The 72089-nt window shown below is 45.7% G+C and overlaps 3 non-coding genes across 3 annotated transcripts; all 3 read right to left on the bottom strand.

The window, feature by feature from the left end:
- Nucleotides 1–35043: 35043 nt before the first annotated feature.
- Nucleotides 35044–35125, bottom strand: TRNAL-AAG (transfer RNA leucine (anticodon AAG)). The gene has a single exon. It is a non-coding gene; the product is annotated as a tRNA-Leu (tRNA).
- Nucleotides 35126–57812: 22687 nt separating this feature from the next.
- On the bottom strand, nt 57813–57894 carry TRNAL-AAG (transfer RNA leucine (anticodon AAG)). Its single transcript has one exon. It is a non-coding gene; the product is annotated as a tRNA-Leu (tRNA).
- Nucleotides 57895–59874: 1980 nt separating this feature from the next.
- On the bottom strand, nt 59875–59956 carry TRNAF-AAA (transfer RNA phenylalanine (anticodon AAA)). The gene has a single exon. It is a non-coding gene; the product is annotated as a tRNA-Phe (tRNA).
- Between the last annotated feature and the right edge of the window lie 12133 nt (nt 59957–72089).

Here is a 72089-nt window from a genome sequence, read left to right as displayed (position 1 = left end):
CCTTTTTCCACTCATTTTGGTGGTTAACTAATTCACAACTCTGGAGTTGTTTGCACAAAAAAACAATGGATGGGAACCGAGCAGAGCTGAGTGGCCAAACTGTGGTATTAGGCCAAAACTATTGGCTGGGTTAGATGGAGAAAAAAATTATATTCGATTTGCAACCTGATGGAGGTCAGTATAGATGGACTAATAGAACAAGTCCCACACACAGCTAGAAGCCCAAATATTTTTTGAGAGGTAGATGCAGAAAAAAAATATATTCAGTTTGCAACCTGATGGAGGTCAGTATAGATGGACTAATAGAGAAAGTCCCACACACTGCTAGAAGGCCAAATATTTTTTCAGAGCTAGATGCAGACAAAAAATTATTTTGAATTTGCAACCTGATGGAGGTCAGTATAGGTGGACTAATAGAACAAGTCCCACACACTGCTAGAAGGCAAAATATTTTTTCAGAGCTAGATGCAGAAAAAAATTATATTCAGTTTGCAACCTGATGGAGGTCAGTATAGATGGACTAATAGAAAAAGTCCCACACACAGCTAGAAGCCCAAATATTTTTTCAGAGGTAGATGCAGATAAAAATTATTTTTAATTTGCAACCTGATGGAGGTCAGTATAGATGGACTAATAGAGAAAGTCCCACACACTACTAGAAGGCCAAATATTTTTTCAGAGCTAGATGCAGAAAAAAATTATATTCAGTTTGCAACCTGATGGAGGTCAGTATAGATGGACTAATAGAAAAAGTCCCACACACAGCTAGAAGCCCAAATATTTTTTCAGAGGTAGATGCAGATAAAAATTATTTTTAATTTGCAACCTGATGGAGGTCAGTATAGATGGACTAATAGAGAAAGTCCCACACACTACTAGAAGGCCAAATATTTTTTCAGAGCTAGATGCAGAAAAAAATTATATTCAGTTTGCAACCTGATGGAGGTCAGTATAGATGGACTAATAGAACAAGTCACACACACTGCTAGAAGCCCAAATATTTTTTCAGAGCTAGATGCAGAAAAAAATTATATTCAATTTGCAACCTGATGGAGGTCAGTATAGATGGACTAATAGAATGATGCTATGCCCAAAAGATTTTACTTCACTAGGTGCAGTAAAAAAATTGGTATTCTATACACAGGTGGTATATCTTGCAACACAGATAGGCTACTCCACTGACTAACACACTCTGCAATAGGCCAAAAAGGATTAGCTTTGCTAGATTCAGCCAAATGCTGTGAAAAAAATTTGCACAGCACTGGCACAGACCTGCCTGGCAAAAACTGATAGGAACTGATGTAACCTAGTCCTGAAAAGGACTGCAATTACAATTAGTCTTTACTCCCACAATCTATCTATTTAAGAGCACATACCTGCCTGATAAAAGTCGTAGGAAATGCTGTAACCTAGTCCTTAAAAGGACTGCAATCACAACTATTCCCTACTCCCAAGCTATCTGTAGATTTGTGCGAAAATTGGCTTGAAATTAACAAGGTATAGTGCACACAGCAACAGCGGTGCCGTCTAACACGCAGCTGCAGCAGTGAGAAAATGGTGGCGACGGGGATAATGGCTTGGTCTTATAGGGCAAGGAAATGTGACATACACTGCCAATGACACATGCCCTTGCTTGTGTGAAAAACAGCAGTTCGCTCCGTGTGTGCGCTGCTGATAGGCTGACAGACTGCACCTCCCCACTGCAAATGCGGGAAAGAGAAAAAAAAATGAAGATCTTCATTATTCCTGCAGAGATCCATCCCCTGCCCCTCCCCCCACCCCGCTGTACACTCAAACGTATTAACATTAATTTTCATCATTACTGAGAAAAAATCCAGTTATGATTTTGGTGCACGAACAGTTATCGAACATCACCTCGAACAGCCGAATTTTTCTCAAATCGTTCGTGTTCGCCGAACGGCTCGAACACCGTCCAAAACAGCTCGAATTTGAGATTGGCGAACAGTTCGAGTAGAACAATGCTCATCTCTATTAGTCACATCAGGCTGCATAAGGATGGGAGAAGAGGTGAACCTCTCCTTTAGAAACACAAAAGCTTCAATGGCCTCAGAAGTCCACTAAACCGCATTAGCACCTTTCCTGGTGAGATCGGTCAGCGGTTTGACAATAATAGAAATTTTTTTTATGAATTTTCTGTAATAATTGGCGAAACCCAAAAACCTCTGTATCGATTTCAAACCAATAGGCCTAGGCCATTCCTGCACAGCTTGAACTTTAACCGGGTCCATCTCAAAACCTTCACTGGAGATAATGTAGCCCAAAAAACTAATCCTCTGTACAGCGAACTCACATTTCTCCAGCTTAGCAAAAAGCGAATTGTCCATTAATAACTGTAATACTTCACGTACGCTCCGCCAATGAGACTCCAGATCCGGCGAATAAATCAAAATGTCATCCAAATACACAACCACATTTTTGCCGATTAAAGGTCTAAGGATATCATTAATAAGATTCTGAAAAAATGCTGGAGCATTGGTGAGACCAAAAGGCATAACCAGATTCTCAAAATGACCCACAGGAGTGTTAAAAGCAGTCTTCCATTCATCACCCTCCTTCATGCACAACAAATTGTATGCCCCCCCGGAGATCAATTTTAGAGAACCACTTGGCCCCCACTAACTGGTTAAATAAATCAGGAATCAATGGCAGTGGGTAAGGACTGCGTACAGTAATTTTATTAATCTCATGAAAGTCCAGACAAGGACGTAAACCGCCATCTTTTTTTTTTACAAAAAAAAATTAAACAGCCACAGGAGACTTGGAAGGCTTAATGTGACCGGCGGCCAAGCTTGTCTGTATGTTTTCCTCCAAAGCCTTTCTCTCAGGAATAGTAAGATTAAATAAACGACTCTTAGGAAGAGCCGCTCCAGGGACAAATTCAATGGTACAATCATAGTCTCTATGGGGAGGCAAAACCTGCGACTCCTCCTCAGAAAAAACTCTCCAAAAATCCTGAATAGGTACAGGCAATTCTCCTCTATCCACAGCAGCAATGCGCCCGTTACAACACTTGTCATAACACTTAGGGCTCCAGGACTTAATTTCATTGGTAGACCAATCCAGTACAGGATTGTGCAATTTTAACCAGGGTAACCCCAATATTACTGGAGAAGGCAAATTATCCAATACCACCAAATCCAGATTCTCTTGATGAATACCATTAATAGTGAGGGGAAATTCACAGACCTTATGAGTAACACTCTTCAAGGGAGAGCCATCAACAGAAACCACAGCAATAGGGGATGACAAAGTTTTAGGTTCTAATCTAAGTTTTTCCAAGAATCCCCCATCAATCACATTCAGAGTAGAACCACCATCCACAAATACCCGAAATTCAATTAATTCATCCTGAGCAGCAGTAGTGGCAGATAGGAATACTCCCTTAGAATTTAAACAGGCTATACGTGCATGACTGACCATTTTTTTTTCTTTCTTCATACGAAGCACACAGTTCTTAATAAAATGACCAGAATTTCCGCAATAGAAGCACAAGCCTTCAGAAAGCCTGCTGTCTTTTTCCTGAGAGCGGGGTGCCATCGCCACAATCTCCATTGGCTCTCCATTGTCAGCACAGACCCTCTCAGGATTCAGAGCTGACATAGCAGAGGATTTGCTCTCATTAACCCTTGCACGCAGTCTCCTGTCCACCTGTATAGCTAATTGCATTGCCTCCTGCAAGTTTCCAGGTGTGGGATAAGCAATCAGTAAATCCTTAACCCTTTCACCTAGCCCTGCAAGAAACAAGCTTTTCAAAGCTGAATCGTTCCACCCCACCTGGGCAGACCACCGACGGAAGTGAGAACAATATTTTTCCACATTACCTGATCCCTGCCTCAGATGTCTCAATTCAGACTCAGCAGATGAGACACGATCAGGATCATCGTACAACAAGCCCAAAGCAGAAAAAAAACTATCCACTGATCTAAAGCACGGATCACTAGGTTAGAGAGAGATGGCCCATCCCTGAAGATCTTTGCGCAAAAGTGACATTATGAACCCTATGCGCTGTGATTCATCACCAGAGGATCCGGGTCTCAAATAGAGATGAGTGGTGTTCGACTAGAACTGTTCGCCAATCTCAAATTCGAGCTGTTTTGGGCGGTGTTCGAGTTGTTCGACGAACCCGAACGATTTGCAAAAAATTCGGCTGTTCGAGGTTATGTTCGATAACTGTTCGTGCACCAAAAGCGTGTCCTGCATGTCTGGCGCTATTTAGAGCACCAATCATGCAGGGATTGTCTGCCACTCACTGTAATGCCACAGCCATGGTGGTTGTGGCATTACAGTGATTGCCCAAATCGATGGGAACAGTGCCAACAGTGAAACATGAAAAGCCGGCAATTCAGCAGCGGCATACACCTGTACCCGACAATTTAGAACCGAAAGAATAGAGCTTCACACATAGATTAGATAGATATAAACATGTCAGCTACATATATACGAAGTACAGTGAAAGTGCTGCTTACTGTACTTGTCATTTAGCGTAAAGGATTTATCAAAAAAAATAAAAGTGTTTTCATGCACCGTCTCTTTAAAAAAGCCGGCCGGCAATTCAGCAGCGGTACCCGACAATTTATAACAGACAGAATAGAGCTTCACACATAGATTAGATAGATAGAAACATGTCAGCCACATATATACGAAGTACAGTGACAGTGTTGCTTACTGTACTTGTCATTTAGCGTAAAGGATTTATCAAAAAAAATAATAGTGTTTTCATGCACCGTCTCTTTAAAAAAGCCGGCCGGCAATTCAGCAGCGGTACCCGACAATTTATAACAGACAGAATAGAGCTTCACACATAGATTAGATAGATAGAAACATGTCAGTCACATATATATGAAGTACAGTGATAGTGTTGGTTACTGTACTTGTCATTTAGTATTAAAATAAAGGATTTATTATTAAAAAAATTGGCGTGGGGTTCCCCTTAATTTTAGGCTCTAGCGGAGGTTAAGCAGACGGCTGGGGCAGATGTTTGAAGCCTGGGAAGGGGGTAATACCCACGGAGCTTCCCAGGCTACTAATATCAGCCCCCAGCTGAATACATAGCCTTTACTAGCTATTAAAATGGGGGACCCCCCAAAAAAAATGACATGGGGTCCCCCCTAATTTAATAGCTAGCAAAGGCTAGGCAGACAGCTGGGGGCTGATATTAATAGCCCAGGAAGGGAGCCATGAATATTGGCCCCCTCCCAGGCTAGAAACACCAGCCGTCAGCCGCCCCAGAAATGGCGCATTCATAGGATGCGCCAATTCTGGCACTTAGCCTCGCTCTTCCACGCTGCCCTGGTGCGGTGGCAGGGGGTAATAGGGTTGGGGTTGATGTCAGCTTATAATGCCAGCTGACATCAAGCCCAGGTTAGTAATGGAGAGGCGTCTATAAGACACTCCCATTACTAACCCCATAGTCAAAGTTAAAAAAAACACAAACACCCAGAATAAAGTCCTTTAATTGAAATAAAGACACAATCCTTTATTGTTCTAAATTAAACCATACTTACCGTCACGCCCATTCCAGCTGAAGCCAACGATCTCCTGCAATAAAAGAAAAATAATAAAGCAACCTCATCCTTACCTTTCCATGGTTCCCACGACAGCTTCAGCTCTGCTACATCGAGATGACAGGCTGGACCGCAGCAGAACGCTGCCATCCAGCCTCTCATCCCGCAGACACTGAGAAGCGCAGGCTTGCTTGCGCTGCTCAGCGTCTCTCTGTGACGACATCCAGATGAGCCGAGTTCATGTCCAATGAACTCGGCTCACCTCATGCACGTCACTGACAGCGTGGGAAAATTCTCACGCTGAAGCGGTGAGTGCAGGAGAATTCTCCCACGCTGTCAGTGACGTGCATAAGGTGAGCTCATGTCCAATGAACTCAGCTCACCTCCTGCACGTCACTGACAGCGTGGGAGAATTCTCCTGCACTCAGCGCTTCAGCGTGAGAATTCTCCCACGCTGAAGCGCTGAGTGCAGGAGAATTTTCCCACGCTGTCAGTGACGTGCATAAGTTGAGCTCATGTCCAATGAACTCAGCTCACCTCCTGCACGTCACTGACAGCGTGGGAGAATTCTCCTGCTCTCAGCGCTTCAGTGTGAGAATTCTCCCACGCTGAAGTGCTGAGTGCAGGAGAATTTTCCCACGCTGTCAGTGACGTGCATGAGGTGAGCCGAGTTCATTGGACATTAACTCGGCTCATCTGGATGCCCTCACAGAGAGACACTGTGGAGCGCAAGCAAGCCTGCGCTTCTCAGCGTTTGCGGGATGACAGGCTGGATGGCAGCGTTCTGCTGCGGTCCAGCCTGTCATCTCGATGTAGCAGAGCTGAAGCTGTCATGGGAACCATGGAAAGGTAAGGATGATGTTGCTTTATTATTTTTCTTTTATTTCAGGAGATCGTTGGCTTCAGCTGGAATGGGCGTGATGGTAAGTATGGTTTAATTTAGAACAATAAAGAATTGTGTGTTTATTTCAATTAAAGGACTTTTTTCTGGGTGTTGTGTTTTTTTTAAATACTTTACTAGAAATTCATGGTGGTCATGTCTAATATTGGCGTGACCCCATGAATTTCGGGCTTAGGGCCAGCTGATAATGCCAAGCTGGCCCTAACCCCTTTATTACCCAGTGAGCCACCGCATCAGGGCCCTGGATGAGTTGGGTACAGCGCCAGAAGATGGCGCTTCTATGAACGCGCCATTTTCCGGGGTGGCTGCGGACTGCAATTTGCAGCGGGGGTGGCCCAGAAAGCTTGGGCCTCCCTGCGCTGCGGATTCCAGCCCCCAGCTGCCTAGTTGTACCTGGCTGGACACAAAAACAGGGCGAAGCCCCACGTCAATTTTCTTTAAATTATTTCATGAAATAATTAAGAAAAAAAGGGCTTCCCTATATTGTTGTGTCCGGCCAGGTACAAATAGGCAGCTGGTGGTTGGGGGCAGCCCGTTCCTGCCTGCTGTACCTGGCTGGACACAAATATAGTGCGAAGCCCCACGTCAATTTTTTTTAAATTATTTCATGAATTTCCTGAAATAATTTAAAAAAATTGAAGTGGGGCTTCGCACTATATTTGTGTCCAGCCAGGTACAGCAGGCAGGAACGGGCTGCCCCCATCCACCAGCTGCCTATTTGTACCTGGCCGGACACAACAATATAGGGAAGCCCTTTTTTTCTTAATTATTTCATGAATTTCATGAAATAATTAAAAAAAATTGAAGTGGGGCTTCGCACTATATTTGTGTCCAGCCAGGTACAGCAGGCAGGAACGGGCTGCCCCCATCCACCAGCTGCCTATTTGTACCTGGCCGGACACAACAATATAGGGAAGCCCTTTTTTTCTTAATTATTTCATGAATTTCATGAAATAATTAAAAAAGATTGAAGTGGGGCTTCGCACTATATTTGTGTCCAGCCAGGTACAGCAGGCAGGAACGGGCTGCCCCCAACCACCAGCTGCCTATTTGTACCTGGCCGGACACAACAATATAGGGAAGGCCTTTTTTTCTTAATTATTTCATGAATTTCATGAAATAATTAAAAAAAAAGTACGTGGGGCTTCGCCCTATTTTTGTGTCCAGCCAGGTACAACTAGGCAGCTGGGGGCTGGAATCTGCAGCGCAGGGAAGCCCAAGCTTTCTGCCCCCCTCCCCCCGCTACAAATTGCAGTCCGCAGCCACCCCGGAAAATGGCGCGTTCATAGAAGCGCCATCTTCTGGCGCTGTACCCAACTCATCCAGGGCCCTGGTGCGGTGGCTCACTGGGTAATAAAGGGGTTAGGGCCAGCTTGGTATTATCAGCTGGCCCCAAGCCCAAAATTCATGGGGTCACGCCAGTATTAGACATGACCGCCATGAATTTCTAGTAAAGTATTTAAAAAAAACACAACACCCAGAATAAAGTCCTTTAATTGAAATAAAGACACAATTCTATATTGTTCTAAATTAAACCATACTTACCATCACACCCATTCCAGCTGAAGCCAACGATCTCCTGCAATAAAAGAAAAATAATAAACCAACCTCATCCTTATCTTTCCATGGTTCCCACGACAGCTTCAGCTCTGCTACATCGAGATGACTGGCTGGACCACAGCAGAACGCTGCCATCCAGTCTGTCATCCCGCAGACTCTGAGAAGCGCAGGCATGCTTGCGCTCCTCACTGTCTCGCTGTGACGGCATCCAGATGAGCCGAGGTCATGTCCAATGAACTCCGCTCACCTCATGCACGTCACTGACAGCGTGGGAAAATTCTCACGCTGAAGTGCTGAGTGCAGGAGAATTCTCCCACGCTGTCAGTGATGTGCATGAGGTGAGCTCATGTCCAATGAACTCAGCTCACCTCCTGCACGTCACTGACAGCGTGGGAAAATTCTCCTGCAATCAGCGCTTCAGCGTGAGAATTTTCCCACGCTGTCAGTGACGTGCATGAGGTGAGCCGAGTTCATTGGACATGAACTCGGCTCATCTGGATGTCGTCACAGAGAGACGCTGAGCAGCGCAAGCAAGCCTGCGCTTCTCAGTGTCTGCGGGATGACAGGCTGGATGGCAGCGTTCTGCTGCGGTCGAGCCTGTCATCTCGATGTAGCAGAGCTGAAGCTGTCGTGGGAACCATGGAAAGGTAAGGATGAGGTTGCTTTATTATTTTTCTTTTATTGCAGGAGATCGTTGGCTTCAGCTGGAATGGGCGTGATGGTAAGTATGGTTTAATTTAGAACAATAAAGGATTGTGTCTTTATTTCAATTAAAGGACTTTATTCTGGGTGTTTGTGTTTTTTTTAACTTTGACTATGGGGTTAGTAATGGGGGTGTCTTATAGACGCCTCTCCATTACTAACCTGGGCTTGATGTCAGCTGGCATTATAAGCTGACATCAACCCCAACCCTATTACCCCCTGCCACCGCACCAGGGCAGCGTGGAAGAGCGAGGCTAAGTGCCAGAATTGGCGCATCCTATGAATGCGCCATTTCTGGGGTGGCTGACGGCTGGTGTTTCTAGCCTGGGACTGGGCCAATATTCATGGCTCCCTTCCTGGGCTATTAATATCAGCCCCCAGCTGTCTGCCTAGCCTTTGCTAGCTATTAAATTAGGGGGGACCCCACGTCATTTTTTTGGGGGGGTCCCCCATTTTAATAGCTAGTAAAGGCTATGTATTCAGCTGGGGGCTGATATTAGTAGCCTAGGAATCTCCGTGGGTATTACCCCCTTCCCAGGCTTCAAACATCTGCCCCAGCCGTCTGCTTAACCTCCGCTAGAGCCTAAAATTAAGGGGAACCCCACGCCAATTTTTTTAATAATAAATCCTTTATTTTAATACTAAATGACAAGTACAGTAACCAACACTATCACTGTACTTCATATATATGTGACTGACATGTTTCTATCTATCTAATCTATGTGTGATGCTCTATCTTTCTGTTCTAAATTGTCGGGTACCGCTGCTGAATTGCCGGCCGGCTTTTTTAAAGAGACAGTGCATGAAAACACTATTATTTTTTTAAATAAATCCTTTACACTAAATGACAAGTACAGTAAGCAACACTATCACTGTACTTATTATATATGTGACTGACATGTTTCTATCTATCTAATCTATGTGTGAAGCTCTATTCTTTCTGTTCTAAATTGTTGGGTACAGATGCTGAATTGCCGGCCGGCTTTTTTAAAGAGACGGTGCATGAAAACACTAATATTTTTTTTAATAAATCCTTTACACTAAATGACAAGTGCAGTAACCAACACTGTCACTGTGCTTCTTATATGTGTGACTGACATGTTTCTATCTATCTAATCTATGTGTGATGCTCTATTCCTTCTTGTCTAAATTGTCGGGTACCGGTGTATGCCGCTGCTGAATTTGCCGGCCGGCTTTTTTAAAGAGAGTGTCTTCTGAGCAGTTTGTCAGCTTTTGGACACCTTTGCAGGTGTTTTCTATGTGTTTCTATGTGTTTTTGTTTGCCTGCCATTGGTTTTAACGGTGTTCGACGGTGTTCTAAGGTGTTCGACGAACAGTTCGACGAACAGTTCCTCGAACATCCCGGTGTTCGACGAACCGAACCGAACCCGAACACTACGGGGGTGGCTCAACACTAGTCTCAAACGAAAATACAATAAACAAGCATTTTTAAAAGAAAAAAAATCTTGTTGTTCGCCAAAAAATAGATCAGGCAGACGTACCTTTGGTTCCACAAAATGTGCTCCAGAACAGCTACTCACGTGTTGTTGGAGCTTGGCCACCTCCAGAGATAGTCCCTGCAAGCGTTGAGCCAAATCTTGAACCGAGACCATGATGGAAAACTGGAGGTCTTTCCTTAGAGAAATTTATTTTTTCTTTTAGGGCTGGACTTACTGTTATGATCTGCTACAAAGACTAAGGAAAGACAGGAGATCTGTCCCTACAATAGAACTAAACTAGATCCCTACGATGTAACGGGGAACCTCATCCTGCGATCAGACCCGCTAAAGTCCTTGGCTAGTCTGTACGAAGACCTCTAGATGTGAGGGAGGGATCCCTACAAGAACTAGGAACTGGGATAAGTTGGACACCTCCTAGCAGAAATAGTAGCAGTCAAAGACAAACACACAACAAAAAGCATAGAGGTCAGAAGACCTAGCAAAACTAACAGAGAACGGCAACAGAGCACCAAGCTAGCTCAAGAGTAGTAAATACAATGAAGTCCAGCAAGGCCAGGAGGGCGGAGCCGGATTAAATAGGCAAAAATGGTCATGTGACCAGCAAACTAAAAAAAAACTAACAGGAGAGTTCTAACAGGAGGCACCTAAGCCAAAGGCACTGCCGAGAACCAGCTGACGGTACTGGAACCCAGATGGGTAGAAGAAGGTACAAGAGCAAATGGAACTACCAAGGTCCAGCTGACGGTACTGGAACCCGGATGGGTAGCAGAAGGTACAAGAGCCAATGGAACTACCGAAGACCAGATGACAGTACTGGAACTCGGTTACTAAGCAGGAGGTACCTGTGCCAGAAAGCACTAACCAGGACCAGCAGACGTTGGTGGAACTTGGATACCGAGAAGGAGGCACCTAATACAAATGCACTGCCGAGAACCAGCTGACGGTACTGGAACCCGGATGGGTAGCAGAATGTACCCATGTAAAAAAAAGTTTCAAGGCCGCGAGCCGGCCGCAGTTACCAAAACCCACAGTCCTACAGGGGGTGCTTGTCCTATTGGCACTATGGAAACAGCCTTCATTGCCAGATCCCGCAGCCCACATAGGAGTCACCTAAACTGCAGGCACCATAGAGTCGGCTAACCCGACCGCAACACGACAGGACAACGCATTGGAGGCAAAGTGACGTTGACACTACCCAGAAACAGCTGGCTTGCTGGAACCAGGCTGGGCAGGAGGGAGTACCCGTGCCAAAGACACTGCCGAGAACCAGCTGACGGTACTGGAACCCGGATGGGTAGTAGAAGGTACAAGAGTAAATGGAACTACCGAGGACCAGCTGATGGTAATGGAACCCGGATGGGTAGCAGAAGGTACAAGAGCCAATGGAACTACCGAAGACAAGCTGACGGTACTGGAACTCGGTTAATAAGCAGGAGGTACCTGTGTAACAAAGCACTACCAAGGACTAGTGTTGAGCCACCCCCGTAGTGTTCGAGTTCGGTTCGGTTCGTCGAACACCCGTGTGTTCGCCGAACTGTTCGTCGAACTGTTCGTCGAACACCTTCGAACACCGTTAAAACCAATGGCAGGCAAACAAAAACACATAGAAACACATAGAAAACACCTTCAAAGGTGTCCAAAAGCTGACAAACTGCTCAGAAGACACAACTAACACATGGAAAAGTGACAAGTACATATAGTCATGCGAAAAGAAAAGAGGTGGAGGAGTAAAAGGAGGGGGAGACACAGATATAGGCATGTCATGCCCTTCTAAAATCCAAAAAGTGAGAAGCCGAGACGGCCAGTCCGCTCCTGCCCGTGCCACCTCCGTGTCGCCGGGTTTGTGCCAGAGCCGCGGTGAACCCTGACGGCCAGCCCCCCTCTCCCAATACTGGTGCCTGTCCGCTGGTGGGTCGAGAGAGCCCCCCTGTGGTGGAGGCAGCTCTAAGCTTTTTAATTTAAATTGTCCCTCTAATTTGAATGAATACACTTTAAATCCATTTACAAGGATCTATTGGAGGGCAAGTCTCATGCCAGCAGCCGCGTAATTCCAGCTCCAGTAGCGTCCACTAAAGCTGCTGCAGTTAAAAAGCTTTTATAAGGATCGAGCTCGGCTGTCCACCGCAAGGCATCCTAGTGCCAGTCCCAGCCCCTATGCCTTGGGGTGCCTCCTGATGCTCTTCACTGAGTAACCCGTGGTCCCGAAGCATTTCCTTTGAAAAAATTAAGTGTCCAAACTACAGGTGGTGTAGCTTGCTTAACAGCCGGGATAATCCGCTGACTAGCAGACACTGCTACTAGGCACAAAGTATTTCCTGGGCTAGAGGCAGTTAAAAATTTGTAAGTAGATACTCTCGTTGGATGCTGAGAAAGCATTCCATAGAGTCTCCTGGCACGCCATATATGATTCTCTTAAAAAGCTTGGGGTAGGGGTCTAGGGGACCCTTTTATAGCCAAAATCACGGCCCTGTATCACAATACGTCACCTAGGCTGAAGATAAATGGAACTGTAGCACCGAGGGCTCGGTTGCTACAGACGTATTGCACCTCACCCAGAGGTGTGATATCTCACTCTCAGATAAGGATGGAGTGTGGATCAGGACCCGACACCTGCATGCATTACACCACATTGCCGTGGGGCAGGGTGACCAATATGCCCCTGAGATGGGCACGACAGTCCCTGTCCCTGGCTGGAGTGGGGGGAGGGAACACTGAGGAAGGGGAACCCTGCAGTGCAGGAGCAGGGAGGAAGCAGTTCCTGGGTGCATTGAGAAGGGAGTATAAAAAGTGGGCACCATCTTAGTTCAGTGCAGAGAAGTCTGAGCAGAAGTGGCAGGGAGCAGGGGCTCTGCATGAGCTCTGCTCCGGAGGCGGGCCTAGTAACAGAGGCCCAGGCCTGCAAGAGGGAGAAGGAAGGAAGAGGAGCGGAGAAGGCTCCAGGAACGAGGAATGAAGGGATCCCAGGGGTGCGGACGGGCGAGTCGCCACCGCACGCCCGAATCCACCTGCGTGGAGGGGTCAGGCCAAAGGGGGAGACCGGTCCCCGAACTAGTGGAGGCAGGAAACGACCCTCAGCTAGAAACCGGAGGCTCTGACATTTTATGTGGCGCAGCCCCTTGCTCCACCCGCTAGGAAGGCACCACATAGGGTCAGGGAATCTGGCGCCAAGTTTACCAAGAGGAGGCCCGAGGCAGCCGGACAGAAGTGTTGGTAAGAAAGGCCAGACAAAGGACACACAAAGGGGGTCCTGTGAAGCGCTCCAAAGTTATCTGGGAGTTGTCTGAGCCCCTCACCTGGTGAGCACAGTACGACGTGGGCAGCCGTTACCTGCAGACGTGGTCTGGATAATAAGAACTGTGAGTAAAGGCCCTGAACTGCATCACTGACTCCGTGTCGTTACTGCTGCTGCCCTGCACCATCACCCCCATCCTCCGCATACACTGCCCTGAGGCTATACTCCTCCCGTGGGGAGTTATGCTACGCTCTGCTGCACCCACAACACCAGCCTTAGCGGTCTGCCCTGTAGCGGCGGTTCACTCTGACCGCAATCCACGGGTGGCGTAGTCGGACATTTAAACATCAAAACCACATAAATAGTTCCGCCACTGGTTTGACCGCCCTGAGCCACGGAACCGGATCGCCGCCACGAAGACTACAACCACCAGCATCCACCAAAAAGGGTCCGGCTCCGGGTGTCCCAAGGCCCAGGGGGTGCGTCAGAACATTTTCATCACCTTTCACAATCACCAATGGGACAAGGCAGGGATGTCCTCAGTCCCCTCTCTTATACATCCTAGTGACGGAGCACCTGCTCTCATCAATTCGCCATAACCCCAATATTAGGTGGATTGAGGTGGGAGGCACCGAGTACAAGTGCTCTCTATTTGCTGATGATGTCCTAGTATATATCACTCAATCACATATATCCATCCCTGCTGTTATGGCTGAAATAGATCACTTTGTTACATGGTAAAATTTTAAAATCAATGCAGCGAAGTCTGAGGCCCTCGATGTCTCCCTCCCTAAATCCATATAGGATTCCATCCAGTCCAACTTTCCCTTTGCCTGGCCCTCACAGGGTATCAAATACTTAGGAATTCCTATTCATAGAGACCTCTCCCATCTATGTTATCTTAATTTTGGGCCCTTTATTGAACAATTCCATACAGACCACGGTTGGCAAGTTAGAACTGTAAGATTCACTACGTGAACCACTGGTGTTTTGTGGAAAAGCACATGTACACCGAGTTCCAAATTATTATGCAAAAAGTGTTTAGGAGTGATAAGGGAAGAATTTGTTTGTTTGTCAGTTAAACTCATTGATGGTGATGTGTGTCAGGGCTCTTTATATCACTGTAAGCAATTGCAGACACCTGTGCTAATTAGTTTGGCAGGTGTGTCCAATGAAAGGCAAGACTACTTAAGAAGGCTCTCTCACATTATTAAGCAGCCTACATTTTCTGCCAAAATGGGAAAGAAAAAGGATGTGTCGGCTGCTGAGAAGCAACAAATTGTGGAGTGTTTAGGTCAAGGCATGACTACAATCAACATTGTGCGATGATCAGGATGAAGTGTCTTGGCAATCAAGAAGTATGTAGCTGATTCACAGTACACACGTGTGCGTGCTCATAAGGGCAAATTGAGGACTCTTTCCTACAGGCAATTACGTCAGGTTGAAAGAGCAGCGGCAAAAAAGCCTTGTCATAGCAGCAGACAAGTTTTTGAAGCTGCTTGTGCCTCCAACGTCCCCCGAACAACAAGATGCAGGGTCCTTCAGAGGTTTGCAGCTGTGCATACGCCATCCTGTCGACCTCCTCTATCCACTTCACACAAGCAGAAACGGCTCCAGTGGGCCAAACATTACATGAAGACTGATTTCAAAACTGTTTTGTTCACGGATGAGTGCCGTGCAGCGCTCGATGGTCCAGATGAATGGAGTGGAGGATGGCTGGTTGATGGACACCCCACGCAAACACGGCTACAGCGCCAACAAGGAGGAGGTGGAGTAATGTTTGGGGCTGGAATCATGGGGAGAGAGATTGTCGGCCCCTTTAGGATCCCTGAAGGCGCTAAAGATGAACTCCATAATGTATGTGGATTTTCTCAAACAGCACTTCCTGCCATGGTTCAAGAAGAAGAACCGTGTATTTCACAGCAAGATCATTTTTCTGCATGATAATGCACCATCTCATGCTGCACATAAAACATCTGCATCTCTAGCTGATATGGGCATAAAAGGGGACAAACTTATGGTGTGACCCCCATGCTCCCCTGACCTCTACCCCATTCAGAACCTTTGGAGCATCATTAAAAGGAGTGTCTATGATGGCGGGAGGCAGTTCACATCTAAGCAACAGCTCTGGGAGGGTATTCTGTCCTCATGCAAAACAATTGAAGCAGAAACCATCCAAAACCTGACAAATTCAATGGACGAGAGAGTTCAGAAGCTCCTTTCGAACAAGGGGTCCTATGTGAAAATGTAACATCACCTAGAATAAAGTTTTGAGTTGAAAACTGTTTGATTTCAGTTTCTAACAACCTGCTAATGCTTATAATTTCAAAAATGACCATTTTTTTGGTCTTTATTAAAATGAAAAGGTTGATCGAAAAGTTTGGGGGATCTAAGAGTGTGGCAACCCAGTAGTCATGATTACTTCGAATTCTGACAATATGAGGGTCATGCTGCAGGTAGTGCAGCAAGAAGGCACTTATGTGTCTTGCGCATCTCGGAGCCCCAAAATTATTTTCCGGGCTAGATGCAGCTAAAAATTATTTTTAATTTTAAATCTGGTGAAGCTTAGTATAGATGGCCTAATAGGATCAGTGCTGCACACTGCTACAAAGCCCAAATTATTTTCCAGTCAAGATACAGATAAACATGATTAGTAATTTGAAAGCTTAAAACGGTTGGTAGGGTGATTTTAACCAATCATCAAGCTTTTACTCTCCCCAGGATGACACAGGGGTAGAAAAGTCGTTTCGGATCCATGATTTGTTCATCTTTATGAACGTGAGTCTGTGTACATTATCAGTGGAGAGCCGCGTGCGCTTATCTGTCAGCACACCACCAGCAGCGCTGAACACACGTTCAGACAGAACGCTGGCTGCGGGGCATGACAAGATCTCCAAGGCGTAAGTGGCTAGCTCCGGCCATTTATCCAGATTGGAAGCCCAAAAAGAGCAAGGGTCCAGTGACACAGTCGTGGCTTCAATGTTTACTTGGAGATACTCCTGTACCATCGTCTCTAGGCGTTGACTATGTGTCAGACTTCTTGTCTCCTGTGGCCTTGCAAAGGATGGGCTAAAAAAGTGGTGAAATGATTCCGCAAAATTGATGTTACCAGCAGATACTGTGGTTCTGTTACGGTTTGAGTGCTGAACACTTGACGGTCCCACGGTTGGCAAGTTGGAACTGTGAGATTCACTACGTGCACCACTGGTATTTTGTGGAAAAGCACATGTAAGATTCTGCAACAGTCTCTGCTGATACTCTTGCATGCGTGCATCCCTTTCTATGGCAGGAATAATTTCTGCAAATTTACTTTTGTACCGGGGATCTAACAGTGTGGCAACCCAGTAGTCAGGATTATTTCTAATTCTCACAATTCGAGGGTCATGTTGCAGGTAGTGCAGCAAGAAGGCACTCATGTGTGTTGCGCATCCAGGAGCACCAAGTCCCTGTTGTGTTGGTGGCGAGGTAACAATCATGCTTCCTTCCTCTGTCCTCTCCCCCCAACCTCGCACAACAGAAATGTGATCAAGGTCTCCCTCATCTGATGAGTCTTCCATCAGTTCGTCCTCCACTTCTTCCTGGGCTCCTGCACCTTCCTCACTAGTTTGGCTGCTACCATGCGCCCTGGTTAAACCATCTCCCCCACCCTCACATGCCTGCCGCCTTGGTGCTGCCGACCGTCTGGACCTTGCAGATGTTAGCCCTTCCGCATACAACTCCTCCTCCTCTACTTCCTCCACCTCCTCTTGTGCCACCACCTGACTCCGAATTCTGTTTAACATGTGCTCCAGCATGTAAATCACCGGAATAGTCATGCTGATAATGGCATCGTCAGCACTAAACATCTTCGTCGCAATTTCAAAACTGTGCAGAAGGGTGCATAGGTCCCTGATCTGAGACCACTCCTCCAGCGTGATTTGCCCCACCTCTGAATCTCGTTGGCCCAGGCTATACGTCAGAACGTATTGCACCAGGGCTTGTCGGTGCTGCCACAGTCGCTGCAACATGTTCAGAGTTGAATTCCACCGGGTAGGCACATCGCATTTTAGCCGGTGAAGTGGCAGGCCCAACGACTTCTGTAGAGATGTAAGTCGCTGAGCTGCGGGATGCGAACGGCGGAAGTGAGCACACAGCGACCGTGCCCTCTGCAGAAGGCCATCTAGTCTGGGATAGTGGGCTAAAAATTGCTGGACAACCAGGTTCAACACGTGAGCCATACAAGGCACGTGTGTGACATTGCCCCGGCGAAGGGCCGCACCCAGGTTTGCAGCATTGTCGCACACGGCCTTCCCTGGTTTCAGGTCCAGTGGAGACAACCATTCATGAAATTGGTTCTCCAGAGCTGACCACAACTCCTCAGCTGTGTGACTCACATTTCCCAGACATTTCAATGTAAAAACCGCCTGATGACGTTGAGCCCTACTGTCAGCATAGTAAGGAGGTGTGCAGGATCCCTTCTGCGCAGTTAGAAAGCTTGTGGCATGACCAGACAGGCTTTGGGTGCAGGTGGAAGACCGAGAGGAGGTTGAGGAGGCAGAAGCAGTGGAGGAAAAATGACATAAAGAGGATTGACGCACAACTCGTGGGGACGGCAAGACTTGGACAGCAGCCCCTTGTCCTGCTGTCACCATAGTTACCCAGTGCCCAGTCAGCGACATGTAACGCCCCTGTCCATGCCTACTCGTCCAAGTGTCTGTGGTGAAATGCACCCTGTCACACACAGAGTTTCTCAAAGAAGCGGTGATGTTGTGTGCGACATGCTGGTGGAGCGCAGGCACACCTTTCTTTGAGAAGTAGTGCCGACTGGGCATCTGGTACTGGGGCACTGCGACGGACATAAGGTCTCGAAAATCCTCTGTGTCCACCAGGCGGAAAGGCAGCATTTCTGTAGCCAAGAGCTTGCAGATGGTGAAATTCAACCTCTTAGCTTTCTCATGGCTAGGAGGAAATGGTCTTTTACTTGTCCACATCTGAGGGACCGAGGGCTGGCTATTGTGCTTAGACGGGGTTGATAAGGGTGTCCCCGGCAAACTGCCGGTCTGTGAGGAAGATGCAGGCGGACATGTTAGGTTGCCTTGATCCAAAGGTGGTGCTATCGATGTCGGACAGCGCTCAAGACCAGCTGGTGTTACCACCTCCAAAGAAAATGATGACCTGCCAATCACGCTGGCTGTTGCGGGTAAAGAGGTGGCAGGTCTGCGCCCCAAAACAGGTGTGACTGCTGTCCCCCCAGTCACAGAGGATGAAGAGGCCGCGGATGCACAAGATATGGCAGACGGTGGTTGGCCCGGCCGGCTAGACCGCATTGTAGCACACTGAGCTTCCCACTGCAACTTATGCTTCATGTCCATGTGCCGGTTCATGCATGAAGTACTCAAACTATGTATTTTTTGGCCTCTACTTAGCTTTTGCTGACAAATGTTACAGATAACACGAGTTGGGTCATCTTTATCGATCTGAAAAAATGCCCAGGCTATGCAAGGCTTAGCACCCATGCGACCTGAAGAGCCACCACGACTTGTGGTGAGAGGCAGAGTTGTGTTTGAGGATGCAGTTGTTGACGTGCTTCCAGTACTACGTCTCTGTCCAGGAAGGCGCAACCTGACCTCGTCGTCACTAGCATCTTCCTCCACCTCCTCTGCTGACCTCATCTCTTGGCTGACTGTGGGTTGACAGTAAGTGGGATCTCTGACCTCATCATCATCACCCTGTGCGTTATCACACCCGTCGTCCTCAGAGCCAACCTGTTCCTGCCCTGACAAAAACCTAAAGTTGTCGCTCCAATCAGGTATTTGAGTCTTATCATCGTCTTCCTCATTGTCTCCACCAACAGGAGTTACAGTTTGGGAATGAGGGTCTACATTATGGTCAGAACCTTCTGCGTCTGGTCCTGGATCCGACTCATAAAGATTCTGGGCATCAGTGCAGATCATTTCCTCGTCTGGATTCACAGAAGCGCTGGAGTCGACCTCTGATTCCCAGGCTATAGTATGAGTAAACAGCTCTGCAGACTCAACCATCTGTTCTACCTCATACTCAGACGGGCAGCTGGAGATTTGGGAGCTGTGAGGAAGCAAGTGCGATTTGGGTGACACCTTTGAGGACTGGAGTATTTGTGATGTTGAAGTTGATGTGGAGGTGAGCCCACTTAAAGGAGCACTTGATATCCGTTGAAGCACCTGCTGTTTTTGTGCCTCATCTGGAATTTGTAGCGATTGGCGTGGCCGTAAGAAAGGGATCTTATCACATTGTCCGCTAAAAGAAGTAGACATTTTAGTTTGGCTGGAAGATGGTCTTTCTTCTGCACCTACCCCACGGACACAACCTTTTTTCCCCTTCACAACACGCCTATTCCCCTTTCCACCAGCAGCAGGCCTTTTTCCACTCATTTTGGTGGTTAACTAATTCACAACTCTGGAGTTGTTTGCACAAAAAAACAATGGATGGTAACCGAGCAGAGCTGAGTGGCCAAACTGTGGTATTAGGCCAAAACTATTGGCTGGGTTAGATGCAGAAAAAAATTATTTTTAATTTGCAACCTGATGGAGGTCAGTATAGATGGACTAATAGACCAAGTCCCACACACCGCTAGAAGCCCAAATATTTTTTCAGAGCTAGATGCAGAAAATTTTTTTATTCAATTTGCAACCTGATGGAGGTCAGTATAGATGGACTAATAGACCAAGTCCCACACACTGCTAGAAGCCCAAATATTTTTTCAGAGCTAGATGCAGAAAAAAATTATTTTTAATTTGCAACCTGATGGAGGTCAGTATAGATGGACTAATAGACCAAGTCCCACACACTGCTAGAAGCCCAAATATTTTTTCAGAGCTAGATGCATAAAAAAATTATTTTTAATTTGCAACCTGATGGAGGTCAGTATAGATGGACTAATAGACCAAGTCCCACACACTGCTAGAAGCCCAAATATTTTTTCAGAGCTAGATGCAGAAAAAAATTATTTTTAATTTGCAACCTGATGGAGGTCAGTATAGATGGACTAATAGACCAAGTCCCACACACCGCTAGAAGCCCAAATATTTTTTCAGAGCTAGATGCAGAAAAAAATTATATTCAATTTGCAACCTGCTGGACGTCAGTATAGAAGGACTAATAGAACAAGTCCCACACACTGCTAGAAGCCCAAATATTTTTTCAGAGCTAGATGCAGAAAAAAATTATTTTTAATTTGCAACCTGATGGAGGTCAGTATAGATGGACTAATAGACCAAGTCCCACACACTGCTAGAAGCCCAAATATTTTTTCAGAGCTAGATGCAGAAAAAAATTATTTTTAATTTGCAACCTGATGGAGGTCAGTATAGATGGACTAATAGACCAAGTCCCACACACCGCTAGAAGCCCAAATATTTTTTCAGAGCTAGATGCAGAAATTTTTTTTATTCAATTTGCAACCTGATGGAGGTCAGTATAGATGGACTAATAGACCAAGTCCCACACACTGCTAGAAGCCCAAATATTTTTTCAGAGCTAGATGCAGAAAAAAATTATTTTTAATTTGCAATCTGATGGAGGTCAGTATAGATGGACTAATAGACCAAGTCCCACACACTGCTAGAAGCCCAAATATTTTTTCAGAGCTAGATGCAGAAAAAAATTATTTTTAATTTGCAACCTGATGGAGGTCAGTATAGATGGACTAATAGAACAAGTCACACACGCTGCTAGAAGCCCAAATATTTTTTCAGAGATAAATGAAGAAAAAAATTATTTTTAATTTGCAACCTGATGGAGGTCAGTATAGATGGACTAATAGACCAAGTCCCACACACTGCTAGAAGCCCAAATATTTTTTCAGAGCTAGATGCAGAAAAAAAATATTTTTAATTTGCAACCTGATGGAGGTCAGTATAGATGGACTAATAGACCAAGTCCCACACACCGCTAGAAGCCCAAATATTTTTTCAGAGCTAGATGCAGAAAAAAATTATATTCAGTTTGCAACCTGATGGAGGTCAGTATAGATGGACTAATAGAATGATGCTATGCCCAAAAGATTTTACTTCACTAGGTGCAGTAAAAAAATTGGTATTCTATACACAGGTGGTATATCTTGCAACACAGATAGGCTACTCCACTGACTAACACACTCTGCAATAGGCCAAAAAGGATTAGCTTTGCTAGATTCAGCCAAATGCTGTGAAAAAAACTTGCACAGCACTGGCACAGACCTGCCTGGCAAAAACTGATAGGAACTGATGTAACCTAGTCCTGAAAAGGACTCCAATTACAATTAGTCTTTACTCCCACAATCTATCTATTTAAGAGCACAGACCTGCCTGATAAAAGTCGTAGGAAATGCTGTAACCTAGTCCTTAAAAGGACTGCAATCACAACTATTCCCTACTCCCAAGCTATCTGTATATTTGTGCGAAAATTGGCTTGAAATTAACAAGGTATAGCGCACACAGCAACAGCGGTGCCGTCTAACACGCAGCTGCAGCAGTGAGAAAATGGTGGCGACGGGGAAAATGGCTTGGTCTTATAGGGCAAGGACATGTGACATACACTGCCAATCACACATGCCCTTGCTTGTGTGAAAAAAAGCACTTCGCTCCGTGTGTGCGCTGCTGATAGGCTGACAGATTGCACCTCCCCACTGCAAATGCGGGAAAGAGAAAAAAAAATGGAGATCTTCATTGTTCCTGCAGAGATCCATCCCCTGCCCCGCCCCCCGCCCCTCTGTACACTCAAACTGCGTATTAACATTAATTTTCATCATTACTGAGAAAAAATCCAGTTATGATTTTGGTGCACGAACAGTTATCGAACATAACCTCGAACAGCCGAATTTTTCTCAAATTGTTCGTGTTCGCCGACCGGCTCGAACACCGCCCAAAACAGCTCGAATTTGAGATTGGCAAACAGTTCGAGTAGAACAACGCTCATCTCTACCAAGGACCAGCAGACGTTGGTGGAACTTGGACACGGAGAAGGAGGCACCTAAGCCAAAGGCACTGCCGAGAACCAGCTGACGGTACTGGAACCCAGATGGGTAGTAGAAGGTACAAGAGCAAATGGAACTACCGAGGACCAGCTGACGGTACTGGAACCCGTTTGGGTAGCAGAAGGTACAAGAGCCAATGGAACTACCGAAGACCAGCTGACGATACTGGAACTCGGTTACTAAGCAGGAGGTACCTGTGCCAGAAAGCACTACCAAGGACCAGCAGACGTTGGTGGAACTTGGATTCCGAGAAGGAGGCACCTAAGCCAAAGGCACTGCCGACAACCAGCTGATGGTACTGGAACCAAGATGAGTAGAAGAAGGTACAAGAGCAAATGGAACTACCGAGGACCAGCTGATGGTACTGGAACCCGGATGGGTAGCAGAAGGTACAAGAGCCAATGGAACTACCGGAGACCAGCTGATGGTACTGGAACTCGGTTACTAAGCAGGAGGCACCAGTGCAGATAGCACTACCAAGGACCAGCAGACGTTGGTGGAACTTGGATACCGAGAAGGAGGCACCTAAGCCAAAGGCACTGCCGAGAACCAGCTGATGTTACTGGAACCCGGATGGGTAGCAGAAGGTACAAGAGCCAATGGAACTACCGAAGACAAGCTGACGGTACTGGAACTCGGTTACTAAGCAGGAGGCACCAATGCCAGAAAGCACTACCAAGGACCAGCAGACGTTGGTGGAACTTGGATACCGAGAAGGAGGCACCTAAGCCAAAGGCACTGCCGACAACCAGCTGATGGTACTGGAACCCGGATGGGTAGCAGAAGGTACCCATGTAAAAAAAAGTTTCAAGGCCGCGAGTCGGACGCAGTTACCAAAACCCACAGTCCTACAGGGGGTGCTTGTCCTATTGGCACTATGGAACCAGCCTTCATTGCCAGATACCAGAGATCACATAGGAGTCACCTAATCTGCAGGCACCATAGAGTCCGCTTACCCGACCGCAACATGACAGGACAACGCATTGGAGGCAAAGTGACGTTGACACTACCCGGAAACAGCTGGCATGCTGGAACCAGGCTGGGCAGGAGGGAGTACCCGTGCCAAAGACACTGCCGAGAACCAGCTGATGGTACTGGAACCCAGATGGGTAGTAGAAGGTACAAGTGCAAATGGAAATACCGAGTACCAGCTGACGGTACTGGAACCCGGTTGGGTAGCAGAAGGTTCAAGAGCCAATGGAACTACCAAAGACCAGCTGATGGTACTGGAACTCGGTTACTAAGCAGGAGGTACCTGTGCCAGAAAGCACTACCAAAGACCAGCAGACGTGGGTGGAACTTGGATACCGAGAAGGAGACACCTAAGCCAAAGGCACTGCCGAGAACCAGCTGACGGTACTGGAACCCAGATGGGTAGAAGAAGGTACAAGAGCAAATGGAACTACCAAAGACCAGCTGACGGTACTGGAACCCGGATGGGTAGCAGAAGGTACAAGAGCCAATGGAACTACCGAAGACCAGCTGACGGTACTGGAACTCAGTTACTAAGCAGCAGGTACCTGTGCCAGAAAGCACTACCCAGGACCAGCAGATGTTGGTGGAACTTGGATACCGAGAAGAAGGCACCTAATCCAAATGCACTGCCGAGAACCAGCTGACGGTACTGGAACCCGGATGGGTAGCAGAAGGTACCCATGTAAAAAAAAGTTTCAAGGCCGCGAGCCGGCCGCAGTTACCAAAACCCACAGTCCTACAGGGGGTGCTTGTCCTATTGGCACTATGGAAACAGCCTTCATTGCCAGAACCCGCAGCCCACATAGGAGTCACCTAAACTGCAGGCACCATAGAGTCGGCTAACCCGACCGCAACACGACAGGACAATGCATTGGAGGCAAAGTGACGTTGACACTACCCGGAAACAGCTGGCGTGCTGGAACCAGGCTGGGCAGGAGGGAGTATCCCTGCCAAAGACACTGCTGAGAAACAGCTGGCGGTGCTGGAACCCAGGGTAAATACTAAAAACAGAGTGGAGCCAGAGGCGTAATTGGAGCAACTTTAAAATCTGTAGTATTGTGAATGTGGACAGAGCAGGAGAATTTGCCGGACACACAGCAGGGGAACAGCTGACGTTACTGAACCTCAATAACACTGGAGCAAGCGTTGACTGTGCAGACGGCACTTCTGAGCAGCAACTAGCGGTATTGGAGCCCAGGGAAAATACTAAAAACAGAGAAGCCAGATGTGTAATTGGAGCAAGTTTTAAATCAGTAGTACAGTGGATGTGGACAAAGCAGGAGAATTTGCCGGACACACAGCAGGGAACAGCTGATGTTACTGAACCCCAATAACACTGGAGCAAGCGTTGACTGTGCAGACGGCACTTCTGAGCAGCAACTAGCGGTATTGGAGTCCAGGGTAAATACTAAAAACAGAGAAGCCAGATGTGTAATTGGAGCAAGTTTTAAATCAGTAGTACAGTGGATGTGGACAAAGCAAGAGAATTTGCTGGACACACAGCGGGAGAACAGCTGACGTTACTGAACCCCAATAACACTGGAGCAAGCATTGAATGTGCAGACGGCACTTTCGAGCGCCAACTGGCGGTGTTGGAGCTCAGGGATAATACTGAAAACAGAGGAGCCAGAGGTGTAATTGGAGCAACTTTAAAATCTGTAGTAGTGAGAATGTGGACAGAGCAGGAGAAATTGCCGTCCGCAAAGCAGGGGAATAGCTGACGTTACTGAACCCCAATAACATGGCACCAAGTGTTGACTGTGCAGACGGCACTTCCGAGTGCCAACTGGCGGTGTTGGAGCTCAGGGATAATACTGAAAACAGAGGAGCCAGAGGTGTAATTGGAGCAACTTTAAAATCTGTAGTAGTGAGAATGTGGACAGAGCAGGAGAAATTGCCGTCCGCAGAGCAGGGGAACAGCTGACGTTACTGAACTCCAATAACACGGCAGCAAGTGTTGACTGTGAAGACGGCACTTCCGAGCACCAACTGGCGGTGTTGGAGCTCATGGATTACAGTTCAGGTGGAAGAAACATGAACACAACAGGAGACCTGGATACTGTTGCCAACCAATTATTTATTCTGGAAGAGGACTGGCAAATTCATGAGAGATCCAGGCCTTGTTCATTTTGAGAAAAATAAGCAGGTCAATGTTATCGGAGGATAGTCGCATGCGACGGTCTGTTAGTACACCACCTGCGGCACTAAAGACGCGTTCCGATAATACACTAGCAGCAGGGCAAGCTAGCACCTCCAATGCATACTGATTAAGCTCTGGCCATGTATCCAGCTTACAGACCCAAAACTTGAAATGAGAAGAGCCATCTGGGAGTACACTAAGAGGGCAAGACATGTAGTCTGTCACCATCTGACAGAAACGTTGCCTCCTGCTGACTGGAGCCGTCTGTGATGGTGTAGACATTTGTGGCGGCGGGGACACAAAACTTTGCCACATTTCAGCCATACTGGTCTTGCTTTGTGCTGAGGCGCTGCTTCTGCTCCCTATTTGTGCAGAGCTTCCTCCACTGCCTCGACGCACTGAGCTGCTTTGTAAAGCACTAGCAGCACTGCTCTCGGTTGGAATGGAGAACATGATGGAATGCACCAGTGCGTCTTGGTACTCCCGCATTTTACGCTCCCGGTTCAACGGTGTTATGAGGCTTTGTAAGTTGTCCCGGTAGCGAGGATCTAGGAGGGTGGACACCCAATAATCAGCCGTGTTGAGAATGTGGGCGATGCGGTGGTCATTTCTCAGGCACTACAGCATGAAATCAACCATGTGCTGCAGACTGCCAAATAGCCAAGAAACGCTGTCCCCTGCTTGAGGCATGATCTCTGCCTGCTCTACATCACCCCACCCTCGCTCTAGATACTGACTACTAGAGCATTATGTACCTCCCTCCTCTGGACAGATGTCTTCCTCATCCATTGACTCCTCCTCATCCTCCTCACAAAGTGTCCCCTGCCTAGGACTTTGTGAGGAACCACGTTGCGCAGACTGTAGAGAAGCAGATGGCATTTGTGACTCCTCATCCTCCACCTCTTCCAAAACCTCCTCCCTTAGTGCTTGCAGTGTTTTTTCTAGCAGGCAGATAAGGGGGATAGATATGCTGACTAGTGCATCATCTGCACTCGCCAACCGCGTGGAATAATCGAAGGCACACAAGACCTGGCAAATGTCCTTCATAGAGGCCCACTCAGTGGTGGTGAAGTGTGACCGGCGCGCACTGCGACTTGTTTGCGCCTGCTGCAACTGGTACTCCATTACTGCTGCCTGCTGCTCACACAACCTCTCCAACATATGCAACGTTGAATTCCACCTGGTGGGTAGGTCACATATGATGCGATGTTCCGGAATACGTAATCGGCGCTGCAGAGCTGCAATGCGTGATCTTGCGTTGCTGGAACGCCGCAAGTGAGCGCACTCTATGCGGACCTTGTGAAGCAGTGCATCAAGATCCGGATAGTCCCTTAAAAACTCTGCATGACCAAGTTGAGCACATGTGCCAGACATGGGATGTGAGTGAGGTTGCCTAGGCCCTGAGCTGCCACCAGATTTTGGCCATTGTCACACACTACCATGCCTGGCTGGAGATTCGCTGGCACAAACCACACGTCGCTCTGCTGCTTGATGGCATTCCAGAGCTCCTGCGCTGTGTGGCTTCGATTCCCCAAAGAAATTAATTTTAATAGGGCCTGTTGACGTTTGGCCACGGCTGTGCTCATATCGGTCATCATAACAGGTAACCGTTCACGGGTCGATGTGGAGGTAGACCGTGACGGCTCCCGCAGCGCTGATTCAGAGGAACTGGAGTATGAGGAGGAGTCAATGTGTACAGACTGGATTCATGCAATCCTTGGAGTTGGCAGAACACGTTCAGCGCCACTCTCAAGATCTGTACCCGGCTCCACAATATTTACCCAATGGGCAGTGAGGGAAAGATATCGTCCCTGTCCATGCTTACTGGTCCACGCATCGGTGGTCAGGTGGACCTTGCTACTTACGGCGTTTTGTAGTGCTTGTTTAATTTTTCCCTCCACATGATGTTGTAGGGCAAGGACTGCTTGCCTGCTGAAATAAAAGCGGCTGGGCACGTTGTATTGTGGAACTGCCAATGCCATAAAGTTACGGAAGGTGTCAGTCTCCACCAGCCTGAATGATAGCATTTCAAGGGCCAGTAGTTTAGCAATGCCAGCATTCAAAGCCTGTGCTCGGGGGTACTTTGCCGAGTATGGGCGCCTTTTCTCCCATGCCTGTGCTAACGATGGCTGTAGACTGGCCTGGGAGTGTGAGGATGACTGGGAAAGTGGTGCTGTGGGTGGAATTACACTGTGTCTCTGTACAACAGTGCCAGAGATTCTTCCATGGCGATCCTGTGAGGAAGCCGAACCAGCTGTGTGTGAGATGGAGGAAGAGGCTACAACACGAGCTGAAGAGGTGGTAGGTGGCGCTGTTGGTTGGCCAAGGTCTTCAGTGTGTTTTTGTAACTCCACCACGTGCTTGGTCCGCACATGTTTCCACATATTTGTGGTATTGAGGTTGCTGACACTTTTCCCTCTTTTCACCTTCTGATTACACAGCTTGCATTTGACAAAGCAAATGTCATCTGCAGCTGTGTCAAAAAAGGACCAGGCACTGCAAGTCTTGGGATCGCATGCTTTGGATTTTGGAAGAGCCATGCTCCTAATGGGTGCCGAAGTGGAGGCTACAGGCAACCAAGTCAGCCCCCTCCCTCTCCCTCCCTTTCTGGCTGTTTGGGGAATCTCTTCCTCAGAGCTGCTCCCACCACCTTACTGTCCCTCACGCCATGATGGGTCAAGGACCTCATCATCTACACCACCCTCTTCAAACAACTGCTTCTCCTGGGTAGTCTCGACAGCACAGTACGCACCAGAAAGTGGCACCTGAGTCTCATCATCAGATGCATACTGAGGTGTGCTGCTGACCATAGGCACTAGCCCACCCGCCTCTTCAGATTCAGAGAGACAAAACGGTTGCGCATCACTGCATACTACCTCTTCTTCAAATTCTCGAATTCTGCTTGGCTGGCCCCCTTTTTCCAAGCCAAGAGATTCAGAGAACAGAAGTAGAGATGGCTCCTGTCCAGGGCTCTCTGACTGCCTGGGCAATTTGGCAGGTGGTGAAGAGACAGATGGGTGCTCTTCAGTGATCAGGACCTGAGAGGATCTGGAACTAATTGAAGTCGATGCGTTAGCTGCCATCCATCCGACAACGGCTTCAATTTGGTCATCCCGCAGCAGTGGGGTACGGCTAAATCCTAAAAAGCTGTGCATAAAGGACTGTTCCCTGGTAAAACTGTGGGATGCTGAGTCACTGGTGCCCGCAGCAGGCACAGAATCCCCACGTCCTCTCCCTGCAGGCACAGAATCCTCACGTCCTCTCCCTGCAGAAACTCCACGCCCACGCCAACGACCAAGACCACGACCACATGCCTTACTCCCTGCCTTCTTCATATTGGTAGACTGATAAAGATAGGCAGATAAGTACTAAGGGCTTAGTGTGCTTATTCCTGAACAGCTGTTAACAGGTATAAGAAACACAAATTTTATAAAGTGTGGACTAGACTTTAATATGAGCTAATGTGGCCAACACAACTGTAAAGTGGAGTGTTTGGTGAACTTTATTTAGTTTTTTTGGTCACAAAAAGACGCTGGATGTGCCCAAAGATGTAATACCGATAGTATCACAAACTTTTTGTAGCTATTACAATGTAGGAAGGTAACCTACAATGCAATAGATGAGGCTACAAAAAATAGGTTAATACTAATCTGGCTGGGGCTGCAGGGCACAATGCTGCAGAAAGGCTCCTCTAACTACTCCTATATAGTGTGTTTGGAACCAATTTAGCTGAATATGGAAGGAACCACTACACTAATAGGAGAAATCAGGAAAAATTATGAATTGGCAAAAAAGGACAATGTATGAGGCAATGACACATACTGAGTGCACTGCAACCAGACGTGGCTGAAGCACACACTACAGGGTGAGCTGCACTCACACACACAGACCTTGCAGACAGCGGTGAACAGTACAGATGCAGAGCACTGTGCACTAGCGCTGCAAGACAAAAAAAATTTCTCTATCTACTCCTATATAGTGTGCTTGGAACCAATTTAGCTGAATACGGATGGAACCACCACACTAATAAGAGATATCAGGAAAAATTATGTATTGGCAAAAAAGGACAATGTATGAGGCAGTGACACACACTGAGTGCACTACAACCAGATGTGGCTGAAGCACACACTACAGGGTGAGCTGCACTCACACACACAGACCTTGCAGACAGCGGTGAACAGCACAGAGACCTGTGCACTTGCGCTGCAAGGCACAGCGATTTATAAAGTAGCTTGGGTAAAGCAGAATAGACCAAATAGGTAGCTAAAACTGTCCCTCAGAACAACAGCGTCCTATCCCTAACTGAATTCACATCAGAGTGAGCTCAAAAAGGCGGCGGCGGCTTTTATAGTGCATCATGACATCATTTCAGCAGCCAATTACAGCGATGCCATTAGTTAAGATGCCTACATGCCTAACAGGATGTGCCCACACTTCTTAGGATCCTCATTGGCTGAATAAAATGAAACTGGCTCTTTGCATTATGGGAACTTCCGATACCGGTATACGATATTGCAAAAGTATCGGAATTAAATATCGGAATTCCGGTACCGGGAATATCGGCCGATACCCGATATTTCAGTATCGGAATGCTCAACACTATTGACCACTTTACCCTTTTCATCCTTTAAAAATCCTATAGCATCTTTGGCTTTTCTTTAACTTTTGACTTTCTTCCAAAATCCTTTCTTATTGCTTTTGGTCTCTCTTTCAAGCCTCACTTCATTACTGGCTTTAGCTCTTCTAACGCTAGCCCAGCTTTCCCTGCAGACAGCATTATATTCTTCTTTAGATATGAACCCTTCTTTCCATTTGATATTCATGTCTTTGTTCCTTTTCAGCAAGCTTTTAAGTTCAGTATTCAGGCATCCTTGTCTCCATAAATGCTTTCCATTCTTCCTTCTTTTCGGGATTGTTACTGATTGTGCAGTGAGAATTTCATTTAGCAAAAATCTCCCATCCTTCCTTGACATTTCTTTCCTTTAGAACATCCTACCTTTCCTTCCTTTTGACAGAGTCCATTAAAAACTGCCTTTCTACAGTCCAATCTTAAAATCTCAGTTTTCGCCGGTTTTCCACCTTTTGTAGTTCAAAAGTATAGGATAGAATTACCGCTGACTCCTAAATTCTCAATCCCCTTTACTACCTCAACTGTTTCCAAATTTTTGGTAAAAATTAGATTCAAATAAATAATGGCAGCGGTGGGATTTGAACCCACGCCTCCAAAGAGACTTGAGACTTTATCTAGCACCTTAGACTGCTCGGCCACGCAACCTCATACGGATTTTCAAACTTATTTAAATCAGAAATTTGCTAATGATATAAGTGGCAGACAACATTGTATATCTAATTAGACAAAAATACAAATGTTATTATGCATGAGCAACGTAGTTATTAGGGATTTGTTTGTACATTGACTCTGGGGCACCATTTTACAAAACATATGACTTGTATCCAGATATTTAACTAATCTTTCCTCTGTTGGCTCATCCGCTAATTTTTAGATATCACTGAATTAGGTGGTATAGATTACTTGCTATGATCTCCCATATACAGGACACTCAAACATGAAAGATTCCTACACCCCTGCCTGTGCGTAACAGATAATCAGAAGCAGCAGCAATGAAGACATTATACAGCAGTGCAGAGCAGTGTAGCTGTGAATCCATCAATAGGGTGACTTACTGGAAAGCAGCAGAAGCAGCATGGCTCTGTTTATGTTTGCTATTCACTCTGCTCATCCTGTATTGATAACCCTAAAAAGGCAGCAGGGATATAATCTAGCAATTAGAATTCTTTTGACCAAGATTGATTTTGGCAAATTTTGAGAATTGTTGATAATTGATTGAACTGACATGGGTGTAACATAGATGGCAAATTATGTAATTAATTCTGATGCCCAAAAGCCAACAGGACCACTCATATGCAGTATTCATATGTATGACTTGCTCACATGTTCCTTTTCTTCTACAGCACAGTGAAGATCACTTGATATTACATTTGCTTTCTTAGAGAACACAGAAGCAAAATAGGAATTTAAAAGTTCAGTCTTCTCAACATGATTATTGACCACTTTACCCTTTTCATCCTGTAAAAATCCTATAGCATCTTTGGCTTTTCTTTAACTTTTGACTTACTTCCAAAATCCTTTCTTATTGCTTTTGGTCTCTCTTGCAAGCCTCACTTCATTACTGGCTTTAGCTCTTCTAACGCTAGCCCAGCTTTCCCTGCAGACAGCATTAAATTATTTTTTAGATATGAACCCTTCTTTCCATTTGATATTCATTTCTTTGTTCCTTTTTAGCAAGCTTTTAAGTTCAGTATTCTGCCATCCTGGTCTCCATAAATGCTTTCCATTCTTCCTTCTTTTCGGGATTGTTACTGATTGTGCAGTGAGAATTTAATTTAGCAAAATCTCCCATCCTTCCTTGACATTTCTTTCCTTTAGAACATCCTACCTTTCCTTCCTTTTGACAGAGTCCATTAAAAACTGCCTTTCTACAGTCCAATCTTAAAATCTCAGTTTTCGCCGGTTTTCCACCTTTTGTAGTTCAAAAGTATAGGATAGAATTACCGCTGCCTCCTAAATTCTCAATCCCCTTTACTACCTCAACTGATTCCAAATTTTTGGTAAAAATTAGATCCAAATAAATAATGGCAGTGGTGGGATTTGAACCCACGCCTCCAAAGAGACTGGAGCCTTTATCTAGCACCTTAGACCGCTCGGCCACGATACCTCATACGGATTTTCTAACTTATTTAAATCAGAAATTTGCTTATGATATAAGCGGCAGAAAACATTGTATATCTAATTAGACAAAAAATACAAATGTTATTATGCATGAGCAACGTAGTTATCAGGAATTTGATTGTACATTGACTCTGGGGCACCATTTTACAAAACATATGACTTGTATCCAAATATTTAACTAATCTTTCCTCTGATGGCTCATCCGCTAATTTTTAGATATCACTGAATTAGGTGGTATAGCTTACTTGCTATGATCTCCCATATACAGGACACACAAACATGAAGGATTCCTAAACCCCTGTCTGTACGTAACAGAAAATCTGAAGCAACAGCAAGGAAGACATTATACAGCAGTGCAGAGCAATGTAGCTATGAGTTCATCACTAGGGTGACTTACTGGAAAGCAGCAGAAGCAGCATGGCTCTGTTTATGTTTGCTAATCACTCTGCTCATACTGTATAGATAACCCTAAAAAGGCAGCAGGGATATGAGCTAGCAGTTAGACTTCTTTTGACCAAGATTGATTTTGGCAAATTTTGAGAATGGTTGATCATTGATTGAACAGACATGGATGTAACATAGATGGTAAATTATGTAATTAATTCTGATGCCTAAAGCCAACATGACCACTCATATGCAGTATTCATACGTATGACTTGTTCACATGTTCCTTTTCTTCTACAGCACAGTGAAGATCACTTGATGTTACATTTGCTATCTTAGAGAACACAGAAGCCAAATAGGAATTTAAAAGTTCAGTCTTCTCAACATCATTATTGACCACTTTACCCTTTTCATCCTTTAAAAATCCTAGAGCATCTTTGGCTTTTCTTTAACTTTTGACTTACTTCCAAAATCCTTTCTTATTGTTTTTGGTCTCTCTTGCAAGCCTCACTTCATTACTGGCTTTAGCTCTTCTAATGCTAGCCCAGCTTTCCCTGCAGACAGCATTATATTCTTCTTTAGATATGAACCCTTCTTTCCATTTGATATTCATTTCTTTGTTCCTTTTTAGCAAGCTTTTAAGTTCAGTATTCTGCCATGCTGGCCTCCATAAATGCTTTCCTTTCTTCCTTCTTTTCGGGATTGTTACTGATTGTGCAGTGAGAATTTAATTTAGCAAAATCTCCCATCCTTCCTTGACATTTCTTTCCTTTAGAACATCCTACCTTTCCTTCCTTTTGACAGAGTCCATTAAAAACTGCCTTTCTACAGTCCAATCTTAAAATCTCAGTTTTCGCCGGTTTTCCACCTTTTGTAGTTCAAAAGTATAGGATAGAATTACCGCTGCCTCCTAAATTCTCAATCCCCTTTACTACCTCAACTGATTCCAAATTTTTGGTGAAAAATTAGATCCAAATAAATAATGGCAGTGGTGGGATTTGAACCCACGCCTCCAAAGAGACTGTAGCCTTTATCTAGCACCTTAGACCGCCTGGCCACGCTACCTCATATGGATTTTCAAACTTATTTAAATCAGAAATTTACTTATGATATAAGTGGCAGAAAACATTGTATATCTAATTAGACAAAAATACAAATGTTATTATGCATGAGCAAAGTAGTTATCAGGGATTTGTTTGTACATTGACTCTGGGGCACCATTTTACAAAACATATGACTTGTATGCAGATATTTAACTAATCTTTCCTCTGCTGGCTCATCCGCTAATTTTTAGATATCACTAAATTAGGTGGTATAGATTACTTGCTATGATCTGCCATATACAGGACGCACAAACATGAAGGATTCCTACACCCCTGCCTGTACGTAACAGAAAATCAGAAGCAACAGCAAGGAAGACATTATACAGCAGTGCAGAGCAATGTAGCTATGAGTTCATCACTAGGGTGACTTACTGGAAAGCAGCAGAAGCAGCATGGCTCTGTTTATGTTTGCTAATCACTCTGCTCATACTGTATTGATAACCCAAAAAGGCAACAGGGATATGAGCTAGAAGTTAGACTTCTTTTGACCAAGATTGACTTTGGCAAATTTTGAGAATGGTTGATCATTGATTGAACAGACATGGATGTAACATAGATGGAAAATTATGTAAGTAATTCTGATGCCTAAAGCCAACATGACCACTCATATGCAGTAGTCATACATATAATTGGTCACATGATCCTTTTCTTCTACAGCACAGTGAAGATCGCTTGATGTTACCTTTGCTTTCTTAGAGAACACAGAAGCAAAACAGGAATTTAAAAGTTCAGTCTTCTCAACATCATTATTGACCACTTTACCCTTTTCATCCTTTAAAAATCCTAGAGCATCTTTGGCTTTTCTTTAACTTTTGACTTACTTCCAAAATCCTTTCTTATTGCTTTTGGTCTCTCTTGCAAGCCTCACTTCATTACTGGCTTTAGCTCTTCTAACGCTAGCCCAGCTTTCCCTGCAGACAGCATTATATTCATCTTTAGATGTGAACCCTTCTTTCCATTTGATATTCATTTCTTTGTTCCTTTTTAGCAAGCTTTTAAGTTCAGTATTCAGCCATCCTGGTCTCCATAAATGCTTTCCATTCTTCCTTCTTTTCGGGATTGTTATTGATTGTGCAGTGAGAATTTAATTTAGCAAAATCTCCCATCCTTCCTGGACATTTCTTTTCTTTAGAATATCCTACCTTTCCTTCCTTTTTACTGAGTCCATTAAAAACTGCCATTCTACAGTCCAATCTTAAAATCTCAGTTTTTGCAGGTTTTCCACCTTTTGTAGTTCAAAAGTATAGGATAGAAATACCGCTGCCTCCTAAATTTTCAATCCCCTTTACTTCCTCAACCATTTCCTAATTTTTGGGAAAAATTAGATCCAAATAAATAATGGCAGCGATGGGATTTGAACCCACACCTCCAGAGAGACTGGAGCCTTAATCCAGCGCCTTTGACCGCTCGGCCACGCTACCTCATAAAGATGTTCAAACTTATTTAAATCAGAAATTTTCTAATGATATAAGTGGCAGAAAACATTGTATATCTAATTAGACAAAAATACAAATGTTATAATGCATGAGCAACGTAGTTATCAGGGATTTGTTTGTACATTGACTCTGGGGCACCATTTTACAAAACATATGACTTGTATCCAGATATTTAACTAATCTTTCCTCTGCTGGCTCATCCGCTAATTTTTAGATATCACTGAATTAGGTGGTATAGATTACTTGCTATGATCTCCCATATACAGGACACACAAACATGAAGGATTCCTACACCCCTGCCTGTACGTAACAGAAAATCAGAAGCAACAGCAAGGAAGACATTATACAGCAGTGCAGAGCAATGTAGCTATGAGTTCATCACTAGGGTGACTTACTGGAAAGCAGCAGAAGCAGCATGGCTCTGTTTATGTTTGCTAATCACTCTGCTCATCCTGTATAGATAACCCTAAAAAGGCAGCAGGGATATGAGCTAGCAGTTAGACTTCTTTTGACCAAGATTGATTTTGGCAAATTTTGAGAATGGTTGATCATTGATTGAACAGACATGGATGTAACATACAGTACAGACCAAAAGTTTGGACACACCTTCTCATTTAAAGATTTTTCTGTATTTTTATGACTTTGAAAATTGTACATTAACACTGAAGGCATCAAAACTATGAATTAATACATGTGGAATTATATACTTAACAAAAAAGTGTGAAACAACTGAAAATATGTCTTATATTCTAGGTTCTTGAAAGTAGCCACCTTTTGTTTTTATGACTGCTTTGCACACTCTTGGCATTCTCTTGATGACCTTCAAGAGGTGGTCACCGGAAATGGTCTTCCAACAATCTTGAAGGAGTTCCCAGAGATGCTTAGCACTTGTTGGCCCTTTTGCCTTCACTCTGCGGTCCAGCTCACCCCAAACCATCTCAATTGGGTTCAGGTCTGGTGACTGTGGAGGCCAGGTCATCTGGCGTAGCACCCCATCACTATCCTTCTTGGTCAAATAGCCCTTACACAGCCTGGAGGTGTGTTTGGGGTCATTGTCCTGTTGAAAAATAAATGATGGTCCAACTAAACGCAAACCGGATGGAATAGCATGCCGCTTCAAGATGCTGTGGTAGCCATGCTGGTTCAGTATGCCTTCAATTTTGAATAAATCCCCAACAGTGTCACCAGCAAAGCACCCCCACACCATCACACCTCCTCCTCCATGCTTCACGGTGGGAACCAGGCATGTAGAGTCCATCCGTTCACCTTTTCTGCATCGCACAAAGACACGGTGGTTGGTAACAAAGATCTCAAATTTGGACTCATCAGACCAAAGCACAGATTTCCACTGGTCTAATGTCCATTCATTGTGTTCTTTAGCCCAAACAAGTCTCTTCTGCTTGTTGCCTGTCCTTAGCAGTGGTTTCCCAGCAGCTATTTTACCATGAAGGCCTGCTGCACAAAGTCTCCTCTTAACAGTTGTTGAAGAGATGTGTCTGCTGCTCGAAATCTGTGTGACATTGACCTGGTCTCTAATCTGAGCTGCTGTTAACCTGCGATTTCTGAGGCTGGTGACTCGGATAAACTTATCCTCAGAAGCAGAGGTGACTCTTGGTCTTCCTTTCCTGGGGCGGTCCTCATGTGAGCCAGTTTCTTTGTAGCGCTTGAAGGTTTTTGCAACTGCAGTTGGGCACACTTTCATAGTTTTCCCAATTTTTTGGACTGACCTTAATTTCGTAAAGTAATGATGGCCACTCATTTTTCTTTGCTTAGCTGCTTTTTTCTTGCCATAATACAAATTCTAACAGTCTATTGAGTAGGACTATCAGCTGTATAGCCACCAGACTCCTGCACAACACAACGGATGGTCCCAACCCCATTTATAAGGCAAGAAATCCCACTTATTAAACCTGACAGGGCACACCTGTGAAGTGAAAACCATTTCCGATGGCTACCTCTTGAAGCTCATCAAGAGAATGCCAAGAGAGTGCAAAGTAGTCATCAAAGCAAAAGGTGGCTACTTTGGAGAACCTAGAATATAAGACATAATTTCAGTTGTTTCACCCTTTTTTGTTAAGTATATAATTCCACCTGTGTTAATTCATAGTTTTGATGCCTTCAGTGTGAATGTACAATTTTCAAAGTCATGACAATACAGAAAAATCTTTAAATGAGAAGGTGTGTCCAAACTTTTGGTCTGTACTGTAGATGGTAAATTATGTAATTAATTCTGATGCCTAAAGCAAACATGACCACTCATATGCAGTATTCAAACGTATAACTTGTTCACATGTTCCTTTTCTTCTACAGCACAGTGAAGATCACTTGATGTTACATTTGCTTTCTTAGAGAACACAGAAGCCGAATAGGAATTTAAAAGTTCAGTCTTCTAAACATCATTATTGACCACTTTACCCTTTTCATCCTTTAAAAATCCTATAGCATCTTTGGCTTTTCTTTAACTTTTGACTTACTTCCAAAATCTTTTCTTATTGTTTTTGGTCTCTCTTGCAAGCCTCAATTCATTACTGGCTTTAGCTCTTCTAACGCTAGCCCAGCTTTCCCTACAGACAGAATTATATTCTTCTTTAGATATGAACCCTTCTTTCCATTTGATATTCATTTCTTTGTTCCTTTTTAGCAAGCTTTTAAGTTCAGTATTCAGCCATCCTGGTCTCCATAAATGCTTTTCATTCTTCCTTCTTTTCGGGATTGTTATTGATTGTGCAGTGAGAATTTAGTTTAGCAAAATCTCCCATCCTTCCTGGACATTTATTTCCTTTAGAACATCCTACCCTTCCTTCCTTTTTACTGAGTCCATTAAGTACTGCCTTTCTACAGTCCAATCTTAAAATCTCAGTTTTCGCAGGTTTTCCTCCTTTTGTTGTTCAAGATTATAGGATAGCATGTTCGCTGCCTCCTAAGTTCTCGATCCCCTTTACTTCCTCAACCGTTTCCTAACTTTTGGTAAAAATTAGATCCAAATAAATAATTGCAGCGGTGGGATTTGAACCCATGCCTCCAGAGAGATGGGAGCCTAAATCCAGCACCTTAGACCGCTCGGCCATGCTACCTCTTACAGATGTTTAAAGTTATTTATTTCAGAAGTTTGCTTTTGATGTATGTGGCAGAAAATATTTTTTATCTAATAAGACAAAAAGACAAATGTTATTATGCAACAGCAACGTAATTATCAGGGATTTGTTTGTACATTGACTCTGGGGCACCATTTTACAAAACATATGACTTGTATGAAGATATTTTACTAATCTTTCCTCTGTTGGCTCATCCGCTAATTTTTAGATATCACTGAATTAGGTGGTATAGATTACTTGCTATGATCTCCCATATACAGGACGCACAAACATTAAGGATTCCTACACCCCTGCCTGTACGTAACAGATAATCAGAAGCAGCAGCAAGGAAGACATTATACAGCAGTGCAGAGCAATGTAGCTATGAGTTCATCACTAGGGTGACTTACTGGAAAGCAGCAGAAGCAGCATGGCTCTGTTTATGTTTGCTAATCACTCTGCTCATCCTGTATTGATAACCCTAAAAAGGCAATAGGGATATGAGCTAGAAGTTAGACTTCTTTTGAACAAGATTGATTTTGGCAAATTTTCAGAATGGTTGATCATTGATTGAACTGACATGGATGTAACATAGATGGTAAATTATGTAATTAATTCTGATGCCTAAAGCCAACATGACCACTCATATGCAGTAGTCATACATATGATTTGTCACATGATCCTTTTCTTCTACAGCACAGTGTAGATCGCTTGATGTTACATTTGCTTTCTTAGAGAACACAGAAGCAAAACAGGAATTTAAAAGTTCAGTCTTCTCAACATCATTATTGACCACTTTACCCTTTTCATCCTTTAAAAATCCTACAGCATCTTTGGCTTTTCTTTAACTTTTGACTTACTTCCAAAATCCTTTCTTATTGCTTTTGGTCTCTCTTGCAAGCCTCACTTCATTACTGGCTTTAGCTCTTCTAACGCTAGCCCAGCTTTCCCTGCAGACAGCATTATATTCATCTTTAGATATGAACCCTTCTTTCCATTTGATATTCATTTCTTTGTTCCTTTTTAGCAAGCTTATAAGTTCAGTATTCAGCCATCCTGGTCTCCATAAATGCTTTCCATTATTCCTTCTTTTCGGGATTGTTATTGATTGTGCAGTGAGAATTTAATTTAGCAAAATCTCCCATCCTTCCTTGACATTTTTTTCCTTTAGAACATCCTACCTTTCCTTCCTTTTGACAGAGTCCATTAAAAACTGCCTTTCTACAGTCCAATCTTAAAATCTCAGTCTTCGCCGGTTTTCCACCTTTTGTAGTTCAAAAGTATAGGATAGAATTACCGCTGCCTCCTAAATTCTCAATCCCCTTTACTACCTCAACTGATTCCAAATTTTTGGTAAAATTTAGATCCAAATAAATAATGGCAGCGGTGGGATTTGAACCCACGCCTCCAAAGAGACTGGAGCCTTTATCTAAGCACCTTAGACCGCTCGGCCACGCTACCTCATATGGAATTTCAAACTTATTTAAATCAGAAATTTACTTATGATATAAGTGGCAGAAAACATTGTATACCTAATTAGACAAAAATACAAATGTTATTATGCATGAGCAACGTAGTTATCAGGGATTTGTTTGTACATTGACTCTGGGGCACCATTTTACAAAACATATGACTTGTATCCAGATATTTAACTAATCTTTCCTCTGTTGGCTCATCCGCTAATTTTTAGATATCACTGAAATAGGTGGTATAGATTACTTGCTATGATCTCCCATATACAGGACGCACAAACATGAAGGATTCCTACACCCCTGCCTGTACGTAACAGAAAATCAGAAGCAACAGCAAGGAAGACATTATACAGCAGTGCAGAGCAATGTAGCTATGAGTTCATCACTAGGGTGACTTACTGGAAAGCAGCAGAAGCAGCATGGCTCTGTTTAGGTTTGCTAATCACTCTGCTCATACTGTATAGATAACCCTAAAAAGGCAGCAGGGATATGAGCTAGCAGTTAGACTTCGTTTGACCAAGATTGATTTTGGCAAATTTTGAGAATGGTTGATCATTGATTGAACAGACATGGATGTAACATAGATGGTAAATTATGTAATTAATTCTGATGCCTAAAGCAAACATGACCACTCATATGCAGTATTCAAACATATGACTTGTTCACATGTTCCTTTTCTTCTACAGCACAGTGAAGATCACTTGATGTTACATTTGCTTTCTTAGAGAACACAGAAGCCAAATAGGAATTTAAAAGTTCAGTCTTCTCAACATCATTATTGACCACTTTACCCTTTTCATCCTTTTAAAATCCTATAGCATCTTTGGCTTTTCTTTAACTTTTGACTTACTTCCAAAATCCTTTCTTATTGCTTTTGGTCTCTCTTGCAAGCCTCACTTCATTACTGGCTTTAGCTCTTCTAAAGCTAGCCCAGCTTTCCCTACAGACAGCATTATATTCTTCTTTAGATATCAACCCTTCTTTCCATTTGATATTCATTTCTTTGTTCCTTTTTAGCAAGCTTTTAAGTTCAGTATTCAGCCATCCTGGTCTCCATAAATGCTTTTCATTCTTCCTTCTTTTCGGGATTGTTATTGATTGTGCAGTGAGAATTTAATTTAGCAAAATCTCCCATCCTTCCTGGACATTTATTTCCTTTAGAACATCCTACCCTTCCTTCCTTTTTACTGAGTCCATTAAGTACTGCCTTTCTACAGTCCAATCTTAAAATCTCAGTTTTCGCAGGTTTTCCTCCTTTTGTTGTTCAAGATTATAGGATAGCATGAACGCTGCCTCCTAAGTTCTCAATCCCCTTTACTTCCTCAACCGTTTCCTAACTTTTGGTAAAAATTAGATCCAAATAAATAATTGCAGCGCTGGGATTTGAACCCACACCTCCAGAGAGATGGGAGCCTAAATCCAGCGCCTTAAACCGCTCAGCCATGCTACCTCTTACAGATGTTTAAAGTTATTTATTTCAGAAGTTTGCTTTTGATGTATGTGGCAGAAAATATTTTTTATCCAATAAGACAAAAAGACAAATGTTATTATGCAACAGCAACGTAATTACCAGGGATTTGTTTGTACATTGACTCTGGGGCACTATTTTACAAAACATATGACTTGTATCCAGATATTTAACTAATCTTTCCTCTGTTGGCTCATCCGCTAATTTTTAGATATCACTGAATTAGGTGGTATAGATTACTTGCTATGATCTCCCATATACAGGACACTCAAACATGAAGGATTCCTACACCCCTGCCTGTACGCAACAGATAATCAGAAGCAGCAGCAAGGAAGACATTATACAGCAGTGCAGAGCAGTGTAGCTATGAATCCATCACTAGGGTGACTTACTGGAAAGCAGCAGAAGCAGCATGGCTCTGTTTATGTTTGCTAATCACTCTGCTCATCCTGTATTGATAACCCTAAAAAGGCAACAGGGATATGAGCTAGCAGTTAGACTTTTTTTGACCAAGATTGATTTTGGCAAATTTTGAGAATGGTTGATCATTAGTGTTGAGCATTCCGATACTGAAATATCGGGTATCGGCCGATATTCGCGGTATCGGAATTCCGATACTTAATTCCGATACTATTGCAATATCGTATACCGGAATCGGAAGTTCCCATAATGCAATGAGACATTTTCATTTTATTCAGCCAATGAGGATCCTAAGAAGTGTGGGCACATCCTGTTAGGCATGTAGGCATCTTAACTAATGGCATGGCTGTGATTGGCTGCTGAAATGATGTCATGATGCACTATAAAAGCCACCGCCGCCATTTTGAGCTCACTCTGCTGTGAATTCAGTTAGGGATAGGACGCTGTTGTTCTGAGGGACAGTTTTAGCTACCTATTTGCTCTATACTGCTTTACCCAAGCTACTTTCTAAATCACTGTGCCTTGCAGTGCTAGTGCACAGTTCCCTGTGCTGTTCACCGCTATCTGCAAGGTCTGTGTGTGTGAGTGCAGCTCACCCTGTAGTGTGTGCTTCAGCCAAGTCTGGTTGTAGTGCACTCAGTGTGTGTCACTGCCTCATACATTGTCCTTTTTTGCCAATTCATAATTTTTCCTGATATCTCCTATTAGTGTGGTGGTTCCATCTGTATTCAGCTAAATTGGTTCCAAACACACTATATAGGAGTAGATAGAGAAATTTTTTTCCGTCTTGCAGCACTAGTGCACAGTGCTCTGCATCTGTACTGTTCACCGCTGTCTGCAAGGTCTGGTGTGTGAGTGCAGCTCACCCTGTAGTGTGTGCTTCAACCCCGTCTGGTTGTAGTGCACTCAGTGTGTGTCACTGCCTCATACATTGTCCTTTATTGCCAATTCATAATTTTTCCTGATATCTCCTATTAGTGTGGTGGTTCCATCTGTATTCAGCTAAATTGGTTCCAAACACACTATATAGGAGTAGATAGAGAAATTTTTTTCCGTCTTGCAGCACTAGTGCACAGTGCTCTGCATCTGTACTGTTCACCGCTGTCTGCAAGGTCTGGTGTGTGAGTGCAGCTCACCCTGTAGTGTGTGCTTCAACCCCGTCTGGTTGTAGTGCACTCAGTGTGTGTCACTGCCTCATACATTGTCCTTTATTGCCAATTCATAATTTTTCCTGATATCTCCTATTAGTGTGGTGGTTCCATCTGTATTCAGCTAAATTGGTTCCAAACACACTATATAGGAGTAGATAGAGAATTTTTTTTCCGTCTTGCAGCACTAGTGCACAGTGCTCTGCATCTGTACTGTTCACCGCTGTCTGCAAGGTCTGGTGTGTGAGTGCAGCTCACCCTGTAGTGTGTGCTTCAACCCCGTCTGGTTGTAGTGCACTCAGTGTGTGTCACTGCCTCATACATTGTCCTTTATTGCCAATTCATAATTTTTCCTGATATCTCCTATTAGTGTGGTGGTTCCATCCATATTCAGCTAAATTGATTCCAAACACACTATATAGGAGTAGATAGAGGAGCCTTTCTGCAGCATTGGGCCCTGCAGCCCCAGCCAGATTAGTATTAGCCTATTTTTTGCAGCCTCATCTATTGCATTGTAGGTTACCTTCCTACATTGTAATAGCTACAAAAAGTTTGTGATACTATCGTTATTACATCTTTAGGCACATCCAGTGTCTTTTTGTGACAAAAAAAACCTAAATAAAGTTCACCAAACACTCCACTTTACAGTTGTGTAGGCCACATTAGCTCATATTAAAGTCTAGTCCACACTTTATAAAATTAGTGTTTCTTATACCTGTTAGCAGCTGTTCAGGAATAAGCACACTAAGCCCTTAGTACTTTTCTGCCTATCTTTATCAGTCTACCAAGATGAAGAAGGCAGGGAGTAAGGCATGTGGTCGTGGTCGTGGGCGTGGGCGTGGAGTTTCTGCAGGGAGAGGACGTGAGGATTCTGTGCCTGCAGGGAGAGGACGTGGGGATTCTGTGCCTGCTGCGGGCACCAGTGACTCAGCATCCCCCAGTTTTACCAGGGAACAGTCCTTTATGCGCAGCTTTGTAGGAGCTAGCCGTACCCCACTGCTGCGCGAGGACCAAATTGAAGCCGTTGTCGGATGGATGGCAGCTAACGCATCGACTTCAATTAGTTCCAGATCCTCTCAGGTCCTGAGCACTGAAGAGCACCCATCTGTCTCTTCACCACCTGCCAAATTGCCCAGGCAGTCAGAGAGCCCTGGACAGGAGCCATCTCTACTTCTGTTCTCTGAATCTCTTGGCTTGGAAAGAGGGGGCCAGCCAAGCAGAATTCGAGAATTTGAAGAAGAGGTAGTATGCAGTGATGCGCAACCGTTTTGTCTCTCTGAATCTGAAGAGGCGGGTGGGCCAGTGCCTATGGTCAGCAGCACACCTCAGTACGCATCTGATGATGAGACTCAGGTGCCACTTTCTGGTGCGTACTGTGCTGTCGAGACTACCCAGGAGAAGCAGTTGTTTGAAGAGGGTGGTGTAGATGATGAGGTCCTTGACCCATCATGGCGTGAGGGACAGGAAGGTGGTGGGAGCAGCTCTGAGGAAGAGATTCCCCGAACGGCCCAAAAAGGAGGGAGAGGGAGGGGGCAGACTTGGTTGCCTGTAGCCTCCACTTCGGCACCCATTAGGAGCATGGCTCTTCCAAAATCCAAAGCGGGCGCTCCCAAGACTTGCAGTGCCTGGTCCTTTTTTGACACAGTTGCAGATGACATTTGCTTTGTCAAATGCAAGCTGTGTAATCAGAAGGTGAAAAGAGGGAAAAGTGTCAGCAACCTCAATACCACAAATATGTGGAAACATGTGCGGACCAAGCACGTGGTGGAGTTACAAAAACACACTGAAGACCTAGGCCAACCTACAGCGCCACCTACCACCTCTTCAGCTCGTGTTGTAGCCTCTTCCTCCAGCTCACACACAGCTGGTTCGGCTTCCTCACAGGATCGCCATGGAAGAATCTCTGGCACTGTTGTACAGAGACACAGTGTAATTCCACCCACAGCACCACTTTCCCAGTCATCCTCACACTCCCAGGCCAGTCTACAGCCATCGTTAGCACAGGCATGGGAGAAAAGGCGCCCATACTCGGCAAACCACCCCCGAGCACAGGCTCTGAATGCTGGCATTGCTAAACTACTGGCCCTTGAAATGCTATCATTCAGGCTGGTGGAGACTGACACATTCCGTAACTTTATGGCATTGGCAGTCCCACAATACAACGTGCCCAGCCGCTTTTATTTCAGCAGGCAAGCCGTCCCTGCCCTGCAACATCATGTGGAGGGAAAAATTAAACATGCGCTACAAAACGCCGTCAGTAGCAAGGTCCACCTGACCACTGATGCGTGGACCAGTAAGCATGGACAGGGACGATACCTTTCCCTCACTGCCCATTGGGTAAATATTGTGGAGCCGGGTACAGATCTTGAGAGTGGCGCTGTACGTGTTCTGCCAACTCCAAGGATTGCAGGAATCCAGTCTGTACACATTGACTCCTCCTCATACTCCAGTTCCTCTGAATCAGCGCTGCAGGAGCCGTCACGGTCTACCTCCACATCGACCCGTGAACGGTTACCTGTTATGATGACCGATATGAGCACAGCCGTGGCCAAACGTCAACAGGCCGTATTAAAATTAATTTCTTTGGGGAATCGAAGCCACACAGCGCAGGAGCTCTGGAATGCCATCAAGCAGCAGAGTGACGTGTGGTTTGTGCCAGCGAATCTCCAGCCAGGCATGGTAGTGTGTGACAATGGCCGAAATCTGGTGGCAGCTCTGGGCCTAGGCAACCTCACTCACATCCCATGTCTGGCACATGTGCTCAACTTGGTCGTGCAGAGTTTTTTGAGGGACTATCCGGATCTTGATGCACTGCTTCACAAGGTCCGCATAGAGTGCGCTCACTTGCGGCGTTCCAGCAATGCAAGATCACGCATTGCAGCTCTGCAGCGCCGATTATGTCTTCCGGAACATCGCATCATATGTGACCTACCCACCAGGTGGAATTCAACGTTACATATGTTGGAGAGGTTGTGTGAGCAGCAGGCAGCAGTAATGGAGTACCAGCTGCAGCAGGCGCAAACAAGTCGCAGTGCGCGCCGTTCACACTTCACCACCACTGAGTGGGCCTCTATGAAGGACATTTGCCACGTTTTGCGTGCCTTCGATTATTCCACGCGGATGGCGAGTGCAGATGATGCACTAGTCAGCATGACTATCCCCCTTATCTGCCTGCTTGAAAAAACACTGCAAGCACTAAGGGACGAGGTTTTGGAAGAGGTGGAGGATGAGGAGTCACAAATGCCATCTGCTTCTCTACAGTCTGCGCAACGTGGTTCCTCACAAAGGCCTAGGCACGGGACACTTTGTGAGGAGGATGAGGAGGAGTCAATGGATGAGGAAGACATCTGTCCAGAGGAGGGAGGTACACAATGCTCTAGTAGTCAGTATCTAGAGCGAGGGTGGGGTGATGCAGAGCAGGCAGAGATCACGCCTCAAGCAGGGGACAGCGTTTCTTGGCCAGTTGGCAGTCTGCAGCACATGGTTGATTTCATGCTGCAGTGCCTCAGAAACGACCGCCGCATCGCCCACATTCTCAACACGGCTGATTATTGGGTGTCCACCCTCCTAGATCCTCGCTACCGGGACAACTTACAAAGCCTCATAACACCATTGAACCGGGAGCGTAAAATGCGGGAGTACCAAGACGCACTGGTGCATTCCATCATGTTCTCCATTCCAACCGAGAGCAGTGCTGCTAGTGCTTTACAAAGCAGCTCAGTGCGTCGAGGCAGTGGAGGAAGCTCTGCACAAAGAGGGAGCAGAAGCAGCGCCTCAGCACAAGGCAAGACCAGTATGGCCGAAATGTGGCAAAGTTTTGTGTCCCCGCCGCCACAAATGTCTACACCATCACAGACAGCTCCAGTCAGCAGGAGGCAACGTTTCCGTCAGATGGTGACAGACTACATGTCTTGCCCTCTTAGTGTACTCCCAGACGGCTCTTCTCCCTTCAAGTTTTGGGTCTGTAAGCTGGATACATGGCCAGAGCTTAGTCAGTATGCACTGGAGGTGCTAGCTTGCCCTGCTGCTAGTGTATTATCGGAACGCGTCTTTAGTGCCGCAGGTGGTGTACTAACAGACCGTCGCATGCGACTATCCTCCGATAACGTTGACCGGCTTACTTTTCTCAAAATGAACAAGGCCTGGATCTCTCATGAATTTGCCAGTCCTCTTCCAGAATAAATAATTGGTTGGCAACAGTATCCAGGTCTCCTGTTCTGTTCATGTTTCTACCACCTGAACTGTAATCCCTGAGCTCCAACACCGCCAGTTGGCGCTCGGAAGTGCCGTCTGCACAGTCAACACTTGCTGCCGTGTTATTGGGGTTCAGTAACGTCAGCTGTTCTCCTGCTGTGCGGACGGCAATTTCTCCTGATTTGTCCACATCCACTGTACTACACATTTTAAAGTTGCTCCAATTACTCCTCTGGCTCCTCTGTTTTCATTCTTATCCCTGGGCTCCAGCACCGCCAGTTGGCGCTCGGAAGTGCTGTCTGCACAGTCAACACTTGCTACCATGTTATTGGGGTTCAGTAACGTCAGCTGTTCCCCTGCTGTGCGGACGGCAATTTCTCCTGCTCTGTCCACATTCTCACTACTACAGATTTTAAAGTTGCTCCAATTACACCTCTGGCTCCTCTGTTTTCAGTATTATCCCTGAGCTCCAACACCGCCAGTTGGCGCACGGAAGTGCCGTCTGCACAGTCAACACTTGCTGCCGTGTTATTGGGGTTCAGTAACGTCAGCTGTTCTCCTGCTGTGCGGACGGCAATTTCTCCTGCTTTGTCCAAATCCACTGTACTACACATTTTAAAGTTGCTCGAATTACACCTCTGGCTCCTCTGTTTTCATTCTTATCCCTGGGCTCCAGCACCGCCAGTTGGCGCTCGGAAGTGCCGTCTGCACAGTCAACACTTGCTGCCGTGTTATTGGGGTTCAGTAACGTCAGCTGTTCTCCTGCTGTGCGGACGGCAATTTCTCCTGCTTTGTCCACATCCACTGTACTACACATTTTAAAGTTGCTCGAATTACACCTCTGGCTCCTCTATTTTCATTCTTATCCCTGGGCTCCAGCACCGCCAGTTGGCGCTCGGAAGTGCCGTCTGCACAGTCAACACTTGCTACCATGTTATTGGGGTTCAGTAACGTCAGCTGTTCCCCTGCTGTGTTCACGGCAATTTCTCCTGCTTTGTCCAAATCCACTGTACTACACATTTTAAAGTTGCTCGAATTACACCTCTGGCTCCTCTGTTTTCAGTATTATCCCTGAGCTCCAACACCGCCAGTTGGCGCACGGAAGTGCCGTCTGCACAGTCAACACTTGCTGCGGTGTTATTGGGGTTCGGTAACGTCAGCTGTTCCCCTGCTGTGTTCACGGCAATTTCTCCTGCTCTGTCCATATTCACTGTGCTACTTATTTAAAACTTGCTCCAATTACACCTCTGGCTCCTCCGTTTTTAGTATTTACCCTGGGCTCCAATACCGCTAGTTGCTGCTCAGAAGTGCCGTCTGCACAGTCAACGCTTGCTCCAGTGTTATTGGGATTCAGTAACGTCAGCTGATCCCCAGCTGTGTGTCCGGCAAATTCTCCTGCTTTGTCCACATCCACTGTAGTACGGATTTAAAACCTCCTCCAAATACACCTCTGGCTCTTCTGTTTTTAGTATTTACCCTGGGCTCCAGCACCGCCAGCTGGTTCTCGGCAGTTCCATTGGCTCTTGTACCTTCTGCTACCCATCCGGGTTCCAGTACCGTCAGCTGGTCCTCGGTAGTTCCATTTGCTCTTGTATCTTCTGCTACCCATCCGGGTTCCAGTACCGTCAGCTGGTTCTCGGCAGTGCCTTTGGATTAGGTGCCTCCTTCTCGGTATCCAAGTTCCACCAACGTCTGCTGGTCCTTGGTAGTGCTTTCTGGCACAGGTACCTCCTGCTTAGTAACCGAGTTCCAGTAACATCAGCTGGTCCTCGGTAGTTCCATTGGCTCTTGTACCTTCTGCTACCCATCCGGGTTCCAGTACCGTCAGCTGGTCCTCGGTAGTTCCATTTGCTCTTGTATCTTCTGCTACCCATCCGGGTTCCAGTACCGTCAGCTGGTTCTCGGCAGTGTCTTTGGCACGGGTACTCCCTCCTGCCCAGCCTGGTTCCAGCACGCCAGCTGTTTCCGGGTAGTGTCAACGTCACTTTGCCTCCAATGCGTTGTCCTGTCGTGTTGCGGTCGGGTTAGCCGACTCTATGGTGCCTGCAGTTTAGGTGACTCCTATGTGGGCTGCGGGATCTGGCAATGAAGGCTGGTTCCATAGTGCCAATAGGACAAGCACCCTCTGTAGGACTGTGGGTTTTGGTAACTGCGGCCGGCTCGCGGCCTTGAACTTTTTTTTTACATGGGTACCTTCTGCTACCCATCCGGGTTCCAGTACCGTCAGCTGGTTCTCGGCAGTGCCTTTGGATTAGGTGCCTCCTTCTCGGTATCCAAGTTCCACCAACGTCTGCTGGTCCTTGGTAGTGCTTTCTGGCACAGGTACCTCCTGCTTAGTAACCGAGTTCCAGTAACATCAGCTGGTCCTCGGTAGTTCCATTGGCTCTTGTACCTTCTGCTACCCATCCGGGTTCCAGTACCGTCAGCTGGTCCTCGGTAGTTCCATTTGCTCTTGTATCTTCTGCTACCCATCCGGGTTCCAGTACCGTCAGCTGGTTCTCGGCAGTGTCTTTGGCACGGGTACTCCCTCCTGCCCAGCCTGGTTCCAGCACGCCAGCTGTTTCCGGGTAGTGTCAACGTCACTTTGCCTCCAATGCGTTGTCCTGTCGTGTTGCGGTCGGGTTAGCCGACTCTATGGTGCCTGCAGTTTAGGTGACTCCTATGTGGGCTGCGGGATCTGGCAATGAAGGCTGGTTCCATAGTGCCAATAGGACAAGCACCCTCTGTAGGACTGTGGGTTTTGGTAACTGCGGCCGGCTCGCGGCCTTGAACTTTTTTTTTACATGGGTACCTTCTGCTACCCATCCGGGTTCCAGTACCGTCAGCTGGTTCTCGGCAGTGCCTTTGGATTAGGTGCCTCCTTCTCGGTATCCAAGTTCCACCAACGTCTGCTGGTCCTTGGTAGTGCTTTCTGGCACAGGTACCTCCTGCTTAGTAACCGAGTTCCAGTAACATCAGCTGGTCCTCGGTAGTTCCATTGGCTCTTGTACCTTCTGCTACCCATCCGGGTTCCAGTACCGTCAGCTGGTCCTCGGTAGTTCCATTTGCTCTTGTATCTTCTGCTACCCATCCGGGTTCCAGTACCGTCAGCTGGTTCTCGGCAGTGTCTTTGGCACGGGTACTCCCTCCTGCCCAGCCTGGTTCCAGCACGCCAGCTGTTTCCGGGTAGTGTCAACGTCACTTTGCCTCCAATGCGTTGTCCTGTCGTGTTGCGGTCGGGTTAGCCGACTCTATGGTGCCTGCAGTTTAGGTGACTCCTATGTGGGCTGCGGGATCTGGCAATGAAGGCTGGTTCCATAGTGCCAATAGGACAAGCACCCTCTGTAGGACTGTGGGTTTTGGTAACTGCGGCCGGCTCGCGGCCTTGAACTTTTTTTTTACATGGGTACCTTCTGCTACCCATCCGGGTTCCAGTACCGTCAGCTGGTTCTCGGCAGTGCCTTTGGATTAGGTGCCTCCTTCTCGGTATCCAAGTTCCACCAACGTCTGCTGGTCCTTGGTAGTGCTTTCTGGCACAGGTACCTCCTGCTTAGTAACCGAGTTCCAGTAACATCAGCTGGTCCTCGGTAGTTCCATTGGCTCTTGTACCTTCTGCTACCCATCCGGGTTCCAGTAACATCAGCTGGTCCTCGGTAGTTCCATTGGCTCTTGTACCTTCTGCTACCCATCCGGGTTCCAGTACCGTCAGCTGGTTCTCGGCAGTGCCTTTGGATTAGGTGCCTCCTTCTCGGTATCCAAGTTCCACCAACGTCTGCTGGTCCTTGGTAGTGCTTTCTGGCACAGGTACCTCCTGCTTAGTAACCGAGTTCCAGTAACATCAGCTGGTCCTCGGTAGTTCCATTGGCTCTTGTACCTTCTGCTATCCATCCGGGTTCCAGTACCGTCAGCTGGTCCTCGGTAGTTCCTCAGCTTTCTTGTACCTTCTGCTACATTTCCAAGTTCAAGCTTTTTGAAATGGTTCTTGGTAATCACTCTGGATCTCCCTGACGAGGACCCTGAAGACGAGGACCCTGAAGACCAACCCTAAGAAGACGAGGACCCCGAAGACAATGACCCTGAAGACGAGGACCCTGAAGACCACCCCGAAGAAGACGAGGACCCTGAAGACCACCCCGAAGAAGACGAGGACCCTGAAGACCACCCCGAAGAAGACGAGGACCCCGAAGACGAGGACCCAGAAGACCAACCCGAAGAAGACGAGGACCCCGAAGACGAGGACCCCCGAAGACGACGACCCTGAAGACCACCCCGAAGAAGACCAAGAAGATGACCCTGAAGAAGTTGACCAAGAAGACAAAGAAGAGAAGACAAGCACCAAGATACAGAAAAACAAGAGACAGAAAACCAAGAAGCAGAAATACAAGAAGCTGCAGAACAAAAAGCGGAAGAACATTAAGCATAAGACTAAAAATCAGAGCAAAAGATAATATCTAAATTATAAGCAGAAGATGACTAAGCAGTGTATGGGGGTGAGTCCGTTCCTCCTCGTGGTGCCCCTGGAAAAGACCTGCTGCTGCAGGCCAAACTGAACGCGGACAAATCCTGTTGTAAATCTTTTGTGACGGGCAGAACGAAAGGTGTAATGTCCAACCTTTTATAGATAACAACTACAGGAATGCCTGTCACAAATAAGAATATGATGAAGAAGAAGAATATGAAGAAGATGAAGAAGTAGAATATGAAGAATGTAAAAAAAAGAATAATACGAAGAAGGTGAAGAAGAAGAAGGTGAAGAAGAAGTGGATGAAAAAGATGCTGAGGATGATGAAGGAGAAAGTGTGGGAGAAGTAAAAAAGAAGGTGAAGAGCATGGAAGTAGTGAAACATAAATATCTGACAAAATATAAAAATACTTAACATAGTTAATATTTCCGTAACTCAGAACATAATAAAAAAATATTAATTCCTGCTATTCCATTTGACTGGGCTAAACCTCTATGCCTTTATTGTCTCCCCCACCTCCCCCAATACATTCTACATTATTCTTAGTTGTTTTCCTTCATGTAGAAATAACCTACAAGGAAAGAAAGGGTTTATTTTAATTCCGATATTTATGTCCCATTGACTTGCATTGGTTTCCGGTATCGGAATCGGCGATATCCGATACTTTTTCGGTATCGGTCCGATCCAATCCGATCCGATATTTCCCGATATCGGAAGGTATCGCTCAACACTATTGATCATTGATTGAACTGACATGGATGTAACATAGATGGTAAATTATGTAATTAATTCTGATGCCTAAAGCCAACATGACCACTCATATGCAGTAGTCATACATATGATTGGTCACATGATCTTTTTCTTCTACAGCACAGTGTAGATCGCTTGATGTTACATTTGCTTTCTTAGAGAACACAGAAGCAAAATAGGAATTTAAAAGTTCAGTCTTCTCAACATCATTATTGACCACTTTACCCTTTTCATCCTTTAAAAATCCTAGAGCATCTTTGGCTTTTCTTTAACTTTTGACTTACTTCCAAAATCCTTTCTTATTGCTTTTGGTCTCTCTTGCAAGCCTCACTTCATTACTGGCTTTAGCTCTTCTAACGTTAGCCCAGCTTTCCCTGCAGACAGCATTATATTCATCTTTAGATATGAACCCTTCTTTCCATTTGATATTCATTTCTTTGTTCCTTTTTAGCAAGCTTTTAAGTTCAGTATTCAGCCATCCTGGTCTCCATAAATGCTTTCCATTATTCCTTCTTTTCGGGATTGTTATTGATTGTGCAGTGAGAATTTAATTTAGCAAAATCTCCCATCCTTCCTGGACATTTCTTTCCTTTAGAATACCCTACCTTTCCTTCCTTTTTACTGAGTCCATTAAAAACTACCTTTCTACAGTCCAATCTTAAAATCTCAGTTTTTGCAGGTTTTCCACCTTTTGTAGTTCAAAAGTATAGGATAGAATTACCGCTGCCTCCTAAATTTTCAATCCCCTTTACTTCCTCAACCGTTTCCTAATTTTTGGTAAAAATTAGATCCAAATAAATATAGTAACATAGTAACATAGTTTGTAAGGCCGAATAAAGACTTGCGTCCATCAAGTTCAACCTGTTAGTTCTGTAATTGCTAAAGTTGATCCAGAGGAGGGCAAAAACCCCAAATGATTTGGCCAATCTTCACCTGAGGAAAAATTCCCTCCCGACTCTGAAACCAGCAGTCAGAATAAATCCATGTTTCAACCTACTATTTTATTTTATTTTTAAGTATATGCTGAAATCTGCCTGGTATCTAGAAATGCATCCAGTCCCCGCTTGAACTGGTGTAGTGAATCCGACATTACCGTCTCCTCACTCAGTGAATTCCATATTCTCACTGCTCTTACCATAAAGAACCCCTTCCTATGCTGGTGCTGAAACCTTTTCTCTTCCAGTCTTAGTGAATGCCCTCTTGTTACCGTAATATTCCTCCTTTTGAACAAATCCCTGGCAAGGTCTCTATACTGTCCCCTAACATATTTGTACACATTTATTATGTCCCCCCTCAACCTTCTCTTTTCCAGGCTGAATAGTCTTAGTTTTGCCAACCTCTCTGGGTATTGCAGCCCCTCCATTCCCTTTATTAATTTTGTTGCCCTCCTTTGTACCTTTTCAAGCTTATTTATATCCTTTCTATATATTGGGGCCCATAACTGAGCACAGTATTCCAAGTGTGGTCTGACCAGCGCTTTGTACAGTGGAAGAACAATGGTCTCATCCTTTGCAGCTATACCTCTTCTGATACATCCCATTACCCTGTTTGCCCTTACAGCAGCGGCCTGACTTTGGGCACTCCAATTTAGTTTGCTATCAATCAAGATGCCCAAGTCCTTCTCCATCTCTGAATTCCCCAATGATTTCCCATTCAGTGAGTACTGGTGACTTCCATTTTTCCTTCCCATATGTATGACCTTACATTTCTCCTCGTTAAACCTCATTTGCCATTTAATGCTCCACCTACCCAGCTTATCCAAATCCCTCTGTAGGTCTGCACTGTCCTCTTTTGCATTAATTGTTTTACATAACTTTGTGTCATCTGCAAATATTGATATTTTACTATTTATCCCGTTGACTATGTCGTTAATAAAGATATTAAATAACAATGGGCCTAGTACAGACCCCTGTGGTACCCCACTAGTGACGCTTACCCAATCTGAGTATATTCCATTTATAACCACCCTCTGCCTTCTATCCTTTAGCCAGTTAGCTACCCAGTTGCAGATATTTTCCCCCAGCCCCATCATTCTCATTTTGTATACCAACCTATTATGTGGCACGCTATCGAACGCTTTTAAGAAGTCGAGATACACGACATCCACTGGTTCCCTCTGATCTACTCGAGAGCTAACCTCCGCGTAGAAGTCAATCAGGTTTGTTTGGCAGGAGCGATTCCTCATGAATCCATGTTGGTTCGGGATTAAAAGATTATTAGCATCAAGATGCTCCGTAATTGCCTCTTTAATGAAGCTTTCAAAAATTTTGCCCACAACGGACGTCAGACTCACCGGCCGATAGTTTCCGGCGTCACTTTTCGCTCCCTTTTTGAATATTGGCACTACATTCGCCTGTCGCCAATCAAGTGGCACAGACCCAGTCTCAACAGAGTCCTTAAATATAAGATATAACGGTCTGTCTATCACATTACTTAGTTCCCTTAGTACCCGTGGGTGTATGCCATCAGGTCTTGGTGATTTGTTTATTTTAATGTTACTGAGGCGTTTCTGTACCTCAACTTGGGTTAGATTAGTCATACTTAGTGGAGGATTAAGCTTGTCGCTTCTCATTTCTCCTGTTAGTTCGATTTCCTTTGTGAAAGTTGTCGAAAAAAAATTATTTAATAGATTAGCTTTATCCTCATCTTTCTCTATGATTTTGCCTTCATCACTTTTTATTGGTCCAAAATTATCCGATTTAATCCTTTTACTATTTATATACGTAAAGAACAGTTTGGGATTTGATCTACTTTCCCTAGCAATACGTCTCTCTGTTTCCTCCTTCGCTATTTTTATTTGTTTTTTACAGGTTCTCGTTTTTTCCTTGTAACACTTTAGTGCCTCCTTACTGTTTTCCTGTTTTAATCTCTTGAATGCCTCTTTTTTGCTATTTAACGCCCCTTTTACGTTCTTGTTCAACCATATTGGTTTCCTCTTATTTCTGGCCCTTTTATTCCCATACGGTATATACCTCTTGCACTGAGTATTCAGAATTCTTTTGAAGGTTTCCCATTAACTATTCGTATTCCTTTGATTAAGAATTTTGTCCCAGTCAATAAGTTGAAGGCTTTCTTTCAGCTGATCAAACTTCGCCCTCCTAAAGTTTAATGTTTTTGTTGTTCTCTTATTGATAACCCTACTGAAGGGCATTTTGAAGTCGATAATATTATGGTCGCTATTACCTAACTGCCCCCCTATCTGTACCTCAGTTATTCTATCAGGCCTATTAGTCAATATTAAGTCCAACACGGCCTTCCCTCTCGTTGGTTCCTGCACTAGTTGGGAGAGATAATTATCCTTAATATTTGTCAAGAACCTTTTTCCTTTCTGAGATCTACAGGTTTCTGTTTCCCAGTCAATATCCGGGTAGTTGAAGTCCCCCATAACAATCACTTCATTATGTTTTGCTACTTTGTCTATTTGTCCTAATAGCAGATTCTCATTCTCCTCTGTTATATTTGGTGGCTTATAGCAGACCCCCAGTAATATTTTATTATTATTTTTTGCCCCCTATATCTCTACCCACATGGACTCGACCCCCTCTTCTCCCTCTCCTATATCTTCCCTTAGTCTGGGTTTTAGACATGACTTTACATATAAGCAGACTCCTCCACCTTTCCCCTGTTTCCGGTCCCTTCTAAATAAACTATAATCGAATAAATTTACCGCTCAGTCGAAGCTATCGTCTAGCCAAGTCTCTGTTATACCTACGATGTCATACCTCTCCTCCGATATAAGCGCCCGCAGCTCATCCGCCTTATTGGTCAGGCTTCTTGCGTTGGTCAGCATGCAAGATAAAACTTTGTGGTTATTTAGCATCCTATTCTTCTCTAACGATCTAACTGTACTATCCCCACCCCCCCCTCTACCCTCATTATATTCACTTCTCCCCTTCCCCCTTGCTTGCCTCACATCCCACCTATTTCCTTGGTTTCCCCCCCGTCTCTAGTTTAAAAACTCCTCCAACCTATTAGCCATCTTCTTCCCCAGCACCGCTGCACCCTCCCCATTGAGGTGCAGCCCTTCCCTCCGGTAGAGCCTGTAGCCGACCGCGAAGTCGGCCCAGTTCTCCATGAACCCAAACCCTTCTGCCTTGCACTAACTCTTTAGCCACTTATTCACCTCCCTAACCTCCCGTTGGCGCTCCTGTGTGGCTCGCGGGATTGGTAGTATTTCTGAGAAAACTACCTTGGAGGTCCTTGCCCTAAGCTTCCTACCTAGGTCCCTGAAATCATTTTTAAGGACCCTCCATCTACCACTCACTTTGTCATTGGTGCCGATGTGGACCATAACCGCTGGGTCTTCGCCAGCCCCCCCCAGTAACCTGTCAACCCGATCCGCGATGTGCCGGACTCGAGCGCCAGGGAGGCAGCACACCGTTCGGCGATCCCGGTCTTTGTGACAGATTGCCCTGTCTGTCCCCCTAATAATAGAGTCACCCACTACCAGAACCTGTCTTGCCTGCCCTACACTTCCCCCCTCCCCCTCATTACTGGAGCATACACTCCCCCGGCGGTCAGAGGATCTGTCGTGCTCCAATAATGCCGGTTCTGAACCAGCCTTCCTATACTTCTTCCCTCTATCCCTCCTAACTGTTATCCAGCTCCCTGCCTGTTCAGCCTGCACTTCCCCTCTATGCTCCACCCCCAGTATTGACCCATTGAGTGTCTGCTCGGTGAGCAGCAAACTCCGTTCCATGTTGTCGATGCTCCTCAGTACCGCTATCTGAGCACTTAGATCCAGAATTTGGGCTTCCAAGTGCACGATATGCTCACATCTCTCACAGCAGTATGGATCCTCGAGCGGTTGCTCACAGAATGCATACATTGCGCAAGATGTACACTGCACGGCTCCGGCCAACATGGACGTCATTCTAAATATGGGGATACAGTCAGTATATATATACAAGTACAAAACACAATTATTTATATATAGGTGTATGGACGGGGATCAATTAGGGATGTGCAAGTGTATCAATTAGATATCGGCGGGGGATCAGTTAAGTATCAAGTATGGACGGGGGAATCAGCTAAGTAGATCAGGTGGAATAATTAAGTGAAAAGTAAAGTAAAGAAAGAATGAAATACAGTCAGCAATTCAGTCCAAAGTCCTCCCTTCCAAACTCCCTGAATCCAAAGTCACTGAAAAACAAGTCACACACTTACTTTCGTTCGCACTTACGCTCCGGACACACGCAGCTCGTTCACACTCGCAAACTAAGAGATTTAAAGAGTTTTTTTTTTTTTTTTTTCTTTTCCAGCAATGTACCCTTCACCTCAATGCACTTCCAAAGGACTTGATGCCCAACCAGCTGCCCCTTATAAACCCTTAATTATGACCCCTTCCCCTTAATTAACCCCTTGTGAGTAAATCTACACCTCAGGATTTTAGTGCAATGTAGTTAACCCTTAAATACACAGGTAGTAAACTAAGAAACTAAAACTGTAGTGAGAAAATAGATTTTAAAAAGCCCAATAAATCTAAACAGGTAGAAAAACACTCAGCAGGTCACAATGCAGCCACTCACCGCAATTCACACAGGTATTTTTTGCAGGATTCCTAATACCACTTCACTGAAAAACAAGTCACACACTTACTTTCGTTCGCACTTACGCTCCGGACACACACAGCTCATTCACACTCGCAAACTAAGAGATTTTTTTTTTTTTTTTCTTCCTTTTCCAGCAATGCACTTCCAAATAATGGCAGTGGTGGGATTTGAACCCACGCCTCCAGAGAGACTGGAGCCTTAATCCAGGGCCTTTGACCACTCGGCCACGCTACCTCATCCGGATGTTCAATCTTATTTAAATCAGAAATTTTCTACAGTCCAATCTTAAAATCTCAGTTTTTGCAGGTTTTCCTCCTTTTGCAGTTCAAAATTATAGAATAGCATGACCCCTGCCTCCTAAATACTCAATCCATTTTACTTCCTCAACAGTTTTACTAATTTTTTGTAAAAATTAGATCCAAATAAAAAATGGCAGCAAAGGGATTTGAACCCACGGCTCCAGAGAGACTGGAGCCTTAATCCAGCTCCTTAGACCGCTCGGCCACGCTACATCATCCGGATGTTCAATCTTATTTAAATCAGAAATTTGCTAATAATATAAGTGGCAGAAAACATTGTATATCTAATTAGACAAAAATACAAATGTTATTATGCATGAGCAACGTAATTTTCAGGGATTTGTTTGTACATTGACTCTGGGGCACCATTTTACAAAACATATGACTTGTATCCAGATATTTAACTAATCTTTCCTCTGTTGGCTCATCCGCTAATTTTAGATATCACTGAATTAGGTGGTATAGATTACTTGCTATGATCTCCCATATACAGGAAACTCAAACATGAAGGATTCCTACACCCCCGCCTGTATGTAACAGATAATCAGAAGCAGCAGCAAGGAAGACATTATACAGCAGTGCAGAGCAGTGTAGCTATGAGTTCATCACTAGTGTGTCTTACTGGAAAGCAGCAGAAGCAGCATGGCTCTGTTTATGTTTGCTAATGACTCTGCTCATCCTGTATTGATAACCCTAAAAAGGCAGCAGGGATATGAGCTAGCAGTTAGACTTCTTTTGACCAAGATTGATTTTGGCAAATTTTGAGAATGGTTGATCATTGATTGAACTGACATGGATGTAACATAGATGGTAAATTATGTAATTAATTCTTATGCCTAAAGCCAACATGACCACTCATATGCAGTATTCATACGTATGACTTGTTCACATGTTTCTTTTCTTCTACAGCACAGTGAAGATCACTTGATGATACATTTTCTTTCTTAGAGAACACAGAAGCCAAATAGGAATTTAAAAGTTCAGTCTTCTCAACATCATTATTGACCACTTTAACCTTTTCATCCTTTAAAAATCCTATAGCATCTTTGGCTTTTCTTTAACTCTTGACTTACTTCCAAAATTCTTTCTTATTGCTTTTGGTCTCTCTTGCAAGCCTCAATTCATTACTGACTTTAGCTCTTCTAACGCTAGCCCAGCTTTCCCTGCAGACAGCATTATATTCTTCTTTAGATATGAACCATTCTTTCCATTTGATATTCATTTCTTTGTTCCTTTTTAGCAAGCGTTTAAGTTCAGTATTCAGCCATCCTGTTCTCCATAAATGCTTTCCATTCTTCCTTCTTTTCGGGATTGTTACTGATTGTGTAGTGAGAATTTAATTTAGCAAAATCTCCCATCCTTCCTGGACATTTCTTTCCTTTAGAACATCCTAACTTTCCTTCCTTTTTACTGAGTCCATTAAAAACTGCCTTTCTACAGTCCAATCTTAAAATCTCAGTTTTCGCAGGTTTTCCTCCTTTTGTAGTTCAAAATTATAGGATAGCATGATTGCTGCCTCCTAAGTTCTCAATCCCCTTTACTTCCTCAACCGTTTCCTAATTTTTGGTAAAAATTAGATCCAAATAAATAATGGCAGCTGTGGGATTTGAAGCCACGCCTCCCAATAGACTGGAACCTAAACCCAGCACCTTAGACAACTCGTCCATGCTACCTCATACAGGTGCTCAAAGTTATTTATATCAGAAGTTTGCTTTTGATGTAAGTGGCAGAAAATATTTTATATCCAATAAGACAAAAATACAAATGTTATTATGCAACAGCTAAGTAATTATCGGGGATTTGTTTGTACATTTATATTATAGGATAGCATGATCGCTGCCTCCTAAATTCTCAATCCCCTTTATTTCCTCAACTGTTTCCTAATTTTTGGTAGAAATTACATCCAAACAAATAATGGCAGCAGTGGGATTTGAACCCACGTCTCCAGAGAGACTAGAACTTTAATCCAGCACCTTAGACAGCTCGGCCACGCTGCCTCATACAGATGTTCAAACTTATCTAAATCAGAAATTTGCTCATGATATAAGTGGCAGAAAACATTGTATATCTAATTAGACAAAAATACAAATGTTATTATGCATGAGCAACGTAGTTATCAGGGATTTGTTTGTACATTTACTCTGGGGCACCATTTTACAAAACATATGACTTGTATGCAGATATTTTACTAATCTTTCCTCTGTTGGCTCATCCGCTAATTTTTAGATATCAATGAATTAGTTGGAATAGATTACTTGCTATGATCTCCCATATACAGGACACTCAAACATGAAGGATTCCTACAACCCTGCATGTACGTAACAGATAACCAGAAGCAGCAGCATGGAAGACATTATTCAGCAGTGCAGAGCAGTGTAGCTGTGAAGCTATCACTAGGGTGACTTACTGGAAAGCAGCAGAAGCAGCATGACTCTGTTTATGTTTGCTAATCACACTGCCCATCCTGTATTGATAACCCTAAAAAGGTAACAGGGATATGAGCTAGCAGTTAGACTTCTTTTGACCAAGATTGATTTTGGCAAATTTTGAGAATGGTTGATCATTGATTGAACTAACATGGATGTAACATAGATGGTAAATGATGTAATTAATTCTGATGCCTAAAGACAACATGACCAATCATATGCAGTTTTCATACATATGACTTGTTCACATGTTCCTTTTCTTCTACAGCACAGTGAAGATCACTTGATGTTACATTTGCTTTCTTAGAGAACACAGAAACAAAATAGGAATTTAAAAGTTCAGTCTTCTCAACATCATTTTTGACCACTTTACCCTTTTCGTCCTGAAAAATATCCTATAGCATCTTTGGCTTTTCTTTAACCTTTGACTTACTTCCAAAATCCTTTCTTATTGCTTTTGGTCTCTCTTGCAAGCCTCACTTCATTACTGGCTTTAGCTCTTCTAATGCTAGCCCAGCTTTCCCTGCAGACAGCATTATATTCTTCTTTAGATATGAACCCTTCTTTCCATTTGATATTCATTTCTTTGTTCCTTTTTATCAAGTTTTTAAGTTCAGTATTCAGCCATCCTGGTCTCCATAAATGCTTTCCATTCTTCCTTATTTTCGGGATTGTTACTGATTGTGCAGTGAGAATTTAATTTAGCAAAATCTCCCATCCTTCCTGGACATTTCTCTCCTTTAGAACATCCTACCTTTCCTTCCAAACTGCTCAGAAGACAAAGCTAACACATGGAAAAGTGACAAGTGTTATGCACACGCCCGGACTGATTGGCGTGTGCGTGATTAGTGATTCCACTGTGCCATGAACCGGAGAGTGCCTGGAGGGGCTTTACTAAGTATCTGCCCGATCCGACCAAGGTCGCACGATGGCATATGACGCCAGTGCACAAGGGAGGAACCGAGCAGAGGGACCAGGTGCCACTCCAGGTCAGACCCCGGACACGGCTGTTGACCCACACCGGGTTATAGAGGAACAGGCAGGCTAGAGCGCAGGCTGGGCAGGGTCCAGTAAAGACTGGGAGACGGGTTCAGAGCCACAGATGTATTAATAAAGCAGAGTAAAGCGAAACCGCATGTGCGGTAGACAAGGCTGAGCAGAGCAAAGCCGCAGACGCAGTAGACAAGGCTGAGCAAAGCGAAACCGCAGACGCGGTAGACAAGGCTGAGCAGTGCGAAACCGCAGACGCGGTCGACAAGGCTGAGCAGAGCAAAACTGCAGACGTGATAGACAAGGCTGAGCAGAGTGAAACCACAGATGTGGTAGACAAGGCTGAGCAGAGCGAAACCGCAGACGCGGTAGACAAGGCTGAGCAGAGCGAAACCACAGACGCGGTGGACAAGGCTGAGCAGAGGGAAACCGCAAGTGCGGTGGACAAGGCTGAGCAGGCAGGAACCGCCGGAGCGGTAAGTAAGACAGGACAGAGATAAATCGCTGAAGCGGTAAACAAAGACAAAGCAAAGGGGACAGGGCTCTGTTCACACGGAACAGACTGGAAAAGAAAGGCAGAACCAGATACACACAAGGTACATGCAAAGAAGTAGCGAAAGGACTCCAACTCACAAACGGAAGTACAATGACAATGAGTAGAAGTTAGGTGCAGGTTCAGACTCTACAGAAAAAGGGAGCAAACGGACATAAAGACAAAACAGGTAAGAAGCTAGGAGACATTTCAGACAAGAAGAGCTACTGCAACAAAATGCAGGAACGAGCCTAGGTAAAGCCAAGTGCTGGTTCAGACACTGCAGAAAAAGGGAGCAAATGGACATAAAGACAAACAGGTAAGAAGCTAGGAGACAGTTCAGACAAGAACAGTTACTGCAACAAATTGCAGGAACGAGCCTAGGTAAAGCCAAGTGCTGGTTCAGACACTGCAGAAAAAGGGAGCAAACGGACATAAAGACAAAACAGGTAAGAAGCTAAGATACAGTTCAGACAAGAACAGTTACTGCAACAAATTGCAGGAACGAGCCTAGGTAAAGCCAAGTGCTGGTTCAGACACTGCAGAAAAAGGGAGCAAACGGACATAAAGACAAAACAGGTAAGAAGCTAGGAGACAGTTCAGACAAGAACAGTTACTGCAACAAAATGCAGGAACGAGTCTAGGTAAAGCCAAGAGCTGGTTCAGACACTGCAGAAAAAGGGAACAAACGGACATAAAGACAAAACAGGTAAGAAGCTAGGAGACAGTTCAGACAAGAACAGTTACTGCAACAAAATGCTGGAACAAATCTAGGTAAATCCAAGAGCTGGTTCAGACACTGCAGAAAAAGGGAACAAATGAACATAAAGACAAAACAGGTAGGAAGCTAGGAGACAGTTCAGACAGGAACTGTACTGAAGCAAAATACAGGAACAAGCCTGGGAATATGGCCCCCAGAGGCAGAAACGAACAGGCTAAAAGAGAGTTCAGACAAGTCTGGAAATACAGCCTCCAGGAAGGCAAACAGACAACAGGCTAGGAGATAGTTCAGACATGACCGGGCGCTACAGAGGTAAGAAGCCCTCTGAAGGAACAAGATGCTCAGGCACTAGCTTCCAGGTGAAGCTGGTTTAAATATCCAGTGACAGACAGTAATAGGCTGAGGATGCATTAAAGGTGTGCCCACAGCAGCTATAAGATGCAGGAAATAACCGGGTCGCCGCCCTAAACAGTCTGACCAGAGCATGTCCACAGCAAGGACAGGAACGCGACTTACAAACTGGACTGAAGGCTAAGATTGCGATCTTGCATAGTGGGAGATGGTACACTATGCAAATACGCCACCAGGTATGTTACAACAAGTACATATAGTCATGGGAAAAGAAAAGAGGTGGAGGAGTAAAAGGAGGGGGAGACACAGATAAAGGCATGTCATGCCCTTCTAAAATCAATAAAGGCTGGAGAAAAAATCTAAAATCAGCCTACCAACACCCAGACGTCGTGACTAGTAAATTGAAAAAATAAATATCTTTAGGTAGAATGGCGGTTCCATTCAGAACACTTTCCTTACAAGACGAAGTGGTATTCTTTTTGTGAGTTGTGCCAAAAACGGAACCCAATACATTCGGACTAATCCACCATTTGTCATATCCAAGGGGCAGGTCAGTAAAAGACAACATCGACGCGGAACCAAGTACAGTAGTATATACTGTACATCCTTTGACAAGGCAATCAGGCGGATCAAGAAGTTGGGAAGGGTCACCCTAATAGCCAAAACAGACATTGATGCGGCATTCCAGTTACTTACTACCTGTGCCTCCGAATAGTGTCCACCTATTGGGCTGCTTCTGGGTATATAGATCGCTATTTGCCCATGGGGTGCTCCAGATCCTGCTCACTATTTGAGGCGTTTAGTTGCTTCCTCGAATGGGTTGAAATGGACGTTTCTAAGGGGGCACATATTATCCAGTACCTCGACAACTTCTTATGCCTGGGCCCGAAAGATTCACCACAATGTGAATACAAGCGGTAGACCACCTGTGAGAAGGAGAGAGCTGGAGGGAGAGCGGACACCACAGAGCTTAGGGGTTAGATGGAGAACAGAAGAAGGAAAGAGGGTGAGGGAGGTAAGGGAGTACAGTGGAAGGCCAACCTAAGCTCCCCCACGTTCCTGCTGGGCAGGGAACAGCCCTGGGAAGAAAAGCCGCTTGCACATCCCTTTGAGGTTACCGGCGCGAGCGGGCAGAGGGACTACGCTGGAGTGCGAAGCCGACACGGCCAGTCCGTTCCTGCCCGTGCGACCTCTGTATCGCCAGGTTTGTGCCAGAGCCATGGTGGACCCTGACGGCCAGCCCCCCTCTCCCAATACTGGTGCCTGTCCGCTTGTGGGTCGAGCCCCCCTGCAGTGGGGGGGTAACATCTGCAGAAGAAAGACCATCTTCCAGCCAAACTAAGATGTCTACTTCTTTTGTTGAACAATGTGATACGATCTCTTTCTTACAGATATATGCCCATCGCTTCAAATTCCAGATGAGGCACAAAAATAGCAGGTACTTCAACGGATATCAAGTGCTCCTTCAAGTGGGCTCTCCTCCACCTCAACTTCAACATCACAAATACTCCAGTCCTCAGAGGTGTCACCCCAATCGCACTTGCTTCCTCACAGCTCCCAAGTCTCCAGCTGCCCATCTGAGTATGGGGTAACACAGATGGTTGAGTCTGCACAGCTGTTTCCTCATACTATAGCCTGGGAAACGGAGGTCTGCTCCAGAGCTTCTGTTAATCCAGACGAGGAAATGATCTGCACTGATGCCCAGAATCTTTATGAGTCGGATCCTGGACCAGATGAAGAAGGTTCTGAGCATAATGTAGACCCTCGTTCCCAAACTGTAATTCCTGTTGGTGGAGACAATGATGAAGACAATGATGAGACTCAAATACCTGATTGGAGCGACAACTTGACTTTTCAGTCAGGGCAGGAAGAGGTTGTCTCTGGCGACGACGGGTGTGAGAACACACAGGGTGATGATGATGAGGTTGGAGATCCCACTTACTGTCAACCCACAGTCAGCCAGTCGATGAGGTCAGCAGAGGAGGTGGAGGATGTGACTAGACCAGGTAATGTGGATGACTCGGTACTCGGGCCTTTGCCTGGCCTTGGGGATGTCGCGGTGGTCTACTCCCGGGCCCGTACCCTGGGGTCACTCTTTAAAAGGGTGGATAATTGTTAATTTTATAAGAGTTTGTGACGCCACCTGTGGTATCTGGTGAGAACCACCAGCGCTGCAGCAGTCCACTGAGGCCGGTGATAAGGCAGCTCGATGGTATAGCTCCCCACAGATGGAGCTAGGCCTCAGGGCAGCGTATTCAGGGGGAATGCAGGACAGGCGAGACCCAGCTGGGTCAGAGCAAGAACGGGAACAGACACGGTAGTCACTTCAGTACCTTTTACTGGTGGAAATTTAGGCACATGCCGGAGCACTGTAGGGTGAAGGGTGCATATCAGGATCCTCCCCAATGAGCGGGTGTAGGACCTCCTGTTTCTTGCCTCTGCGTAGTAAGTTTCTGACCTGCCTGGAGCTAGGCCTAACTTTGTTTGTGTCCTGCGCTGGCTGACCTTGTGGTAGGGCCTTGTCTTGGAGTTCACGCTTCCAGTATGCGGGGCCTAAGCGTCTCCTGGCTCTGTTACGTATCAGCACCTTAGCGATCCTGGCACTTTTAGTACTCCAGGGATTCCAGTTAAGCCTTACTGGGTCATAGAGATCCCGGTTAGCTCGGATCCGGTGTCCGGTAAATGCTTCGGGGTGAGTTGGTTAAGCTCCTCTGCCCACTATGTACTAACTCTCCACTCGCCTTCAGCCTACTTGGGCCCTCACTAGGCTACACACTAAAGGCAGCTTGACGTGCTTCACCGATCTTATGGCGCTGGCACACCTTAAGCTCTAACTGGGCTCCCTGAATCTAGCTAGCAGGAGCCTCGTGCTCCACTGCTGAACTATTAACTGAGTACTCTAGACTAGACTGAGCTCCACTGCAGATTGACCTCTCTTTGACTTCTCTACTGCAGGAACTCTTCAGAGGAACTGAACTGCCTAGCTCCACCTTCCCTATTTATATCCCTAACGGGCTCCCTCTGCTGGTCTGAGGTGGAAGGTGGAGATTTGTGAATGTTTATGGGGGCCTCTTGTGGAGGATTCCATCAATGCACTCTTCTAGGATCTGTGATACCAAGCGCAGCTGGGCGTCACAGATGCCATTGATGACAAGGTTAGGTTGCGCCTTCCTGGACAGAGACGGAGTACTGAAAGCACGTCAACAACTGCATCCTCAACCACAACTCTGCCTCTGACCACAAGTCGTATAGGCTCTTCAGGTCGCATGGGCTCTAAGCCTTGCATAGCCTGGGCATTTTTTTAGATCGAAATGGATGACCCAACTCGTGTTATCTGTAATATTTGTCACCAAAAACTAAGTAGAGGCCAAAAAATCTATAGTTTGAGTACTTCATGCATGAACCGTCACATGGATATGAAGCATAAGTTGCAGTGGGAAGCTCACTGTGCTACAATGCGGCAGGGCCAACCACCGTCGGTCGCATCTTGTGCATCTGTGGCCTCTTCATCCTCTGTGACTGGGGGGACAGCAGTCACACAAGTTTTTGGACGCAGACCTGCCACCTCTTTACCCGCAACAGCCAGTGTGATTAGCAGGTCATCATTTCATTTGGAAGCGGAAACACCAGCTGGTGTTGAGTGCTCTCCGACATCGAGAGCACCACCTGTGGATCAAGGCAACCTAACTTTTCTGCCTGCATCTTCCTCACAGACCGGCAGATTGCCGGGGACACCCTACTCAACCCCGTCTAAGCACAACAGCCAGCCCTCGGTCCCTCAGATGTGGACAGGTAAAAGACAATTTCCTCCTAGCCATGACAAAGCTGAGAGGTTGAATTTCACCATCTGCAAGCTCTTGGCTACAGAAATGCTGCCTTTCCGCCTGGTGGACACAGAGGATTTTCGAGACCTTATGTCCGTCGCAGTGCCCCAGTAACAGATGCCCAGTCGGCACTACTTCTCAAAGAAACTTGTACCTGCGCTACACCAGCATGTCGCACACAACATCACCAACTCTTTGAGAAACACTGTGTGTGACAGGGTGCACTTCACCACAGACACTTGGACAAGTAGGCATGGACAGGGGCATTACATGTCGCTGACTGGGCACTAAGTAACTTTGGTGACAGCAGGACAAGGGGCTACTGTCCAAGTCTTGCCGTCCCCACGAGTTGTACGTCAATTCTCTTTATCTAGAAGTTCCTCCACTGCTTCTGCCTCATCAACCTCCTCTCGGTCCTCCATCTTCACCCAAAGCCTGTCTGGTAATGCCATCCGCTTTCTAACTGTGCAGAAGGAATCCTGCACACCTCCTTACTATGCTGGCAGCAGGGCTCAACGTCATCAGGCGGTGTTTACTTTGAAATGTCTGGGAAATGTGAGTCACACAGCTGAGGAGTTGTGGTCAGCTCTGGACACCCAGTTTCATGAATGGTTGTGTCCACTGGGCCTGCAACCAGGGAAGGCCGCATGCGACAATTCTGCAAACCTGGGTGCGTCCCTTCGCCGGGGCAATGTCAAACATGTGCCTTGTATGGCAAACGTGTTGAACCTGGTTGTCCAGCAATTTTTAGCCCACTATGGCGGACCAGATGGCCTTCTGCAGAGGGCACGGTCGCTGTGTGCTCACTTCTGCCATTCGCATCCTGGAGCTCAACGACTTACATCTCTACAGAACTCATTGGGCCTGCCAGTTCACCGGCTGAAATGCGATGTGCCGACACGGTGGAATTCAACTCTGCACATGTTGCAGCAGCTGTGGGAGCACCGACAAGCCCTGGTGCACGTTCTGATGTATAGCCTGGGCCAATGAGATCCAGAGGTGGGGCAAATCACGCTGCAGGAGTGGTCTCAGATCAGGGACCTATGAAGTTGATGTGTCCCCTGGGCCATGGGGTACCCGAAGCCGGGCCGGTAGACTCTGGGGGTTGTAGTCACTGTGGCGGTGACCCGGTCCGTGACCCAGGGCGGTCAATCCAAGGGTAATTTGTATATATGGGTTTATAATGTCCGATTACGCCATCTGGGGAGTGCGGCCAAAGGGGCCGCAGCTGCAGAACAGTCCTCTGAAGCTGGTGGTTTTGCAACAATGGTATTATTACTCCCCACAGGAAGAGTGTAGCTTCAGGGCAGTGTGGGTGGATCATGGTGGTTGTAGTGCAGGGAGTCAGTAATGAATAGTGTTGAGCCACCCCTGTAGTGTTCGAGTTCAGTTCGGTTCGTCGAACACCCGTGTGTTCGCCGAACTGTTCGTCGAACTGTTCGTCGAACACCTTCGAACACCGTTAAAACCAATGGCAGGCAAACAAAAACACATAGAAACACATAGAAAACACCTTCAAAGGTGTCCAAAAGCTGACAAACTGCTCAGAAGACATAACTAACACATGGAAAAGTTACAAGTACATATAGTCATGCGAAAAGAAAAGAGGTGGAGGAGTAAAAGGAGGGGGAGACACAGATATAGGCATGTCATGCCCTTCTAAAATCCAAAAAGTGAGAAGCCGACACGGCCAGTCCGCTCCTGCCCGTGCCACCTCCGTGTCGCCGGGTTTGTGCCAGAGCCGCGGTGAACCCTGATGGCCAGCCCCCCTCTCCCAATACTGGTGCCTGTCTGCTGGTGGGTCGAGCGAGCCCCCCTGTGGTGGAGGTAGCTCTAAGCTTTTTAATTTAAATTGTCTCTCTAATTTGAATGAATACACTTTAAATCCATTTACAAGGATCTATTGGAGGGCAAGTCTCATGCCAGCAGCCGCGTAATTCCAGCTCCAGTAGCGTCCACTAAAGCTGCTGCAGTTAAAAAGCTTTTATAAGGATCGAGCTCGGCTGTCCAGCGCAAGGCATCCTACTGCCAGTCCCAGCCCCTATGCCTTGGGGTGCCTCCTGATGCTCTTCACTGAGTATCCCGTGGTCCCGAAGCATTTCCTTTGAAAAATTAAGTGTCCAAACTACAGGTGGTGTAGCTTGCTTAACAGCCGGGATAATCTGCTGACTAGCAGACACTGCTACTAGGCACAAAATATTTCCTGGGCTAGATGCAGTTAAAAATTTGTAATTAGATACTCTCGTTGGATGCTGAGAAAGCATTCCATAGAGTCTCCTGGCACGCCATATATGATTCTCTTAAAAAGCTTGGGGTAGGGGTCTAGGGGACCCTTTTATAGCCAAAATCACGGCCCTGTATCACAATACGTCACCTAGGCTGAAGATAAATGGAACTGTAGCACCCTGAGGGCTCGGTTGCTACAGAGGTATTGCACCTCACCCAGAGGTGTGATATCTCACTCTCAGGTAAGGATGGAGTGTAGATCAGGACCCGACACCTGCATGCATTACACCACATTGCCGTGGGGCAGGGCGACCAATATGCCCCTGAGATGGGCACGACAGTCCCTGTCCCTGGCTGGAGTGGGGGGAGGGAACACTGAGGAAGGGGAACCCTGTAGTGCAGGAGCAGGGAGGAAGCAGTTCCTGGGTGCATTGAGAAGGGAGTATAAAAGGTGGGCACCATCTTAGTTCAGTGCAGAGAAGTCTGAGCAGAAGTGGCAGGGAGCAGGGGCTCTGCATGAGCTCTGCTCCGGAGGCGGGCCTAGTAACAGAGGCCCAGGCCTGGAAGAGGGAGAAGGAAGGAAGAGGAGCGGAGAAGGCTCCAGGAACGAGGAATGAAGGGATCCCAGGGGTGCGGACAGGCGAGTCGCCACCGCACGCCCGAATCCACCTGCGTGGAGGGGTCAGGCCAAAGGGGGAGACCTGTCCCCGAACTAGTGGAGGCAGGAAACGACCCTCAGCTAGAAACCGGAGGCTCTGACATTTTATGTGGCGCAGCCCCTCGCTACACCTGCTAGGAAGGCACCACATAGGGTCAGGGAAACTGGCGCCAAGTTTACCAAGAGGAGGACCGAGGCAGCTGGACAGAAGTGTTGGTAAGAAAGGCCAGACAAAGGACACACAAAGGGGGTCCTGTGAAGCGCTCCAAAGTTATCTGGGAGTTGTCTGAGCCCCTCACCTGGTGAGCACAGTACGACGTGGGCAGCCGTCACCTGCAGACGTGGTCTGGATAATAAGAACTGTGAGTAAAGGCCCTGAACTGCATCACTGCCTCCGTGTCGTTACTGCTGCTGCCCTGCACCATCACCCCCATCCTCCGCATACACTGCCCTGAGGCTATACTCCTCCCGTGGGGAGTTATGCTACGCTCTGCTGCACCCACAACACCAGCCTCAGCGGTCTGCCCTGTAGCGGCGGTTCACTCTGACCGCAATCCACGGGTGGCGTAGTCGGACATTTAAACATCAAAACCACATAAATAGTTCCGCCACTGGTTTGACCACCCTGAGCCACGGAACCGGGTCGCCGCCACGAAGATTACAACCACCAGCATCCACCAAAAAGGGTCTGGCTCCGGGTGTCCCAAGGCATAGGGGGTGCATCAGAACATTTTCATCACCTTTCACAATCACCAATGGGACAAGGCAGGGATGTCCTCTGTCCCCTCTCTTATACATCCTAGTGACGGAGCACCTGCTCTCATCAATTCGCCATAACCCCAATATTAGGTGGATTGAGGTGGGAGGCACCGAGTACAAGTGCTCTCTATTTGCTGATGATGTCCTAGTATATATCACTCAATCACATATATCCATCCATGCTGTTATGGCTGAAATAGATCACTTTGTTACATGGTCAAATTTTAAAATCAATGCAGCGAAGTCTGAGGCCCTCGATGTCTCCCTCCCCAAATCCATATAGGATTCCATCCAGTCCAACTTTCCCTTTGCCTGGCCCTCACAGGGTATCAAATACTTAGGAATTCCTATTCATAGAGACCTCTCCCATCTATGTTATCTTAATTTTGGGCCCTTTATTGAACAACTCCATACAGACCACGGTTGGCAAGTTAGAACTGTAAGATTCACTACGTGAACCACTGGTGTTTTGTGGAAAAGCACATGTACACTGTGTTCCAAATTATTATGCAAAAAGTGTTTAGGAGTGATAAGGGAAGAATTTGTTTGTTTGTCAGTTAAACTCATTGATGGTGATGTGTGTCAGGGCTCTTTATATCACTGTAAGCAATTGCAGACACCTGTGCTAATTAGTTTGGCAGGTGTGTCCAATGAAAGGCAAGACTACTTAAGAAGGCTCTCTCACATTATTAAGCAGCCTACATTTTCTGCCAAAATGGGAAAGAAAAAGGATGTGTCGGCTGCTGAGAAGCAACAAATTGTGGAGTGTTTAGGTCAAGGCATGACTACAATCAACATTGTGCGATGATCAGGATGAAGTGTCTTGGCAATCAAGAAGTATGTAGCTGATTCACAGTACACACGTGTGCGTGCTGATAAGGGCAAATTGAGGACTCTTTCCTATAGGCAATTACGTCAGGTTGAAAGAGCAGCGGCAAAAAAGCCTTGTCATAGCAGCAGACAAGCTTTTGAAGCTGCTTTTGCCTCCAACGTCCCCCGAACAACAAGATGCAGGGTCCTTCAGAGGTTTGCAGCTGTGCATACGCCATCCTGTCGACCTCCTCTATCCACTTCACACAAGCAGAAACGGCTCCAGTGGGCCAAACATTACATGAAGACTGATTTCAAAACTGTTTTGTTCACGGATGAGTGCCGTGCAGCGCTCGATGGTCCAGATGGATGGAGTGGAGGATGGCTGGTTGATGGACACCCCACGCAAACACGGCTACAGCGCCAACAAGGAGGAGGTGGAGTAATGTTTTGGGCTGGAATCATGGGGAGAGAGATTGTCGGCCCCTTTAGGATCCCTGAAGGCGCTAAAGATGAACTCCATAATGTATGTGGATTTTCTCAAACAGCAATTCCTGCCATGGTTCAAGAAGAAGAACCGTGTATTTCACAGCAAGATCATTTTTCTGCATGATAATGCACCATCTCATGCTGCACATAAAACATCTGCATCTCTGGCTGATATGGGCATAAAAGGGGACAAACTTATGGTGTGACCCCCATGCTCCCCTGACCTCTACCCAATTCAGAACCTTTGGAGCATCATTAAAAGGAGTGTCTATGATGGCGGGAGGCAGTTCACATCTAAGCAACAGCTCTGGGAGGGTATTCTGTCCTCATGCAAAACAATTGAA

Source organism: Phyllobates terribilis, unplaced genomic scaffold (assembly GCF_046119375.1).
Source record: "Phyllobates terribilis strain yellow unplaced genomic scaffold, ASM4611937v1 Scaffold_11__3_contigs__length_659146591, whole genome shotgun sequence".
NCBI classification, from domain to species: Eukaryota; Metazoa; Chordata; class Amphibia; order Anura; family Dendrobatidae; genus Phyllobates; species Phyllobates terribilis.
The sequence above is the reverse complement of the archived record's forward strand: the minus strand, read 5'-3'. Positions and strand labels throughout refer to the sequence as shown.